This window comes from Rutilus rutilus, assembly GCF_951802725.1.
Source record: "Rutilus rutilus genome assembly, chromosome: 8".
NCBI classification, from domain to species: Eukaryota; Metazoa; Chordata; class Actinopteri; order Cypriniformes; family Leuciscidae; genus Rutilus; species Rutilus rutilus.
Window position 1 is genome coordinate 11,424,095 of NC_140222.1, and position 72,089 is coordinate 11,496,183.

Here is a 72,089-nt window from a genome sequence, read left to right on the forward strand (position 1 = left end):
TTTTATTTTACTTTATTTTATTTTTATATCTATTCTCATCCAAATGCTCTCTCTGTATGATATGTGTTTTTATTGATTAAAAATTAAAATTATAATCACACAAAAAAAATGTCCTTCAGTTGAACTGTTTTTTAGGGCCCCTGGCAGTTTGAGGCTCTAGCACCTCAGTTTGTGTGTCACAACTAAAACCTGCAGTGGTCTGATGTATTCCTATCTGTACTGAGTTGTGGTTTGATTTGTTGGGTAGAACAACAAGTTCTGCACAAGGATGTGTCTATAACTGGACATCTGTGGTTGATGTCAGGTTGTGTGTGTGTGTGTATGTTTTGATGTGTCTATAGCGTGTGGTTTAAGGGTGTTTTTCCATTCCTTCACACACGATGTTAACAGTTTGACTTCTGCTTTACACAGAACAGCTTTTCCAGGAAATACTGAGCCAGTAATGCTGATGTTTGACAAAAAATACCACAATGATATTACAGCAAATATAATATATTCAATGAAAGCTGAGACTGTTTCATATATAAAAAGTAACCTGCTCTGTCTTGTCTGTCAGTGTCCTCTTTGCTCCACGATGTTTTCACTGCATGAGAAAATGGACGTGTTGCATGAAAACAGTGACCTTAAAATACTATGAAGTCATCCTAGAATTAGTAGTTATTTCCAGCTCTAGCACAAGAAAATGAGGTCATTTCTAATAACATATTTTCTTGATATCGTACCTTTTTTTATAAACATCATATCCTGTTTTTGACTGCCAATGTTTGAGTCATTTTTAGATACAATGTGGGATTCACTGTTGTAATGTTTATATTATTAAATAAATGTTCAGTGGTTAGTTTTTTCTAACTAACTAAAAGTTGCAATGCAGCTACAATACATTTCTACTGTAATGCAAACTTTACATATTTTTATGTGTATCATAACTTCTCAAAGTAGTAGTTTTGAGGCCGTGATCTGTTGTTACATAAGTTTGGCTAAAAAAATGCTTATATTCAGAAAAATAAAAATTCAATGAAAAAGTGCAGTTTTCAACAACTTTATTGCCATTTTGTGTGTGTGTGTGTGTGTGTGTGTGTGTGTGTGTGTGTGTGTGTGTGTGTGTGTGTGTGTGTGTGTGTGTGTGTGTGGCATGACACTTGACTCATAATACCATGTGACTGATCACTCTATATTACAACTCCATCATAGTCTCTTTTTAAAATGTTTTAAATCTGTGACTGAATGAATGACTGTCAATGTAAAGATGCTTTGGCCCACATAATAGTGTAGTTACAACATATAACATTGGGGCGAACAGACCTTGTTAAACGGACAAACTTTGACCCTTTGGGATTTTATTTAGGCTGCATTTACACTGCAGGTCTTGATGCCAAATTCCGATTTCTTAACTATATATGTTTTTTTCAGTGTTGCTGAAGACCTTAAAGGCTCAGTATGTAAGTTTAACCATGTCGCTTATTTAAAACAATAACAAAGGTGTGACTTGATGACAGTGTGAAAGAGTATGGAATCATGGGAATTGTCATCTTGACCTCCACAGCCGATGGAAAGCAACTCAGGCAGAAATCATGTTCATTGATGAGTGAATGTATTAGTCGCATTAACGCTATGGTGCTGTGAAGCAGGACGGGGCCGTGAGCCGTCGGATATTTTACCTTACTGTTTTTATTGTGCTTATATGCACCAGTCGGCCGTTGTTGCTCCAATCGTTTTGTTGTTTATGTTTATTTTATGATTAAAGTTACGTCATTGACAGGTGACGCAGGTTTGAGAGTTAGAGCTGAACTTGCTGGACTTGGCAACCCTGCTCAAAACTAGTCTTTTACTGGCTGAAGAATGGTCAAGGAATGCTGTCCTCTTTGCTAAATCAATCTAAATTATTTAAAAGCTAACAACGCTAGCAAATGAGCAAATGGTTTTTCAGAGAGTGGTCAAAATCCCTTTCAAGGAAAATCCCTCTGTTAACTCTGCGGCCATATTTGCAACACCTCCCAACTCAGAGTTGCCAACTCTCACGCATTTGGTGTGAGACACACGCTTTCAGGCTCTATCTCACACTCTCACACTGCCCAAGTACATCTCACGCCAAATTAACCCTTAAAAGGGCAAGACCATTGTTGTTTATGTCCATGTTTTTCTACAGTGTTTGGATAGAGAGGGAGTAAGGTAAGAATTTTGTTGTTCATTTTGAATTTTATTTTGAAAGGTTATAAATGTGTTAGTCTCAAAGTCAGGACTTTGTTTATTATTTTGGCCTTCTCCCCTCCTGAAGCCTTTTGACGCTTCCCTCTTTGTACTTTGAATCTGCCAAATAAATGTCACTTTTTTGAGAGTTTCAAAACTCTGAGTGATTTTTGTCGGGTGCTGGGACAGAAGAAGAATACCTGACACCTGTACCTGATATTTATCCAAATTAATCTATATTGAATCAAGCTTGGAATCGTATCGCAAGTTTATGAATTGAAATCAAGTCTCAAGTCTAGTTTATTTATAGAGATCTTTCCACTACAAAGTAGACCAAAGGGCTGTACAAATTAAAAGCAGACTACAGATAATAACAAATAATATTAAACAATAAAACAAAAGACTACAGTCAATAATAACACCATTTTTTTAATAAATCGTGAAATTTCTGTCAAGCATTAATAAAAACTGTAGGTTATCAAACGTAAAATGTTTTCACTAAATTTAATGAAATACTGTTTAGCTACCAAATGTTTTGACAATCACAATACACTTATTATGATGTAAGGTTTTTGTTGTTTTTTGCCTTTTTTTACACCTCTCCCCCCATTTATCAATCAGTGATTGGCTCTTTTAATTAGAAGGCGGGACTTATTCCGCCATATTGTGTGTTGCACTTTCTCTTATTCATAAGTAGAATGAGTGCACCGTCTTTGTATATCTAAAGTTTCTGGAGCTGTATTTCAAATAAGTTGCTATTTGGCGACGCTGACTGGTTATAAACAAGATTTCTGGTGACAGATGAGTGTGATTTGCAGTCACTGCAGACACGAATGTCCACTGCATTCAGAGCTGTTCACATCCTCGGACAGGGAATTGTGCATTACTATGGCAACACTATCAATGCCTAAATGAATCTGCAGAGGTCAGGTGATACAGCAGTCATGTGGTACATGAACAAAGTACAAACTGTCTGACAGGCAGCTGAAGACAAACACATATGCAAATATTCTTCTTGTTTGCATGTCAACGTGTGAGAGAGCAAAAGCAGAACAGTCCATGAATGTGCTTTTAAAAAAGCATTTACACTGTCCATGTTGTTTTTGTTTTTTGTTTGTGTGGCAGAGAATTTTTTTTATTAAATGCCATATTGGACATGTTTCTCAGAGTGAAGCAGCACTGTGTTCATTTGCACTCAAGTAGCGTATGATCCATTAGTGTCTCAAGAGCGTCTCTGTAACATCTTGTGTTGATTTAGTTATGTTTCATGTTCCTGTAAAAAATCTGTCTCGTCTTGTTTTGGTTTTGTTTCATGTCAGACATGTGATTCCCTGTGTTTCCTTGTCTGACGTGTCGTTGTCATTGGTTCATTGTTGTCATTAGTCTTCTGTGTATTTAAGCCCTCATGTTTGCCATGTAACTGTAACCAGTTTCGGTAAGCTTCATGTTTTGTTCTAAAATCATTTCATGCCATGCTTTTTTTAATGTTTGATCTTGTTATGTTTTTAAATAAACTGCACTTGGGTTCTCTACAACTTGCCTCCAGTGGATATACGTTAAAGAAAACTTGTAGGTACCTGATTAAGGCCACGGAGGCTTTGCAGCGGAGGCGGTCTAGGGGGAGGGATAGAGGGCCAGGCCCGTGCAGGGGAACGGGACCAGGACATGGCAATGGCGGGCCTGGACCTTGGAGCGTGGGCGGACCTGGGCCATTGCCATGTCCTGGTGATCGTCTGTGACGTCTTGTTTTGTTTCATGTCAGTCATGTTTCATGTCTTTGTCATGTGATTCCCTGTTAGTCATGTGATCCTACCATGCGTTCCCGTGTCGTTGCCATTGGTTCATTGTTCACAGGTCCCTTGTCTTGTCTTTAGTGTTGTGAGTATTTAATCCCTCATGTTTACCATGTGTCTTTTGTCAGGTTTTGTTCCATTGTAACCAATGTTTGGGTAAGCTTCATGTTTTGTTCCATGCTTTTGTTTTGAGTTCATGCCATACCTTGCTTCTGTTTTGTCTGTTTTATGTTTGATCTTGTTATGTTTCTCAATAAACTGCACTTGGGTTCTCTACAACTTGCCTCCAGTGTATATACGTTACAGTGTACACTCTAAGAAGAAAAGGTTCAAAAATGAACCTTTTGAGGTTCCTGGAAATTGCAACTGTGGGGGAACCTTAAGGTTCATTTTTGAACCTTTTTGAAAAGGTTCAAATTGGAACCTTTACTTAAAGGTGCATTAATGAACCGCATGGGTTCCATTTTGAACCTTTTTAGACACACTTTTGGTATGTATATATATATATTTATTATTATTATTATTATTATTATTATTATTATTATTATTATTACACATTACTACTTTAATCCCATTTCAGAACACAGACACAACCTATTATTCTTCTTGAAATATTTATTTAATATAGGCATATACAAATTTGAACACAGGACAGAAAGTACAAATGAAGACTTATTAAAACTGGAATAGAATATAGAGAATATAGAATATTATATTTCATGAAAAAACTAACAATGCAAATGGATATTCACAATAAATATTAACCCATTTAATGTATTTACATCATGTATTTACACACCCACACACTCATACAATATACTGAATTGGCCAAAATTGGCTATTTTAATCTCTGGGTGATATATTTTAAATTATTTATATTATATTATTATTATTATTATTTATATTATATATTATATAAAAAATATAAAAAATATAAATGTTCACAACAACCCATTCCATGTATTTACATCATGTATTTACACCCACACACACATTCAGTCAAACAAGAAATTGGCCATTTTAATCACTGTGGGTGGTATTTTGGTTTCTGCGTTATTATGGCACATTAAAAACTTTTCAACAAATTGCAGGGTCTTTCTCATCTTTGCAGCATACTCAATGTTGAAGATGAAGTGTATACTTCTATCAATATTTCTAGAAGAGACTCTTCAACCAAGGCACATCCCTTTATGTACAGCACAGGGTTGGGTGTACGGGGTTCCTAAACAAAGAAAGGATAATGCTATATAAGGTATAATGATATATAGCACTAAAATACCATTTATGATTATAATTTTTTTCAAACATTTTCAAAAAGTTAAAAAAGAATTGGTCATTAAGAAATCTGTGACTTTGTGACATCGTAACTGGTGAAATTAGTCTAATATAGTTATACAACTAATAATGAATGTTTTGATTGCAAGAATACTATTAGAAGTGGATCTCAGTGGGAAAATGTAATTATAAAATTTAAATTATACACAAATTTATAGGACACCATTAAAGGAAAAGTTCCCCCAAAATGCTCTCATCATTTACTCCCTCGATGTTGCTGGTGATGTAGAGTGGTGCATCAGAATGACATCAGAACACAGAAGAGTCATTTGTCACTGGCTCCTTTGAGAGTTTCCAATGGGGTTTTATAATGGGGGTTTTCAATATATGAGCAAAATAAAGCCTGTGCTAAACATAACTTGATGATACTTTGACATTTTTACACTGTAAACTGCATATGCACATTGTCTTATAGTTACTTATTAGAAACGTCCTTTTCCAAAAATGAAAATTGCTTCAAAATTCACTTTTTCGGTATGGGTGACAAAATTTTGTCAAATTATGTTTACCACATGCTTTATTTTACTAATAAATTGAAAACCCCCATTATAAAATTCCATATAATCTCGAGGGAACCAGGGTGTGGGGTTTCGACATCATATCTGCACCACTCTATGGAACCTGCACACATTCAAAGAGATATATTTTTAAGTGTACTATACCTCCTTGATAAGATATAGAGATCTTGGACTCTCTTTGAATAAAAGTGGAAGCAGCAGGACAGCAGCAGCCATTGAGAGACCTTAAATGTAAAATTGTAAAAATATGGGTAGTTTAGTGTTTACTGCAAAAATGTATTTACTATCCATAAAAACAAATTGATTACATTTTCATTTATATATATATATATATATATTACCTTTGTGTGCCAATTCAATATGGGTTTTCTTTCGCTTCAGCCAACTCAGAGCAAATATCCACCCCGACTTCTCTTCTGTGGCACTCATTAATAACTTTCGGTGCCACCAGGGCAGATTTTCAGAATGTTCTTTTCAATGTTTGCATCAAGTATGCTTTCAAACTCTAATACAAGCTATTAAGGAAATAAAATATTAACAAAAATGTTCAAATGTGCACATGTTCATTGCTTTGAAGTCATAATTTGGAATACAATTCTACTCACAATTGAGGGGATTTTAAGGGCTGGATATCGTGATAGTATTTCTTTTGTGGAGTGATGTTTCACATAGTCTGCCCTCTCATTCCTCGTCCGTGCCATGAAGTCTTGTAAAAGTCAGATATTTGGTGTCCTCTTCAAGCATTCTGTTCTCATTTTCTCCAAGTGGATCCCTATGATGTATTCATCTTCTCCTGATTCACTCTTTCCACAAAAAAAAAAAAAAACACATACATATAGGTATGCTATTCTTAAATAACATATAAATCCTGAAGATTCTATTTGTGACTCTTACCCCTTCAGACCTTTGTCTCTTTTGGTGCATGTCTTGGATAACATATCCTCAGTCTAAAAAAATAAATAAATAAAGACATCAATTACTGTAAATATCCATTAAGGTGTAGTATCATTTGGCATACTTATTTCTTTATTAGTTACCTTATTGGTGACACTTGTCTGTTGGATGCTCTGAGAAGTCATCTTGTTCTTTACTTTCCTGAATCTGCTGCGAACTTTATTTATCTCTTCAATGTCAACCAAGGGTGATCTTTCTTTCTTGAATTTGTTCTTAAGAATCTCATGCCATGACTCCTTAAATTGAAAAATATGAATTAAACATGTATAACCTTCAAGATAACAATATCAAGGAAGTATTAAAGGGTTTATGAAATTGAAAAACTCCTTGTCATGTTCTTACATATCCCCTTCCTGTCCTGTCTCTCAAGAACTGGTATTTAGTAACAAGGGCTGAACACACCTTGTTGTATTGTTCACTTGTTGGATACCTGAAAAAAAAGAGAAAAAAATATGTCCTCCATCATGCTCTAAAATTATGCTATTAATTATGCTATATAATTACCATGTATAAGTGCACATCTGATCAAACAGTGTTTGAATTATTTTTGATCTCCATTTGCTCCGTCCTGTTGAAGAACAAAAATCTCTGCTCTCCTCATCATGTTTTTTTTTTTTTTTTTTTTTTTGTATTGTCATAGGAAATTTTGTAACCAGAAATCGAACAGATATAACAGTTTTTGGTTCACCAAAAAAATGAACATTCTGTCATCAGTTACTCTGATTTCTAAACCTGTATAACTTGTATAATTTCTTTGTTCTGCTGACTTTGAAGAATTTAATAAGAGATCTGGGGCACCATTCACTTCCATAGTATTTTTTTTCTTCCTACTATGGAAGTCAATGGTTCCCCAGATCTGCTTGGTTTACAAATATTTTGATTTTTGAGTACAAAGTCCAACATGTAAATGTGCCAGATTTAGCCATACAGGCTAGCCTAATTTTCATCTGCAGTCACTTCATATTCGTCAAAATTTCTTCCTTAGTGTTCATAAGAAAAAAGAAAATTATACATTGACTATTTGAGTAACTGATGACAGAATGTTCATTTTTGGATGAACTATCCCTAAACATTTTGTAATACAACCAATTATATACATGTATATCTTTATACCGTTAAGTTTTCTGCGTTTAAAACGGTTATACTGGTTATAGGCTACGTTACGTTAGATGGCGCTATGGGGTGATTTTCCCTGAGAAATTGCGCAAAAATAACACTAGTGAGTTTGATTAAAATCTTCAATTTAGTTTTATATATTTCTTTATTTTAACTAGAAATTAAAATGAAACTGAATAACATTAATTCGCTAGAATTAGTAATGAATTTTAGTTAAGAACCACTGATGTAAATAATTAAAACGATTATAGCTTAGTCCTTATATCCATAAGCCAACTAAAAATACATTTTATTACTATATTGTTAGGCTACTAAAATAAAAATGAGGAGGTAGAGGTAAAAACAAACAAAACAAATATAAACCACAAATTATTCTTGTTTTTTTTTCTTACCTTTTTTCAGTGTTCTGAATCCAATCAATATTGCGATCTTACTGTCGATAGAAGAGTCACAAAATGAGCTCAAACCTTATTATAACACAACACTCATTATATTATCGCAGATATCAAGGTTTATAGTTATTTTGACATTTTATTTGTGACTTAGGCCTACCTAAAATATTTCCCGTCGACCTTCTTGTAGTCCATCAGCTGACGTCTCGCGAGTCGCGCATCAAAGTAACGGTTTAAACGTTTTTTTTTTTATTTATTTATTTATTTATTTTTTGCACAGACCATTGAAGATTTTGTGATTTACTAAAAATTAAATTAAATTACTAATGAATTGTTATTATTTAGTATTGGCACAATTAAAGTGGCTAAACAATAATGAATATGTTATTGAGCCGACTCAGCCGAGGTTTATGTGTTCTGATTTTTTTGTGGAAACAAATACATTGTTACAATTTTCAAAACTTTTAGGTAGGCTATGTTATTAGCCTACTATTAATATGGAAAAAAATAGTAGGCTAATCAGAACAGTATTATTGTTATGCATAATAAAAAATTATAATAATAATAATTATTATTGATATTATTATTTCTTCTTGGATGTCATTTTTGCTAAGAATCCAAGAGTAATTAATTAATAGCCTAATGTTTCAATAGTCTAGGCCTATATATATATATATATATATATATATATATATATATATATATATATATATATATATATATATATATATATAAAAGAGCAAAGGTTTGTAGTTCACTTTGCAATTTACAGAAATTCTTTTTTGATGTTTACTGAATTATAATTATTGACTTCTCTATAAAAAAATGTTCCATTTATCAACCTGAAAGCAGGGGTGTTTTAGGGCTGTAGTTTTGCTTATATTGTGCAAAGTATTTTTAAACTAACAGGTGAACAACAATAATGGAGCATCTTTAATGATCAAGTGCTATCAATGTGTACAAATTTAAAAGTTCCATTCTTGTATGTTCAGGGGCTAATAACAAAATAATCTTTTTTTTTTTACAGTCCATCTTATAAGGTTCAAAAAGGAACCTTGACAACAGGCCAGGTTCTTATATGAACCCTTCTGCCACAACAAAGGTTCTAAAATGAACTGACAACATGTGCCAAATAATAAGTGGATCATTATAGAACCTATAGGTTCAACTTTGAACCTTTTTTATAGTTAGAAGTTCATATTTGCACTTTAAAGTTCTTTTTTGAACCCCAAAGGTTCAATCTCTTTTAAGAGTGATAGGTTCACAGTAAATGCCATAGAAAGAAGATCAATGGTAAATGTTGCTCCAAAAGAACTGCATCTCTGTAATTGTTGTGACTTTGATAATGTATATGTAAAAATGTAACACACACCAACCATCTTCCCAAATGTGTAATGAGAATCAGTAATACATATATTATCAACAAAAGAGAAGCTTTAAGGTCTCTCTGCAGTTTTCGCCAAAATAATAGCTTGATGGTTTAACATTTGAAAGCAAAGAAATTGAGATATTATACTAGATACTAGTATTCTGTCAAAACTTCCTTGAGTTCATCTTCTTTTAGAGGCCCCTGGCAGTTTGAGGCTCTAGTAGTTATGTGTGTGAGTCAAAAATAAAACCTGCTGTGGTCTGAGTATTTTATAGGTTGGTAGGTTAACGTTATTGTCCCCAATGGGAAATTCTGCTTGGGCACAGTGCAGAGTTGCTTCATAAAAAGCATCACAAAAGACATCACATCACAAAACACATCAACATATTGTAGAAAAAAGGGCATTGTTGACAGCATAGTTCCATGGATTAAAGTGCGAGTGCTAAAGTGCTAGTGTGGTTGTTGCACATTGCTCCATTGCACTGAAGTTTGTGTAAAGTGCATAAGTAAGCTAAGGTGCTAGTATGTTTATTGCGCGTTGCCCTATTGCACCGGGATCATAAGTAAAGTGCATAAGTGCTCCATATTTATTCTACACAGCTCTATTTCACATCGTTCAGCAGCTTAATAGAGACAGAGTGTATTTAGTCCACGCCCACACCAGGGGGGGGGGGGGGCAATCCAACCGTCTCCATTGACTTTGCATTGCGAGAGGCCATTGTCATTGTCCTTGTCATTTCTGACTTATCACAAAAATCAAAACAATGTCAAAAAGCTGCCATGTGACAAGGTGTACAGAAAACAAGCTAAAAAAAAACAGAAATAAGTTTTTATAATCTGTCGACCCCAAAAAACAAGCATTTAAGGACACAAAAGTGGATACAGGCAATAGAAACAGAGCGCAAGGTGTCATATTACTGAGAACTGCAGGGAACATAAACGGCGACTGTATAGTTTAGCTTACAAAAATATAATATATAAAACTGACATTTGGATATTTGACTTACCAGTGACAAATGTTTACTGCATTTTGTAGTGCATACTGTGTCAGGATCCCAATTTACCCATTCGTTCCAGCCTGTACCCACTTTTGTCTCCTTAAACACTAGTTTTTTGGGGTCGACAGATTATAAAAACTTATTTCTGGGTTTTTAGCTTGTTTGCTGTACACCTTGTCACATAGCAGCTTTTCGACATTGTTTTGTTTTTTGTTATAAGTCATAAATGACAAGGAGGCAGCCTCTCGCAATGCAAAGTCAATAGAGACGGTTAGATTGTTCAGAAGACCATCTCCTTTGTTTTTTGAATGTTTAAAATTAGATGGTTGGTGTCACACCATTTAATGAATGTGTCTATTTCGTCTTGGTACACAGAGGAGTCTGCATCCTTGTACAAAAGGCCTTTGCGGTATCATCAGCAAATTTCATTATATAGTTGTTAGGGTGTACATTCCTACAGTCATTGGTGTACAATGTAAAGAGTATTGGTGATACAACACAACCCTGAGGAACTCCTATTTGATCTCCGATAGCGTCCTATTGACCTTCACTTGCTGTGCCCTGTTAGTTAAAAAGAATAAAACCATTTACTTAAGATATTATTAACATTCATATTTTAAGCTTCTCTAAAAGCACATGAGTTTGCATCTGTATTAAAGGCTGAACTAAAATCAACAAACAAGATTCTAGCATAAGCTCTTATGTTTTCAAGGTGCTTAGAAATAAAGTGCGAGATGCAAAGGATTGCGTCATCATCAGTGCTGCGTTCTTGCTTATAGGCGAACTGGTACACATCTAGCATTGACTCTACATCCTTCATGAGTATAGACACAACCAATTTTTCAAAACATTTTATTACTATCAAGGTTAAAGCTATGATACGAAAGTCATTATTCTCTGAGGCGCCTGATTTTTTTGGCAGTGGAGTTATAAGTGATTTCTTCCACAGAGCTGGGACAGTGTGAGTATATAATGACTGTTGGAAAATAGGGCACCATGCCATTGTTAGTTCTTCTGCACAACCTTTGAGCAGAAAGGCTGGGAGGCAATCAGGGCCTGTGGCCTTGCCCAGATTTACTTTGCTGAAAAGCCGTTGGATGCTAAATGGGTCCACTTAGAAAACAGGTAGAGTCAGTAGCTGGCTCAGTATAATTTAATAATATACGACTCAGTATAATTAGGCTATGCCTCAGTAATTATACTGAGGCGTCTCTTAACGCCTCAGTATAATTACTATTGACTTCTCTACAGAGTTTTGGTTGGGTGGACAAAAAGTGTCAGCATGAGCATGAGTCTATAACTCCATCTGTGGTTGATCTTGATGTGTCAATAGCATGTGGTTTAAGGGTGTTTTTCCACTTCTTCACATACAATGTTCAAAGTTTGACTTCTGCTTTTCCACGAAATATCAATGCTGATGTGTAAAAAAAAATCATCACATCAAGCATATTACTGCAAAATATGAAAATGTCATATACCGGTACTATAAAAGCTGAGACTGTTTCATATCAGAAGTAACGTGCTCTGTCTTGTCTGTTGGTGTGCGAGACAAGAAATCCTGCGGGCCATAAAGAACTTGTTTTTCCACCTCCCTGAAGAGATGAGTGCCATCCATTATGTTGCTTTTTGAAAAAGGTGTAGTTTTCCTCGCTTTACCCTGGGCAGAAAAACTATATATAACACCTCAGATCCTACTCGCTCTGTGTGGGCCTCGAACCTACCTGGGTCTCTGGCATGGCGGGCGGACGCTCTAACAGCCTCTATCATCAATTGCTTGAACACCAGGTTTACACGCACAGCTCTTACTAGCTGGCTGGGCCATATTTTAACAATCTAAGCACATGCTCTAAAGCACACGGCACAAGTACACTTGGGGTATGTCCGAATCCACTTTTGTTAGTTTAATGACAGGAAAAATAGTCGGCATGCGCGGCTGCATGGTCTAAAAGGGTTGTCCCTATTCTCTTAATGAGTAAGGGGTGTTTTTTGGGCGTAATGTGCAATAAACCAATCAGGCTCGCGCCATGGTAGATTTGCTATTTACATGGTGGAATTTGCAAGGGGAAAAACTGAACGCTTCTCTAGCAAGGAAACGGATCTGCTCATGCGGGAGGTTAAACGTGCAAGCAGACCATCTACGGGATAAAGTGTACGTGCGTTGTGGACCCGCCTATAGCATATTACTAACGAGAACTAAAAGAACAAAAAAAAATGACACCATTAACTTTAGACCAGGTTTCAGTTAGTCAATGGCGCAGTCTATTTCAGTTTCCTCAAAATAGCAACGCGCCAACAATGCACCTGAACACACCTGGTTTTCAGACCAACACGCCTATGGGTGCAAATGCATTTGCTTTTTAAACAACGTGGCGCAGGACGTGAAAATGAAAACTGCATCTGGCTGAAACTAGCAAACAACACTTGCGTCGTGCCTGGTGCTGATAGGGCCCTTAAAGTATAATCATCTGCATTTATGGTGAAATTAAAAAAAAAGGTACTCAATACATGTTTATTTTTATGCTAACAATGCGCTGTCACTTTAATCCAGCGCATGCAGCAAAAAATAGACCGAGTGCGTGAACAATCGCTGCGCAGACACATCGCTCCTGGAATGCATTGCAGTGTGAACGAAATTTGCACTGCAGACAGAGTATGTGTAAACCTGCCGCCACGCTGCCCAAGTAAATCTAACGCCACATCAAAAAAGCCAATGTGATGCGCAGAACGTTTGGCATATGACATCAAGAATCATGTTATTTTGATGTCATATGCCATTTGGTCTGCAGAGAGCCGCATGAAGTCAAACACATGTATTGACAAGGCATGGGTTTTAATAAAACCAATGAAGACCTGCAACCTCTTGATTGGTCCAGTCTGAACCAATCACATTTTCCCGAACCATGCAAGGTCAGCTGCTGACCCCCTCCTACAGATCATTGAAGATGTGTAGGCGGCATTGTGAAACTTAGATAACTATTATTAATTATTATTAATACTATTATTAATACTATTATTGATATACTTTGTTTTTCGTGTTGCGCTTGAGTCTTTCAAACTATAGCTCCTCCTTTGGCCATGAGCGCAGAAAGACGAGTTCGGCACATATGCGCATTAACAAGTGGATTTTGTTTTTAAGCATTTAAGTCACTCGCACATGCGCTGTTGTACGCGATGTGTGTGGACCCTCCTGATGACAAAATTATGTCACGCTGACAACCGAAGTATACTTTGGGCTATAGCAGGGACGCATGGAAGGGCAAGGTTTGCTAGGTTGCTTTATTTTTGAAATTCTGCCAGGTGCCACTATTGTCACAGAAACTACATGCTTCACCTTTAAGCACTGAAGTGCCGGCTGCACAGTGTGATGAAGTGTGAGGGGCCAATGCATGAAAACATGAAAACAAAAACAAAGCAAAGCAGGAGAGAGAGATCCAGCCGGAGTCCTGATAACAACTATATCAGGAAGAGAAATCACAATGTCTGAGTCCTGTATCGACACCTGCCATTGCTAATATATACAGTGTCTCACGAAAGTGAGTACACCCCTCACATCACATTTCAACCCCACCCAAACACCCCACCAAGATGTCAACTGGCTTGCTGAGGAAGCTGAAGGTGATGGAGTGGCCAAATATGTGTCCAGACCTGAACCCTATTGAGCACCTGTGGTGATCTTCAAGTGGAAAGTGGAGAAGCACCATGTGTCTAACAGCCAGCAGCTCTGTGATGTCATTATGGAGGAGTGTAAGAGGATCCCAGCAACAACCTGTGCAGCTCTGGTGAACTCCATGCCCAGGAGGATTAAGGCAGTGCTAGATAACAGTGGTGCCCACACAAAATATTGACACTTTGGACACAGTTTTGACATGTTCACTTAGAGTGTGGTCACTTTTGTTGCCAGCTATTCTGACAATAATGGCTGTATGTTGAGTTATTTTCAGAGGACAGTAAATATATTCTGCTATACAAGCAGCACACTGACTAATCTAAAATATATCCAAGTTTCATTTCTATAGTATTGTCCCTTGAGAAGATATACTAAAATGTTTGCAGAAATGTGAGGGGTGTACTCATAATATTACATGCAAATATTGGATAACCCTAACACCATTTAGGCCAGACTAAAATCCTACCCATAGTTTACCTTGTATTGTCTGTTCTAAACAGAGTCGGATGGGTTTTTCTAATTTAAGATGTAAATGATCATCTGTTAGTTCTCTTTCAAAAGACAAAACTGTCAAGTTGTTACAGCATCCTGTCATCTTTGTCTAGATGTGTTTCTTAATTAAATGTGTCATAGACAGCGCTTTAGCCATTTTTGTAATATTAAAAGGGTGCTAGTTGGAATATGGATTTTGGTGTAAAGAAGAACATTACATCACTGCTGGTGTGACGTAACTGAAGAGACCAATTAGCATTAATATTAGTATATTCTAATGCATGACAAAATAAATCACACTTAGAATAATTATTAAAGAATTGTTAAACGTTAGAAAATTGTATTATTTAAAAAAAAAGTTATGTATTTAACAAGCCTAGGCCCACCCGTAGATAAAATAAGTAGCTATTTGGCGACGCCAACTGGTTATAAAAAAGATTTTCTGGTGGCAGATGAGTGTAATTTGCAGTCCAGTTACCAAACATTACGTTGTGTAATATAATATCATCTATTCATTCATTCTTCCGTAAATTGCCCCAATGGATTTACTCAAAATGTCACACCGCCCAAAACAAGAAAGGGTGCAAACTTTACAATTAAAAGGTTATTCATCCCAATTAAGTAGGCTTAAAAAAAAAAAAAAAAACCTTTGTACATTATGTCATTAACAATCGGGTGTTTTGGTCAACAGTTGAACAGCTTTAGCTCTCAAGAGAAGGACAAAGATGAAACCCAAAATGTTAAAGATGCAGAAAAACTCACCTTAACCTGATGGAGTCCAGAGATGATGAAGATCTGCTCCTGCTCTTCATAAACCACTTCCTGAGGGAAACGATCAAGGAAACAAAACACGGCTGAACGTGCAGTCTGTCGTGTTATTAATCCTTAAATTAATTAGGAAAATTACTTAATTTGAGAAAATATTACAATTAGCAAATATCTGTTTACAAAGTTTTCTTATGGTTTTAAGTACCTGATGCGATTACGGTAGTCTGGGTGTTTATGTGGTTGTTTAGAAGTTAAAATAGTTCCCCCTCAAGTCTCTGATATTGTGGTCTCCACACATAATGGCTCGAGTCCAAGATTTAAAACTCACGCGGAAGTCCACAACACGTTGATGACGTGCATATGGCGTCACGCGAACATGGCGGCACTCTGTGAGTTGTTTACACTCAACACAAATATTCCTTTTTAAGCATATAAAGTGGATCAAATGAGTTACAGTTCTACATTATATTATAATTAAACATTTTAGTAAACGTCTGACACTATGTCCCTATCTGTTGATATTTGTACACTTGAAACACTATATGAAACATGTATGCTAGCATATTGTGTTTATCCAAATTTACCACATTGTTTCGTATATAATATCCCACATCAAATGTATTTTTTTTCCACATACACCTATTTTGTAAACATACCCTCCTGCATTTCCATATCAAATATTCGAAGTAAATTAATAACTTTTTTTACAACAAAAATGAACCCTCACTGAGCTTACTTTAAGATGGACTGTTACGCTATTTTCGTCTGGAAACAAACTGTGTTGCATTACTTTCCTGTTATCTCTGTAAAGCTGCTTTGAAACCATCTGTATTGTAAAAAGCGCTATATTAATATAGGTCCCAGCAAACATGCCCGTGTGGGCCCACTGTGGGTAAGTGTGGGTTTTCTGTGGGACAGTGTGGGCAAGGGCAAACCCTTTCGGGCCCCATGTGGGTTAGCCCATGCGGGGCCCATAGCAGTTTTGCCCATTTGGGCCCCCATTAGGATTTACTGTGGGCAACCCACTGTGGGACTGCCCACAGAAAACCCACACAGGCCCCCAGTGGGTTAGCCCATGCGGGGCCCATAGCAGTTTTGCCCATTTGGGCCCCCATTAGGATTTACTGTGGGCAACCCACTGTGGGACTGCCCACAGAAAAACCCACACGGGCCCCCAGTGGGTTAGCCCATGCGGGACCCATAGCAGTTTTACCCATTTGGGCCCCCATTAGGATTTACTGTGGGCAACCCACTGTGGGACTGCCCACAGAAAACCCACACCCACAAAATCATTGTTTTAAGATTAGAAGCTCAGGGTTAATCAAACTATTTTAACGATCCTGTAAAATGTCATAAATGTTATTTCATTCAACAGTCAATCCCATACCTAACTAAAACTGCACACAGTCAACAAGATAGCAAGACGAGTACTATCTTTACCTGTTTGCTTGTTTGCAGCTGTTCCCAGACAAACTGATAAAGTCAGTCAGACCACCCAGTTAACAGAGAACGTTCCCCTAACGTTAATTTTTGGTTCCCGTTTGGTTATTTTTTTGGGAACCAAATACTAATGTTAGGGGAACATTTTTTTTTTGGTTTTATTTTTATGTAACTATAAAATAATGTTCCCAGAACCTTGCTGGGTGGTTACTTTTAAATAACCTAAAAATAACTTATAGAGAACGTTTCCTAATGGTTATTTTTAAGTTATTATTTTGCAACCATAAAATAACGTTCCCAGAACGTTGCAGGGTGGATATTTTTTTGAATAACCTTAAAGTAACTTATAGAGAACGTTCCCTAATGGATATTTTTAAGTTATTGTGTTGCATAATTGATCTCACTGAGGTTATAATTAAACAGGTTTTATTAAAATAGGAACAAATGGAACAAACCAAAGTTTTCAAGATATTTTATCTGATTATCAAATAATTCCCAACATCAATTCTATGTTTATGTAAATGCTGCGTGACTTTTACGTGTTTTAATGGGCGCTCGCGCTGAACATTCGAGCCGCATTTGAACTGGAGCGGAGGCCGTTACCATGGAAACGGGACGACAGCTCAACTGACACAAGCAGTAACTTCGTCTCTCACTGTTGTTTTCACTACTTTCAGGTAAGTTTAGTCCCCAAACTTACACAAATAGTACATACAAATGCTTCTGACACATTCTTTCATGTAAATTCGGGCCCCAAAGGAGCATGTTTGCTGGGGTGACTTGAATGTAAATACAGTTTTTGGTTCTCACTCTAAAATTGTATTTAATATGTGATGTTCAGAATGTAAGATTTTCCTTAGATTAGGAACAATCCCACAGTCACTGTGTGCTTTTGTGAATGACTGGTACCTCATTTATAAATACTAGTGCGCCATCTAGTGTTTTAACCAGGAATTCACAATTCCAAGATTAGCGCCACGGTTGGCAGATTCTGACTGAATAAATGCGAAATTACGATCAGCGCAAGATCTAATTTGAAATGAGTTACACTTTATTACCGTAATACATGCGAGTACCGAAAAACAACGTGCTAGAATGAAAGTGTTTTTCAGAGTGGAAGCAGGACTACATGGAGGGATGAAAACTAGGTAGTATAAAGGAAACACTGTAGTCAGTGTGTTGCTTTCCCTTTACTAGTTTCACTACTAGCAAGTAAGCGATGCTGCTCCATGAGTGACGTATCAGCAATACTTCTTCTTCTTGTGTTTGTATGTTCAATGACAGATGGAGTTTACCGCCTCCTACAGGACTAGTGCAGTCACAGCGTGAGGAAGATCAGTTGTTCTGAAAGCTCTTCACTTGGTGACTTTATTTTAATCAGAGGTGCCAGATTCAAAATGTATAGCCTATATTAAATAAATGATACATATATATAAATATTCTGTGTTTGTAAATATTTTCTGCCTCAGTATTTGTCTTGTCATATTCTGCAGTGTGACTCAGTCTCCAAAATGTAACTACAATGTATTTTGTTTCTTTTGTTTTTTAGCATAATAAAGAGAAATGACAAAACAGTGTGTTTCCAGATTAAACTGCCTGATTTAAATTGTTAATCAATGAATGTGATCTAATGAGCAGCAGGATTAAAGTAAATACAGAGCATTTGAAGGAATCTTTAACTGCAAAACACATTTATAATATAGCAGTTTACACAAGAAGCACAGACCGTACATGAGCGTGATTGACTTTGAGCAGCTCAAAGTAAACCTCTACTGACTTCAGTACAGAGATGTGGTTTGATGTGTTGAGGAAAATAAACCTTCAGCATCAGTGTGTCTATATTCAGACGTGTGGTTTGTGAGTGTGTGATTGACTCATGGAAAACAACATTAGTGTTAGTGTTAGTAACCCTTAGTGACCATCCTTCACACTTTTAATTGCAAAATATTGATCATAGGCCTACAATAAAATATTAAAAATCGACTGCTTCTTGCAAAAACAAAAACTGAAAAGGTACTGTGTCCGGTCCGCCACCTACAACAGTGTTATACTAATACAGATGAATATTAATAACCAGTGGAAGAGCTGCAGTATGTGTACAGTAAGAGGGAGAATGAGGTGTTGAAATATTATTGGTGAAGGAATGTAAGGTGTATTGGGCCATCTCTTGGCCAAAACAATGAATATTCTGGAATATTTGATTTTATTCTTTAATGCCATCCATTTTACATTTCTTATTTGATCACAGTTTTAATTTTTTTCTTAATTTATGTTATGTTGCCTTTTTTGCGTTTGTTTAATAAGCAGCAACCCTTCAATTACAAGTGTAAAAATGTGTCACACCAATAAATGACTGTAGAGTTGAACAACTGAAAACTGATTCCCAACCGAACTGCTTTACATCTATAAATCATGTATAGTGTTAGGAATACATTTAAAGACCCAAGGACCAGATATCATGAATGAAGACCCGGAGTCAGAAGTGCAGTCAATAGAAGAACATTTAGCTGAAGTTTCATCAGGCAGAAGTCATCAAGACTTTAGGCCGCCCTCTGTACATTCATTTTTCACAGCAATTATACCCTTCACCAAGGTTAGATCACCCATATCGCCCATAAGGTTTATGTGTGGACTCAAGTGAGCTCATATAATGAACATGTAAATCGGCCCCTCTTAGAGCCCACTATTGACCCATCATCTGCCCCTATGGGCTAAAATACATGGGACCCATGTGGGGCCATTGGTCAAATTTCTCTGGGCCCATTTGGGTTGTCTATGCAGGACTACATACCCCACATGGACATGTTGGCTGGGTTGCAACTGAGGTGATAATTTGTCATTTAATTCCAACAATTCAGCCCTGCTGAAACACAATCTTTCAATAAGTTCTCAATCTCTATCCTGATGATTCATATTGCAGCCTCTCATCACTCTTTGTGTATTAGATGTGCCATTGTATCAACAAGTCAAGATTTTTCTCTTTCCACCTTTGACTTTGACGTGACGTGATCTATGGATAAAAGTGCAACGTATTATTCTAGACAGGACTTAAGTTGCATTGTATGTCAATCCTAGACTTAGAACCGGGTGTTTGTCCAGCTGGTGCAACCGGCCTCGGGGAATCAAGTACTCATTCAGTTCAACAGCAGCGCTAATATTCAACTAAACACACAAAGTTAATTGAGGCATCAACTGTTCACATGCACAATAGTATTCACTGTTATTTGATTAGTTATAGGGTTATAAATATATCTTCCTTTATCTGGCTGATGTGTAGCTAATTGATACCATTCATTTATTTTTATTTTTTTTGTACAAAATTTAGCAGTAGGCCTAAAGAATGACACAGAATGACATTTACGCCTGAATTACCTTTTTTTTCCCACAATTTGTTAAGTAATTTGCACAATTCAACTGAAAACAGTCCATGGTAATCACTTGATCTCTGACTCAATAAAAATAGGAAATATTGGTTCAGAATCGATTCTTGGAATTTATGGAATCAAGTTGATAAAGTTAATATAAGATGAAGATGAGATGGTTGATTTTACTTGTTGCTAAAAACATAATAATTGCTGTCAACTGTTTTTTTTTTTTTTTACCTCCATTCAAATATTAAGTTAGCTATATACTCACCAGTCAGTGCAATGCGTATCAAGTGATTTCTCGAATCTAATGCATGATGGGTTTGTTGCATCTTGTCATTTTGTGCACTTTGAGAGGGCTGTTGGGATAAAGCTTGGAGAACTTCACATTTGACTCATTTTGTGGATAAAAAACCCTGCATTTAAAGCATTTAGGCAAGGCAAGTTTATTTATGTAGAACATTTCACACACTATGGCAATTCAAGGTGCTTTACATAGAAAATAATACAAATAATCAAAAAATAAAAGCAAGGGAAATTAAAACAGTGATCAGTTAAACGATTTAAAAATGACACACTCTATGCAGTATTTTATTCTGAACAATGGGTTAGTCATAAAGAATTGAATAATATAATGTTCAAACATACAAAGAGTGCAAAATTTCATAATTTTTCAGTCATAATGAGTCTAAATTTTCAGATGTTTTTAGTACTGGAAGTATTTTTCCTATAATTTTCCATATCTCAGTTTTAAGCCGTGAACCATACCACCAATGAACTGAATCACACTAATACAAACTTTGATTCAAAGCAAAAATATTTATGCAAATTAGAAAAAAAGACAAAGATGTACTTCTTTTTAGGAATTGAGAACGTTTGCCATGATTCTGATTTCCCCCCTTTTTCTTCAGGATTATGGGTAGTGCAGTTCTTTTCCTGTAATTTGGGTATTTAATATATTTTTGTGCATTAAATAAACAGTACATGTCTGCAACAGAAGCATGATCTTCTAAGCTAACAGGTGATCGCTTTTGAAAGGTTTATCTGAACTTCAGACACCGACCGCTGAGCTTTATGACATTATAGAGCCCAGTTTCACAGACAGGGTTTAGATTAAACCAGGATTAGGCCTTAGTTCAGTTAGGATATTTAAGTATCTTTTATAAAAGTAAAAACAATGAAAAAAACCTTGCTGATGTGCATCTTGAGACAAAACAATAGCACTGATATATTTTAAGAGTTGTTAGTGCAAGTTAAAACAGCTCAAACATGCATTTAGTCTGGGACTAAAGCAGGATAATAACACTGCAATACAAGTGAAAATATTCCAGTTCAAAGATCTATGTAATACTGCAACAATTTTACAGAGATAACTGAACTTTAACTTTAAAGCCACTATGAAATCAAAATGAACATTTATGATTATTTTAAGAATATTGCAGTGATTTATCCATGTACATGATTTTTTTAAATCATGCACCCTCGTAATTTTAGTCAAAATAAAAACTCAAAAGGCACTTATTATAATAACTCCTTTGAATAAAGCTATCTGCTAAATGCACTTAGGTTTATAAGCTGCGGATACCACATAATTAAACCAAAGTTTGTTTTATTAACACTTAAGGGTTGAAAAAGCCTTGCAGTAACTTTCTTCACACACAATCATGACACTTAGATCATAATATTACAAACCACACAGTGAATATGATCTATGTTAGTAACAGCTGATTTTACCATTTCCACAGGTAAAGGTACATTCGGAAATGTCAAAGTATTTCAATACGTTACAGCTCAACAGTTGTAATAGGCGTTTTTGTTTAGCTATTTAATTAAAATGGAAATACTGTGGTGGTGATTTGCTGATCCTGAGGGATCCTCGCAGATCATGTTTCAGCTGTAAGAAAATAATTAATCACAGAATGTAAAGAGAAAGAAATGAACACTGATTTAAAATGACAGATCTGTCATCTATCAGTGAATAGGATTATTTCAAATGTTTAAAGATACTTTTGTCATCAGAGTGAAATCAGAGAAATGTGTAATCTTGAGTTTTCCACAATGAAACGCTAGACTCATCTTACCTCAATCTCCAAAACTTTTCTCTGCTTCTTCTAATACATCCAGAACCATTTGTATACTTCTGTCTGTGTCTGATTTGAAAAAAAAAAAACACATAAACAATAAAGGCTAATTTAGCAAAAGAGAGCAAAAGAGACCTCTTGCTATAGTCTCTAGGTGATACTTGCCATTTCTAGATGTAATAAAATATCTTTTGTTAAAACTAGTAAATGTCTTTTATATTTCATTATCTTATTTTCCACAGCATCATACACACATCTGTTCTCAAATAGGTTAACATCTGAGTGAAGGTCAGTGTTTCTAAGGCCGTTTTCACACCTATCTATCGTTTGTTTTGTTCCGAAACAGGGACTTCATTTGTTATAATGTTGCATTTTCTTCTTGGTCTGGTTCGCTTTCACAACGCAACATTTCAACGCGTACCAAACTGTCACATGTGAGTACAACTGTGCTCTTATTGGTCAGCGTTTCCTCTGCGTCATCATCAAGATGATTGACAAGTTTCCTCAATGAGCTTATTGTGGCTTTATTTGTAACTGTCGAGACACACACAAACACTAGGCCTATATAAATGTAGTCGTCATTCCTGCTGTTATACTATATCTGTATTAACTAAAACTCAAACACGCTCTCTGGATCTGCAGCGCTAGAGATGAACTGTGTGAGACTCACGCAACACTAATGAATGTTATAATGCAGTTAGAGCAGGAATCAAGGCTTCTTCAGGACAGCGTTCTGGCACTGAGAAGTGCAATTACACAACATTTAAAGATGAAGAGGAGCTCTTTTAGTTTTCAGCTGTGAAACTGATGTGCTCACTCACAGAATCAGACACTTCTGCTATTTATATAGAACAAGTCCTGTAATGAATTTTAATACCTTTTGGTCCATTTGTTCGGATTACTTTCACACCTCAAGTGAACCTCCCCAGAGTCTGAGCGATTGCTTTGGTCTGGATCCGAGTGCGTTTGATATGTTCACATATGCCTAAACGAACCGAACCAAGGGAGAAACACACCAGGGGCCTCATGTATCAATCTTGCGTACGTGTAGTAAGTTGAAAAATGTAGGTATATAAAATAAAAAGAGGAAAAAAGAAGGGGGTCTCGCCCAGGGTGTAATTCAATGTAGAACCGCCACTGCTCTGTCGTAAAAACGAACTGTTGTCACCCCACCCCCCTCGCCATGAGCAACCCAGCTGATCTGTCAATCCAGCTGAGCAAAGGAACCGGCTATTTCAAAACCAGTTATGTCTACCGAGGCAAGTAAAGCAATATTTTCTTTCCAACTGATGGCGATTTATTTTATTTTATTGTGTTGTCATGCATACTAGTATTTTTACCGGGAACGAACGATATGAATGAGGTTTGTTTGTTTTTGGGAGAGTGGGCATGAGCATAAAAATATATATATATATATATATATCGGAGGCTAATATTTGTCTAAAGTTATATTAGCAAGGTTCATCTAGTAGAATGATGGTTACCTTTGCCTGTCTAAGAAAACATCAGAACATTTTTTCTAGCTCGATCATGATATGTGCAACATGTTTATTGCCTATTATCAGACGCGTTGACTTAGTGACATAAAATAAAAGTGTAAGTTACACAAATAAAACCGACAGAGGAACGGCCAAACAACTACAGAAATCAAACGTGTTTGCTAATGACAATGCCTAACATCAAAGTTATAGTATCTAGTGTAACGTTACTAGTAAGCCCGTAACAGACAGCGATCATAATAAAAACACTTTACAGACAATAGCAAACATCCTGAGTGTGACGGTAGCCAGTCCTTCTGGATTATCCTCACTTAAGTTTCAGCGCCCCCTTTTGTATGTTGATGGACTCACGTACTTGCTTCCTAGTATGCATTGTTGACTGCTGATTGACTATCACCTGTTCTGATTTAACTCTGATCAGTTAACCTATATCTGGCTTGTTAACCTGGTGTCTCTTTGCGCAGTATTGGCTCACTGTTGTGTGCATGTCTGAGCGTTCCTGGTTTTCCTTGTCTACCTGCAGGGGCGCTGCTAAGGACTTTGGGCCCCATGAAAAGAATCTTGACAGGGCCCCCCAACACAGCTGAGACTTTTTTCATATTAATTTACATAAAATCATGCGCTTTTATGGTATTTTGACTATCATTCTCATATATTTAAGTCAATCAGACAATTGAACTCCATCCCATGTCCACACCCGTAATTTGTCCTCTGTAATACTGCACTACTTCAGTACTGTATAATACTGTGCATAGCTGTACATGTGTCATATAGTGTATTCACATATATTTATATTTGGATGTATGTACTGTACATATTTGTACTGTACTCTGGCAATGACAATAAAGTTAATTAATCTAACCTAATATTTTTAACATGACAGTTGAAATGTAACGGAAACACTGAGCACTCTTAATACAATGAAATGTATTTATATTTATTTGCTTCAACACTGATACTGAAATTTCAAAATAAAACTCTTCAATTTAAAAAACAGGAATTACAATCTGTGGTGAAAAAAAATCTCAGCAAGAAAACACCACCATAAAAAAAATTGGCCATATAACATTTCTAATAATTTAAGCAGAACTTGCATAATATACTATATCAAAGAATGGCCAAGGTATAACATAGATGAGTCTGAGTTACTCTATCCACATCATTTCTAATCTCTTGTCCTTGCTTGCTCAACATTTTTAAACAAAAGTCCAACGTCTGACCTTTTCAGCTGCAAAATCATTAATCAAAAAGCATAGCAAGACTGCAAAGCCTTTCTTGAGACATTGTAGACCTCAAGTAGTTTTTTATTAGTTTTAATTTGCTGAATGCCCTCTCCCCACCTGCAACAGTCACTGGCAGTGTGCTAAATAAACGCAAAGCAATGCACACTTCTCCAAAGATGCTTTGCAGCTGCAGCTTACAAATAGCATTTAGGAGTTCAAGAGGTGACAGGTTAGGGGGGAAGTTGGAAGCATATACACGGTTTAGGTGTCTTACTTGATTTTCAAAATCAGGAGTTAGATCACTGGAATACTTAGTGATCAGTGGTTGGCACACAGAAGAGATTTTGTCCTCATTAATCTGCCCAACTTTCAGAACCGCATAAAACTCGTTCACAATATCAGCAATTCTCTGGAACCTAGTGTCTAAGTCACTGATGATACTATCCATAGCAGTGTAAAACACAGTATTCCGAAACTCTGTTTCTGAATCTTCCTGAGTTGTCTCCTCTTCACAGGTTTCATCATGGAATCTCTTTCTTTTCTTCTTGCGACTGCACTCCTTGCTTAACAGAGGAGTAACATGAGCTTCTCTAGCTATCAACTTTGCCTCAGCTACGAGAGACCCCCATGCATCTCTCAGAGACTGCATCTCTTCTGTCAAGGCTCTGATATTGACTGCCTCAATGTCAAGTGAGATTTTCCCTGACTGGAGAATAACATTCCTGTCATCAATGCTTTGCAGTACTTTCAGCCAGATGGTGAGAAGAAGAATAGCATCAAAGGACATGAAGTATTTTCTGAGACCATTAGCATCTGATCTTGCTTCATTGGTGAGACTGCAAGTCATTAGTATGCTATCAAGTGCATTGATGACAGAAGGTAGGTGCTTTGCCACAGGTTTAACAGCCTCAATCCTTGCACTCCAGCGGGTATCAGATAGCTGATGCAATGAGCAACCTGTTTGCTCTTTGTAGATTGCCCAGCGCTCTGGGCTGCTACTTACAAATGTGTACAGGCGATTTATGCAGCCAAAAAAGGTGGATACATCTGGACTTGATTGTGCAGCATGTACGCCGACAAGATTTAATGTATGAGAGGCACAAGGTGAATAAGTAGCTAGCTTGTTTTTCCTCAGTATTTCAGCTTGGACTCCCTTTACCTTCCCTGACATATTTGCCCCATTGTCATATCCCTGTCCTCTGCAATCACTGATGTCAATCCCATGCTCACAAAGAACAGACTCAACCATCTCAGCTATCTCTCTCCCTGTCTTTTTGTAAAAATCCTTGAATTCAAGGAACCTCTCGGTGATCTCCCACTCGTCTTTTTCTTTGTCATATTTGACATACCGTAGTACCAACACGTTTTGCTCTGTATGGGAAATGTCTGGTGTGGCATCGGCGATGACTGCATAATAGATGGCATCCTCCCTTTCCTGTAGAATTCTTTTCAGAACTCGTCTGCCACATAAGTTGATGAACTCATTTTGACTTTCAGAGCTAAGATAATGTGTTAGCCTGGTTTGTTTTCCTTCTTTTTGTTTTTGTTTGTTGTCCCTGATTTTTTGAAAGTGCTCTTTCAGCAGAGGATCATAATGTGACAAAAGCTCCAGTGTGCCTAGGAAATTGCCATTATGAACATCATCTAAGTCGCTTGTTTTGCCTCTGAAAGGCAGGTTTCTTGATGCCAGGTGTAGGGTAACATCTAACAGTCTCTCCAGGATGGCCCTATTTTTCTCAATTTCTGTTTGGAACTCCCTGTTTAACAGAGAGTCTATACCTTTATCTTGTAAAACAGATCTTTGCAGATTTTTCCATCTTAAGTAGCAGTCTCTGTGTGCATCACTCCTCTCATGGATTGGGAGTTTATTGTACATGCGACGCCACCTCACATGACACATTTTAAACCCATTTTGACAGGCCAGTGCACTACAGGAAGGCTTTTTCTGTATATTGGAGAAAAGCACACATGGTATGCAATAAAGTGACTGATTGCTTTGACTAAAAGTAAGCCAGTCTCTCTTAATTTTTTCTCTCTTATTGGCTGACTTTGTATAATTCAAGTATTCAGGGAACGGCTTCCCCCCTGAATCGCATGGCATTTCCACTTTCTTTTCTCTCATGGTCACAGCCAATTTTCTGACTATGTCCTCCCTATCCTGATCAGTACAAACTGCTGGCCACAAACCAGGGTCGTTTGTCACAAGATTTTCTTCCCTTTCAAATCCCTCAACATTCAGTCCATCCTCGGCATCTGAATTCTCATCTCCATCTTCACTCTCTGCCATCTGTCTCTCACTTGCATCTATACCCTCTTCCATCTCTTCCTCCACTTCCTCAGTTCTCCCTGACAAACAGGAAGAGGGTCCTGGAACTGACAAAGTATATAGCATTTCCTATAGCCAATATTTTCCACTCTACAGATGCCTCTTATATTTTGTGTGTATCACTTTAAGTTTCAGACATTAATGTGTTGCCAGTAAACCAATACTAATAGCCGCTCACCTTCTTCTTCATGTTGGAGCGCAGGGGCTGATCCAGGGGATGCTGGAGTTAGGGGTTGGGAGACAGCCGGACCAGTTGCTGCTGCTGGTTCATTTGACTCTGTTTGGAACGAGGCATGATTTTAACAAAGTGCGTTTGACTGCATTGAACGTTTAACTAAAACTGTGTATTGTTATTTTTTCCAGCGTTTTCTTGACCTAACATGGGGAGAAAATTGAGTTCCCTTATCATGCACTTTTAACACTAGAACGGCCACCAGCAGTCATTTTAACCGCAACATTTACACTAGAACGAACAAGGCGTCATTTTGACTGTTTTGAAATTGCATATAGTCAATAACTTTGTCTAAATAAATCACAAAGTCTTGCTGCTCCCTGACTTTTCCTAAAACTACATGAATTTTCAGTAAAACTAGTTTAAATATTTATTGTGTGAATAAAAACAGAAATATAATAATTTCTACCTATAACGTCCACAGGCAGTCATTTTGCGCTGTTTAAATGGAGTTTTGCCAGCGGCCTGGATCAGATAATGAAAGTATTATGTGAAGATGTTTGGCAGAGATGAATCATGCTGTATTTGACAATATAGGGGACATTTGTGCGTACGCACAGAAAAGTGTCTACGATCATTGTCACGGGCGGACGGTCCACTAACAATTTAGGCCTACTTACAAACCCACCTTTTCTTGAGAAATATTGGGTAACATACTGTCGACCCTTTGCCTCTTTTACTTCTCTTATTTTTTTCTCTTTACATTTTTGACTTCCAGATTTTTGAGGCATTTTCACTTCCTCCTCTGCCGGCGCTATAAGTGAAGTCAGAGAATGTCGGGCTCTGGTGAAGTCAAGCTGTTTGTGTTGCCTTGGTTACTGGATACAATTTGGGCGGACTGGACCATTTTATGATAATCGAGAGGGGGAGAGGGGCCCACGGACGTTTGTGTTTCCTAAACAAATAAATTTTTTGACACCAGGAAACAGCAAATAGTATAATTTAAAGTTAATAATTTTTACTATCAATTTTTTTTTTTTAGCACCACAATTTTATTGGGGGCTTCTCTGGGCCCCCTCTTAGTCATGGGCCCCGAGAATCGTCATCCTTTACCCCCCCTTTACAGCGCCCCTGTCTACCTGTGTCTTGACTCTTGCCTTGCCTGGATCTCTCTGATTGTCTGCAGCCTGCCTAGTGACCCTCTGCCTGTTTCTGGATTCCGTTTGCCTGCAGCCTGCCCATGATCTCCAGCCTGGTTCTCGACATGCCTTTGTTTAACCCTGAATCTGTTGATGCTGAATCTAATCTTTGACTGAGTCTTATTTAATAAATTGTTGCAGTTGGATCTGCCTCTGTCATCTCATTCATAACACTGAGGTCACAATTACTAGAATTTTAAATATTAAACACAGTTTATTCCAAAGACACTTACAAGTGCAACAGCAATAAGGCCAGGTCAGCATCTGTTTTGCAGGCTTCTGTTTCTCTCAGTTCTCGCCATTCTGAAAAAGCCGGTCCGATATTTAACTTTACTCGAGTCTGACTTATTGCTCGGTCAGTGTCCCGTTTCCTCTTTCGTTGATCCTCCGACAAATATTTCCTAGCTTTCTGCTTCTTTTTACAGGCTCAGCCATAACTAAATCTATCGTTGCCCTTTGCTTAGCTAGCCGGTGCTTGAATGGGGGCGTGTAATTACGTGTGCAGTGCCGTCAAGCAATTCGTTACATCGCGAGACCTGATATCACGCGATACTTCCTGACACCGACCCGCGTCCCAAAGTTGCAAGTGAGTTTTTTCCGCTCTCAGGCACCAGGGGGGTGCGAAACCACCACCATTCAACCCGAAATAAGTAATATAACCATTCCACTGACTCCGAAGCTGTTCAGTTAAGGTTAAAAAGTTACCTAGATCCCCTTTAATTAAACTTTGCCAGAGCTTGCAGCAAGTACTCCTGTTGCACAGCGTGTCTGTTATCATTCTACAGGAGTGGTTAATTCACATCACCCATTCAGGCTTCTCAGTCCTGAAGCGGGTAACAAACGCACAAAAACTTTGCGTACGCCAGCTTTCACGCTCACGGTCGTATGTACTAACAGTGAAATTAACGCGAGAATGTGCGTTCCTCCACGCCAATTTCATGTCTGTCTGGCGTATACATTTCTCATTGTTTTTGTCCGTTGGCGACTCTTACAGGCAATGAAGTGAAGCTGCAAACATTACACAACGAATTGTTCTACAAGTCTATCACACCACCAACCATGGGAAGCTTTGCTATTAATTTGCTATTTAATTTGCATCGGAGACCGATGTGTCCGAGAGCGCACTCGAAAGTGCGCGAGAAAGACCGATGTGTCCGAGAGAGACCGGTGTGTTGGAGAGCGCGCTCGATAGTGCGCGAAAGAGACCGAATGTGTTCGAGCATAATATAGTTTGTTTATAAATAAATTACACACTTCAGCATTTGAATAATATATGTATCATATTGGTATCATCTGCAACGTTTTAATTAGTTTACATGGTTATGAAACAAAACTCCAAAATAACCTGCAGAGAACGTTCCCAGAACACATCTGACCGGTTGTGAACACGTGCGGCAAACACGACTAGAATTTGGCTTAAATAACCTCTGATGGTGACGTTCTCTGTAGGTTATAGAATTAGCATTAAAATAGTGTGAATTAGTGTGCAATATTTTATAATAATAATTTAATCATTTAGTGTCCATTTAATTCATTTAACTTTTTTTTTAAAAGTAACGCAATAGTTACTTTCCCTGGTAATTAGTTACTTTTGTAATGATGTAACTCAGTTACTAACTCAGTTACGTTTTGTGAGAAGTAACTAGTAACTAATTACATTTTTAAAGTAACTTGCCCAACACTGCTTTTATGTAGCCAGCATAGGATGCAAATGAAAATAAAATTTGATATGTGATATTTAAACTGTGTATTATTAATTAATATTGTTACATATCTTGTTCCTGCTTTATACATTTTAACCAGTGCTAATTTAAATAAAATGAATGAATATAAATGGATGAATAAACAAAAATGTTGCCCAGTTGTTATTTTCTTTATTTGTCTTTATTTTTTATATTTACAATGAATGGTTAGTTACCTTCACATCATTAGAAATGGGTGTCTCAACTGTACCACATATGGGTACAGTTGAGAGACAAAGTTGAGACAAAAAGCACCTTATTTTTTATGAGCTGATTGTGGAAAATATAAACTACTTGTGGGTATTATTGATTGATAATATCTTAGTCTACAAGCTAATGTAATGTCATGTGGCGTGTCATGTGGAAATTCACTTCTTTTCAATGTCTATTTTTGTGTGAAAAATCAAAACGCAAAAAGTGTCTCAACTGTACTCAGTCTACTGTACAGTGCGACTTTCAGATCCCACCGCATTGACGGCATCAACCAAACTCTCCCACTCATATTTTTTCCTTTTGATATTAATTCCGGAGGACAAAGTTCCAAATAAAAAAAATAAAAATTTCTCACCTCCGTGCTACCTTTTTTATCTCCGATAGTAGCACCTCCAATTCACTTTCTGTAAAGTTTAATTTCTTGCCGTCATTTTCTTACTGCTTTCTTTTGCCAAAGTGGACTCATTACCATATTTAAATTAGTTTAATTAAGGGAGGAGACTGGGTGGGGCGTTGTGCTCGTGCATGTGCGCTCAATTTTACGTTGACTGGTATGTACAAAGAGAATATGCGTGGGATCCTTCGTCGTACGCAGAGATTCATACATCTGGGTTTTTTTGTGCGTACACACATTTACAGTTTTGTCCGTACGCAATGTTTTAGTATGAATTCAACGCAAGTCTTTGTACATGAGGCACCAGGTCCCGAAACAAACACTCAGGCGTGAAAACACCCGAAGAAAATACTAGGCCTATTTGTAAAGCTTTTCTGTAAAGTGTAGTCAGGAAAATTAGAAAGTCAGTCAGAAAAACAATTAAATCATTTTATTAGGGCCCAAGCCCTGAAAGGGCGAAGGCCCTATTGTTTTCGGTAGGATTATTAGGGCCCAAGCCCTGAAAGGGCGAAGGCCCTATTGTTTTCGGTAGGATTATTATTATTATTATTATTATTATTATTATTATTATTTTTCTGTCAACCTTTCGGGCACTTTTGGGGCCTTTAACATGCTCGAAAACTCTTGAAATTTTGCACACAGGTCAGAACCCGGGCTGAAGCTGGTACCCGGGCGTGGCAGGGGGGCTCAACAGCTCCCCCTTGAACGCGGTCCGAAAACTTGGTCCATAAATCAGACACGCTTGCATATAATAATATGAAACTCAATACACATATAGATCTCATCGGGCCAAACAACTTCCGTACTTTTACTTTTTACGCCAGCCCAACAGGAAGTCGGCTATTTAGGGTTGTTTGGAAACGCATGCTGTGGAATTTAATGTACTCCTCCTAGGGAATTCATCGATTCGCCTCCAAACTCGGTGTGCATGAAGTCAAGACATTGAGGATGCTAAATTGCGGACGGATTTTTGATATCTCGAACGGTTTGATTGTGGCGAGGAAACAAATTTATGGCGAAAAAATGAAACAGGAAGTGTGTTATAACTTCTGCATACATTAACTGATCTTGATGAAACTTCAGCAGTGTGTTCGTTGTAAGAGGCCGATCGCACAGATGTGACTATTGTGAGTGTTACGACCCGTGAGGTCTGTGGGTGTTGTGTGTGTGTGTGTGTGTGTGGGTGTGTCGCGCTCTCTCTCCTGCAGGTGTCTGGAGGTTGACACGGATAACCCCGCAGCTGAAGCTGATCAGTGGAAATCAGTGAGGCGTATAGACAGGGCTAGTGAAGTTGTCTGGAGAAGAGATCTCTTCCTTTTGTCTTGACGTCTGTGTGGATTACCGATGTGGAACCGCTGTGTGGACTATGAGATCGGCAGGGTGCAGCAGATCGAGATCTCTTTCTTTTCCCTTGAAGTCTGTGTGGATTATTAAACTGGGACTACTGTGTGAACCGGTGTGTGGACTGTAAGATCGGCTGGGTGCAGCCGATCGCGATCTTTGCCCAGCACCGTCTGTGTGAAGTCAGCTGTCGGACCAGTGTTCGTGATCAGCAGGGGAGGTGGGGTGAGCAGTGGGCTATCCTCGTGTGTATTTTCATCTGCGCGGTGGGAGCCGTGGAGATTGTGTGTTGTGTTGTTTATATTTTTCTCGTTAGTGTTTAAGTTTTTGTTAGTTCATCAATAAATATCCAAACTTGACACCTGTTTCGAGTCATCCTTGAGTTTTTCCATCCTGGGTAGATTTATTTGTATGTCCCAAACCCCTAGACAAGCCGGGGACATAACAGTGAGTCAAAGTTATAGCGCCACCAACAGGCAGCAGGAAGTACATCACTATTAAAATGCTTTGAAATCACTGTCTTATTTTTACCCGATTTGCTTCAAACTTTATGTGTACAATGTAGACACACGGCAGATGTAAACCTGTGAAAGGATTATTGATATCTTAGATACTGTTGCCGTGGCAACGCATCAAACTTTAATATTCTTTTTTTATGCTTTTGAGACTCTTAACATACTTGAAATTGCATGAAACTCGACAGACACATCACATTTATTATCCAGTAGACATGTGCAAAGTTTCAGAAACGGGCGTGGTGAGGGGCTCAGTAGCGCCACCTTTAGTCATAAGTGGGGGGGTTAGTTTTATCAACAGCAACAAAACTTGGTATGTGTATTGTTCTCATCAAGACGGACAACTTTCTAATTTACATGAACCATCTCCGACCAACAGGAAGAGAGATATTTTGGTTTGAATGTGGATTTTCTGAAGAATTTTCTCTCCCTCTCTCTGTGTCTGTGTGTGTGTGAGGGGAGGGGGGGATTTGACTATTGCTTTTATATTGTTAATCAAGGTTTCAGGGGCTTTTGGGGTCCTTAACGTGCTCAAAAACTCTTGAAACTTTGCACACAGGTCAGAACCCACGGCCATCAGGGCCGGGCTGAAGCTGGTACCCGGGCGTGGCTGGGGGGCTCAACAGCGCCCCCTTGAACGGGGTTTCTAAAACTTGATCCATATATCAAACACGCTCGCATGAATTAATATGAAACTCGATACACATATAGATCTCATCGGGCCGAACAACTTTACCCCAGTCAAGTTTTACGCCAGCCCAACAGGAAGTCGGCTATTATGGGTTGTTTGGAAAACGCTTGCTGTGGAATGTGAAATACTCCTCCTAGAAAATTCACCGTGTCCCCTTCAAACTCGGTGTGCATGTAGTCAAGACTTTGAGGATGCTAAATTGCGGACGGATTTTTGATATCTCGAACGGTTTGGCCGTGGCGAGGAATCGAATTTATGGCGAGAAAAGAGAAACACGAAGTGGAATAACTTCTGCATACATTAACTGATCTTGATGAAACTTCAGCAGTGTGTTCGTGGTAAGAGGCCGATCAGATGGATGTAGCTATTGTGAGTCAAAGTTATAGCGCCACCAACTGGCAGCAGGAAGTGTGTCACTTTCAACATGCTTTTGACAAAAGTAGGGGGGTTAGTTTTAACTACAGTAAAGAAAAAATAGTTTGTATATTGTTCTCATCAAGCCGGACAACTTTCTAAGTTACATTCAATAGCTCTGGCCATCAGGAAGTCAGATATTTTGGTCTAAATGTGAATTTTTTTGCAAAATCAGCCTCTGAATTTTTAGCCACTCCTCTTAAACTATTTATTTTATTCGTACCAAACTTTTTCAACATGATGAAACTACATTAAATATGCTAAATTGTGAATGGATAATAAATATCTCAAACGGTTTGCTATGGCGAGGGATTAAATAATGTCCAAAAAGGAAACAGTAAAAATCTTCTAAAAATGTAATTATATACCATTTATTTCTATATAAAAGTATACAAATATCACAACTAAACCCATTTTATTCTGTTTTTGCAATTCAAGAAGAATGAAAAAGTTAAAACAGGCTATTTAGTGCTATTTGGTTCAACAAAAAAGCAAACATAGGGCTATACTGCCCTCTTGTGTCCAAAAGGACATCAAAATAGTATATAAAACTTTTTTACCAGGTAGGCCAATATTGTATTTAAATATACATTTATTAGGTATGTGTCTGAGGATATTTTCCCACCGGTTAATCGACGTGTGATACGAGTGGGTGCTTTTAAATCGCTAATATAATAGTGTAAGAAAAATAATGATAATGTTGCACACACAAATCACACAAATGTGGGAAAGAATGATGCTTTTAAACAACACTAAACCGCCATTAGGTGTCGCCAGGCATCCATCTTAATAAGCGAGTCATTGATTCATTCGTTCAAACGATTTGTTCGAATGAGTCGATCATGATTAAGACAGATGTTTATGGATTGATCATTCAATCTTTGAGTCAACCGATTCGTCAAAAATGCTGAATCGTTCATTTATGAGAAAACACGTGATGCGTGATGGTTCTGCCGTGATCTTTGTTTAACTATTTTCGCTGCTGAAACAGAACAAAAACAGTCAACATTGCATCTAAAATGTAAGTGACTTAATTGTAACTGTTTATTAACCTGTTGTATGAAATCTAGGGGTGGGAGAAAAAATTTATTCTTAGATGCATCGCGATGCGGACGTGGACGATTCTGAATCGATTCACAAATGTCAAAAAATCGATTCTCTAAAAAAAATATTTTTCTAATAACGTAATATTGATGGAAGGCAAAAGGCGGAACTCTAAGCGGACATGCGTGCAGTCTGTGGCGCGCACATAACAGAGAAGTTTCTTCTGCTCACCAAGGCTGCATTTATTTGATTAAAAATACAAACAAAAACAGTAATATTGTAAAATATTATTCCAATTTAAAACAGCTGCTTTCTATTTTAATATATTTTAAACTGTTATTTATTCCTGTGATCAAAGCTGAGTTTTCAGCATCATTACTCCAGTCGTCACTGTCACATGATCCTTCAGAAATTATTCTAATATGATGATTGATACTCAAGAAACATTCATTATTATTTTAAATGTCGAAAACAGTTGTGTACAGTCTTTGATGAATAGAAAGTTCAAAAGAACAGCATTTATCTGAAATCTAAAGCTTTTGAAACGTTAAACACTACCGCTCAAAAGTTTTGGGTTAGTAATAATTAAAATTTTATTTTTTGGGGAAATAAATAAAATAAATCAGTACTTTTATTTATGAAGGATGAGTTAAACTGATCAACAGTTACAGTAAAGACATTTATAATGTTAAAAATATATATATTTGAAATATATGCTGTTCTTTTGAACTTTACATTCATCAAAGCATTTTGAAAAAAAAAAAATCTGTACACAACTGTTTTCAACATTGAAAATAATAATGAATATTTATTGAGCATCAATCATCATATTAGTATGATTTCTGAAGGATCATGTGACACTGAAGACTGGAGTAATGATGCTGAAAACTCAACTTTGATCACAGAAATGAATTACTATGTAAAATATTTAAAAATTGAAAACAGCTGTTTTAAATTGGAATAATATTTCACAATATTACTGTTTTTGTTTGTATTTTTAATCAATAAATGCAGCCTTGGTGAGCAGAAGAGACTTCTCCTAAAAACATTAAAAATCTTACTGACCCCAAACTTTTGAACAATAATATATATACATATATATATATATATATATATATATAAAGGCACCGGGGTTGCGGTGCCACCGGCTTGGGCCCGTAATCGCTGCTCGCAGCTATATTTTTTTTTATATTTGTATTAATAGTATTATGTGTTAATTATTACTGTGTTAATATTGTAATGATTTCTGATTGGACAACAGGAATGAATCACAAACATCTCACAGTGTTTGTTCATTTTCACCAGATCGAAGGCCTTGCTGAAAGGAAACACAGAGTTCTGTTCACATGGTTGATCTAGTTGCTACTGTGTGCCAGTAACAAAACTCAGTGCAGGTCTACCTTTGAAAACTCTGAGAAATGCAGTCATTATTTTACACTCATAAGCACTGACTGTATTAACCTGTATTTAACCAGATTAAAAACCTTTTCCTTTTCCTGTTCTTAAATTGTGCAGTGTGCAGATGTTTCATGAGCATGCAGATGTTTCATGCTGTATTTATAATAATACTATTTTTTAAATGTATACTATATTTATAATTAAACACCTAAGTTTCTGTCATTACTGTTCAGAATGATACACGGTTTGTTCTTCAGTCTAAAGCTAAAAGCACAGGATCAGTGCTGGATTCAATATTTCAGTATTAATGCTGTTTCTTTTGTAACGCTGTTTAATATTGAATATCTGTAATACCATCATTATGATGAAGGCACGTCAAGACACAAACAAGCTGCAGAGATCAAACACTGCAATCTGTTATCTGCAATAACTGTGTTTGAGTTTGAGTTTTACACACACAGATGCAGTTCACAGTGGGTCAGTATCTGCCATTCATCTGTTATTGTCAAGGTGGGGGAAGTCGTTTTTGAAATATGTTGGCCAATGTTTGTTTATGCATGCATGGTACAATTAAATGGTATAATTTATAATCATCTCATACATCTGTTTTGTAACTTTAAGTGTAACCATAACAATATTTTGTAAACCTTTTCAATTACAACTAATGTGCTAACTAGTTTTGATTTGGTATTGACTTTGAAGTGCTACCTATTGCAATACAATATTGTCTCTCTCTATCGCAACGCTCTCCCACATATAAGCTATTATAACTGCGCTTATTTCTGTCGTTGGTATAAGTGGCAGTGGGTGGAACAGACTAGAAATCTGCAGTTTTCTACCATCTTGCTAATAACGTTTCTTTAGTCATTCAGCCGTCTCGCAGACTGAACCACTGCAGGAATCCACCCTTACAGGGCTATAACTGAAGAGGTGTCATAGTAAGAATAAACCGTGAATTCAGATTGAATGGCGGTTGAATAAAAACACATTTACAGCATTAAACAGTTTATTCAAAAACAAAACAGATTTATTTGAATGTTTAATGTTAATGTATTTTAATGTTTTTCTTTATGATTGAATAAACTACAATCGCATGATGCAACATTTGCCATGATTCTATGGTTTTTCTTGGGTTGTGTAATTTTTAAATGTGCAATTTGTCAATGAAAAGCATTTGTGCACGTTGAATGTGGAATACTGACTGAAAGCTTCAACAGAACCAGCCTACCTTAACTTCAGTTATAAAGGTTTAAATACAGAATCATCAAAAGTCAGTTTCTTTATGCATACAATTACGATTTTAACTTCCAGAACCCATAACAGAAGAAATGCTGCGATTCAAGTTTTAAAGATATTATTATAGCTCTTTTCTCTGTGGACAGAGACTGGAAGATGATGTCATCTTCTGAGGGACAGTGAAAGTTCTTACAGTGAGTTTGTGTCCTTGTTTTACAGTCACTGACTCATTCATCTGCTGATGTCTTAGTTACTGTTAAATGACCTATTTAGGTTTTTTTTTCATCCTTCTAACAAATCGCAAAATATTTGTTGTATACATTTATCAGAAAGGCCGGGTTATACAAGTTATTTGTGATTTAAATACAAATATTTAGAAAAAAAATATGATTTCATGCACTTCAACAAAATTAATGAGAGAAAGTACAAAGTCACTTTCATTTTCCATTTTAAAAGTCTTCAACAAGCACTTAACTAATACACAACCATAAAAATACTTGCTACAACAAAACTATGATTAACTACTGATATTCCTCCATTCGTTCCTTTGGATAAAAGCAACTGCTCGAACATTAAATGTACTGCAGGTTTCTAAGTTGCAACTATCAGATATTTAAATCAGCTAAAGTTGGAATGTAGTTTGTACATTTAAAATAAGGTTGAAATGTTTTACAAAGTGAAATGTTGTAAATACTTGCCATTTCTGGGGCTCCTCCTGCAGTGATAGTAAATCACACCAGCAACTGCAGCAAACACCAGCAGAACAACAACTATTCCTGCAACAGCAGCTGAAGATAGACCTGAACCTGGATCAGATCAAGAGAAACAGACATTAGTGTGAGTGAATCTGACTGTGTGTTTACCATATTCATCAGATATATTCTCTCTATGAACACGTTTACCAGTGAGATTTACTTACTCCTCTGTTCACATATACATTGTATTTATAAATACATTGTCATTTTTAAAGTGATTATAAAAGATTTGGAGACAGAAACATTTTTTTAGATGCTTTTCCTGATTTATGCATTTATTTACTTATTTTATTTTAAATTTGCCTGTGTATATCCTATGCTATTTGTTAAACCAAAGTGAGTTGTGTGCTGATAATCTTGGCCAGGACACTCTTGCAAAACTGATTTTTAATCTCAATATGCTTTCTTTCCTGGTAAAATAAAGGTTGTTATAATAATAATAATAATAATAATAATAAATTTTATGCAATTATAAATAGATAAAAAAGGAAGGTAGGATGAAATATACTCATGTCAGTCTCCTGCTCATTTGGTGCCATTTCGAATGCTTTATTGGTCTTGTCAGCAACTGGAAAACACGAGAATACAAATAGAGATACAAAAAGAACACAAGAATTGATGTAAAAGAAATAGATCATTATGGTGGCAATGACATTATGGCGGCGGGACTTGCTTTTTATTATTATATTGTTCTGTTTAATGTCTGAATGTTGAAAACTGCCAGGAATCAGTTTGTGCTGTAAATCACGTTGTTAGATATGAACAATAACATAGAGGAAAAGACAATAAACAAACATGTCTGAATGTCACCGTTTAAAATCATTTATTTACAGTATTCAATCTGTAAAATACTTTATTTATATAAAATACTTACTTTAAATAACAGGGTTAATAACATTGAGTGACTCACCAGTGACAGAAACACTGAATGTTTTTATGGTGTAATCATGAGTGCTGCTGATCTTTCTGATGATTTTTGTGCTGTCACACTTGCGGTTTCTGTTCAAGCTTTGTCTGGTTCCTGAACTCTTGCTTCTGATCAGCTCTGTTTCATATCGTCCAGCATGTTCAGATCTGATGTTCATGATGGTCAGAGATCCAGTCTCATAGTCCACCTCCAGTCTGTCTCTGAATCTCCCGTCTTCTCCATCAAATAAACAGCTCTTACTGGCCTCTCCACTGATCAGAGCTATGAGAATGTTGTTGAAATAGCACAGCATCTTGTCATCTTTTCCTTTGGTAACACCAGTGTTTAGAGTAACAGAATCTCCCTCCATCACTTTCACTTCATCTGTTTCAGCACTGAACACACCTGAAGACACAAATTAACAGTTATTAGTCTCTCTCTCTGTGTGTGTGTGTGTGTGTGTGTGTGTGTGTGTGTGTGTGTGTGTGTGTGTGTGTGTGTGTGTGTGTGTGTGTGTGTGTGTGTGTGTGTGTGTGTGTGTGTGTGGTAGAGAAATATTTGCAGCATCAGATATTTTGACCCTGGTAAATAGGGGAAATATTTTAACTAATAGATATCAGCATATTTCCTCTGTTGAGTAATCACAGTACATTAAGAGAATTGTTTTGTATTACAAGTTTTCTGAAATGTTGTTTAAATATGTAAGCTGAAAACAGACAGTAAATAAAATGTCACCCTGTTGTAGGATTAAAATGTTATATAAAATGGGTGAATGTAAAAAGCTTCAAAATATAGATATAAAACTGTTAAGTTTAAAGCTGCTGAAGTGGAGATTTCTGACTCAGGAGAAAAAAACTCATAGATTTTAAAGATATGTATTGTAATTGAAATCTACACAAAATTGAATAAAATAAACACTTAAATGTGTGTTCTGGATGCTTTCTTTCAACTGGTCTGAAATTGACAAAATTAAAAATTGACCAGTGCATGAAAAAACAATGGGCTTGCCTGCATGTAGTCTTTGCCTTAAAAATTAAATACTTTTATGATACTTATATAAATATTTTAATGCATCAATACATACAATACATATTGAAAGAGTATGTAAAACTATAATGCAGGACATTTTTAAATCAAAAATGTATTCAAGGTGCATTTAGATGAGGCAAATGACAGTCAAATTGTAGTTTACAGTTATACAGCATTCTCATTTTAAACACAGATTATTTAGAAATGAAATATATATGTATGTTTAATAAGAATTAAACGATCACAGGTGTTGTTTTCATATCATACAATTCATATCTAACTGAATTGTTAGATATGAACAATAACATAGAGGAAAAGACAATAAACAAACATGTCTGAATGTCACCGTTCAAAATCATTTATTTACAGTATTCAATCTGTAAAATACTTTATTTATATAAAATACTTACTTTAAATAACAGGGTTAATAACATTGAGTGACTCACCAGTGACAGAAACACTGAATGTTTTTATGGTGTCATCATGAGTGCTGCTGCTCTTTCTGATGATTTTTGTGCTGTCACACTTGGCGTTTCTGTTCAAGCTTTGTCTGGTTCCTGAACTCTTGCTTCTGATCAGCTCTGTTTCATATCGTCCAGCATGTTCAGATCTGATGTTCATGATGGTCAGAGATCCGGTCTCATAGTCCACCTCCAGTCTGTCTCTGAATCTCCCGTCTTCTCCATCAAATAAACAGCTCTTACTGGCCTCTCCACTGATCAGAGCTATGAGAATGTTGTTGAAATACCACAGCATCTTGTCATCTTTTCCTTTGGTAACACCAGTGTTTAGAGTAACAGAATCTCCCTCCATCACTTTCACTTCATCTGTTTCAGCACTGAACACACCTGAAGACACAAATTAACAGTTATTAGTCTCTCTCTCTCTCTCTCTCTCTCTCTCTGTGTGTGTGTGTGTGTGTGTGTGTGTGTGTGTGTGTGTGTGTGTGTGTGTGTGTGTGTGTGTGTGTGTGTGTGTGTGTGTGTGTGTGTGTGTGTGTGTGTGTGTGTGTGTGTGTGTGTGTGTGTGTGTGTGTGTGTGTGTGTTTGTGTGTGTTTGTGCCCTTGTTTATAATACATTGTGGGGACCAAATGTCCCCATAAGAATAGTAAAACCTGAGATCACCTACATTGTGGGGACCAGCCAGCGGTCCCCACTTTTCAAAAGGCTTATAAATCACACAGGATGAGTTGTTTTGAGAAAGTAAAAATGCAGAATGTTTCCTGTGATGGGTAGGTTTAGGGGTAGGGTTAGTGTAAGGGGACAGAATATACAGTTTGTACGGTATAAAAACCATTACGTCTATGGAGAGTCCCCACAAAGATAGTGAACCAGACATGTGTGTGTGTGTGTGTGTGTGTGTGTGTGTGTGTGTGTGTGTGTGTGTGTGTGTGTGTGTGTGTGTGTGTGTGGTAGAGAAATATTTGCAGCATCAGATATTTTGACCCTGGTAAATAGGGGAAATATTTTAACTAATAGATATCAGCATATTTCCTCTGTTGAGTAATCACAGTACATTAAGATAATTGTTTTGTATTACAAGTTTTCTGAAATGTTGTTTAAATATGTAAGCTGAAAACAGACAGTAAATAAAATGTCACCCTGTTGTAGGATTAAAATGTTATATAAAATGGGTGAATGTAAAAAGCTTCAAAATATAGATATAAAACGTACTCGGTTACTAACGTAACCTCGGTTCTCTCTAGTAGAGGGAACGAGTACTGCGTCTTAGCTAAGACGCTGCGGGAAAAGTCTCTTTTCACGAATATTGAAGCAAAAAATTATCCTTAATTTTAATATTTGTAAAACGCATTTGCAGCAGTATGCAGCCATAGGCAAGACGGCTCGTTTGCTCATTGGCTGTTCTACTAGCAAATGCATAAGCCTATCGAGCGCAGGCTGATGCAACATCAGACCAATGAGGCCACTTCCCGCCGACGCGGGCGTGGCCTAGCCCTATAAAGGTAGCTCGAAAAGGCTGACTCACTTGATTTATTTCATCGAAGAAGCGAACCAAAGTGAATCGTACGCACGGCAAGGAACGCAGTACTCGTTCCCTCTACTAGAGAGAACCGAGATTACGTTAGTAACCGAGTACGTTCTCTTACGAGAGTTCTCTCGTACTGCGTCTTAGCTAAGACGCTGCGGGAACCCAATGTAAGACGCCGTGCGTGCAGGGATTAACAACCATAAACCTGGAGGCGAACCCAGGATTTACAGTGCACAATCACCAGAGGGACTCACAGAGAGTCCTAGAACAGGAGGAGGAACTCTCCGTTCTGATATGTGGCTGCGTCCGCAGACGCAATATATGACATCACTTAGACAAGACACCCTTGACTAAAGTGGGAATATGGGTCTTACGTAATACTGCCCGTAAGATAGTAGTAACGCACTGCGCTTGTATTCTCAGTGTTCAATTACACCGATAACAGCTTAGCCTGCAAAGCGGGAACCTCAAGGTTATAAAACCTGATAAATGTAGACGGCGAGGCCCAGCCTGCCGCCATACAAATATCCTGTAAAGATATCCCACTAGACCAGGCCCACGAAGAGGCAACGCCTTTCGACAAGATGGCGCCAGTGTGTGTGGCCTGCCGTCTTATCCTTCAGTTATTCTGTCTGTTTGTGCTGTTTACGTCACTCATTGTTCAACATGTTGACTCCTTACTGGTGTATGAGCGCCAAAGTTTACTGGATCTTCGACCTACTGTTGAGTTTGATTACGGTGGACAAAAAACATTGCCACCGTTCCTGTCTGAGATCCCAGCTTCCCTCTGCCGGTTTACCTTACATCACCAGCGTAAGCGATCTTTTCCGGGGTAAACGCAGCGGACGGCTGGTGAGAATGAAGGCTTCCCTGGCGCACATTTCAATGATCCCCTGGTCCAAGTACCGAGCGGTGCCTCGTCCGTTTATTTCTCGCCGATCGCTAGACCCTGTCGACGCCTGGTTGGTACCTGTCGTCGGACCGGACGAGGAATTCCAGGCCCGTGCTCCTTGCTCTCCTCGTCTTCGTTGGCGTGGGGTGAACCTGCGAGACCTGCGACCTCTGTGCCGGGTCTCTCGGAAAGACAACAACATTAAAGCCCTGCCGGCCCCTGCCAGGATTGGCTTAGTAAATGCTAGATCACTAGCAAATAAAACTTTTATCCTAAAGGACTTTTTCACCTCCCGGGGACTGGATTTCCTATGTGTGACTGAGACTTGGTTGAGTGTTGGTGAGTCCAGCGTTTTTTCTGAGTTTTTACCGCATGGTTGCAGCTACTTAAATTCCCCGCGGTCGTCGGGACGAGGAGGAGGAATAGCAATTGTTTATAAAAACACTTATAAATGTAAACAGAGATTTTTATCAACACCTTTTAGCAGTTTTGAACTCTGTTTATTTGAGCTGGGTCGTTCTTATACTGTATTATGTGCAGTGGTCTATCGGCCTCCAAAATACAATAAGGACTTTATAAATGAGTTTTCTATTTTTCTGGCTGAAATAATGCCGGAATATGACCGCGTCCTCATTATTGGGGATTTTAATGTCCATGTGTGTTGTACTGACGCCCCAATGGTAAGGGATTTTTTGTCTCTTATTGACTCTTTTAATCTCACGCAGTTTGTGTCTGGCCCCACGCATGAACGTGGACATACACTTGATCTTATTTTATCTTTTGGGTTGCCTGTTTACAATCTAGAGATCGGCGACGCAGTGTTCTCTGATCATATGCCAATACTATTTGAGTTTGCCTTGGACTATAGTACAAACAAACCCTGTACTGTTGCTCGGCCCTGCCGCATTATTAACTCTACTACTGCTGTTAAATTTTCATCTGTTTTTAATCAGAATTATTGCATACCACAGCATATGTGTGATCCAGACGAGCTCTGCTCATGGTTACACTCCACCTGTCAATCTGTTATAGATACTGTGGCTCCATTAAAAGTCAGGCAACCGAAAACTAAATTTGAACCATGGCTAAATGACACGGTGCGTGCTGCTAGACGCAAGTGCCGTCAAGTTGAGCGTAAATGGAAAAAGGATAGACTGCAAGTGTCATTTCAAATGCTACGGGAATGCTGGCGTCACTATCAGTCAATTGTGAAAGATGCTAAAAGAATGTATATCTCTGAGATCATTTTTTTGAACAGTAATAAGCCTCGCGTTCTATTTAAAACTATTGACTCAGTTATTAATGTTCCACAAACTGTCTGTGTTGATGAGGCTTTTTTAATGATAAAATCACTTCTATTAGAGCTCTAATTTCACCTTCTGCCTGTGACCCCTCAGTCTCTGTTATCTGCTCTGCGACATTTGATAAGTTTGAACCTGTGACTTTGTGTATGTTACAGGAGATTGTTGGAAATTTGAAGCCCTCAGGTTCACCACAAGATGCTATTCCTCCTCGATTCTTTAAGGAGGTTTTTTCTACTATAGGACCGTCTGTTCTTGCAGTTGCTAATAGCAGTCTGTCCTCAGGTGTGGTCCCTAAAATTTTTAAACACGCTGTAGTGCAACCTCTACTTAAAAAACCTGGTCTTGATCCTACAGATCTTGCTAATTTTAGGCCTATTTCAAAACTGCCTTTTATCTCAAAAATCCTTGAAAAGATAGTCTGCAATCAAATAATGGCTTTTTTGAAAGATAACAATACCCTTGAGGTATTCCAGTCCGGCTTCAAATCTTTACACAGCACCGAATCCGCTCTTTTAAAAGTTTTTAATGATATTTATTTAGCCACAGATTCTGGAAATTATGTTGTTCTTGTGCTTCTTGACCTAACGGCTGCATTTGATACTGTGGACCATGAAATTTTGATTTCTCGATTGGAGCATTGTGTGGGCATAAAAGGTATAGCGCTTGAATGGTTCAGATCATATCTGGAAGGTCGAACTCTCTGTGTCAGCTGTGGGAACTCTGAGTCCTCTTCTGCACCTCTCTCTTGTGGGGTTCCTCAGGGGTCAGTTCTGGGTCCTCTTCTATTTTCATTGTATTTGCTACCGCTAGGCTCAGTAATTAGGAAGCATGGTATATCTTTTCACTGCTATGCTGATGATAGTCAGATATACATGCCGATTAAAAAGAATGACACTGTCAGTTCGCTAATAGAGTGCCTAGACGATGTTAAAGCCTGGATGGCTATTCATTTTTTAAGTTTTAATACAAATAAAACGGAAGTGATGATTTTTGGTGGTACAAATGGGACTAGTTCCATTGAGCTGGGTGCTTTGGCCCAATATGTTAAACCAGTCATCACTAACCTAGGGGTTAAAATTGATGCTCATCTTAACTTTGACAGCCAGATCAGAGCAGTGGTAAAAACAGGCTTCTTCCAGCTGAGGCAATTGGCCAAAGTGAAGCCTTTTTTAGAAAGACGACAATTTGAGACAGTAATCCATGCCTTTATTACTAGCAGGCTGGATTACTGTAACTCACTTCTCGTGGGGGTTAGTGGGTCTTCTTTAGCTCGTCTTCAAATGGTGCAAAACGCTGCAGCACGTCTCTTGACAGGAGTACGTAAATATGAGCACATTACACCCGTCTTGGCGTCGCTTCACTGGCTGCCTGTACAGTACAGGATTAATTTTAAAGTTCTTTTATTTGTTTTCAAATCATTAAATGGTCTTGCCCCGTCTTATATTTCTGAGTTAATACATCTTCACACACCCACTCGCTCTCTTAGGTCAGCCGATAAACTGCTCCTTCACGTGCCCAAAACAAAACGTAAACTCAGAGGGGATCGAGCCTTTGCTGTGGCAGCTCCAAAATTGTGGAATGACCTGCCTCAGCCGGTAAAACAGGCCACTTCACTTACTCATTTTAAATCTCTTTTAAAAACTCATTTATTTTCCTTGGCCTTTAACACCGGGAGTTGACATTTTGTATGTTATTGTTTGTTTTATATGTTTTAATTTTAACTTACTTCACTATGTATTTTATAGTGCATTAGCTGTGTTATGGTTTGTTTTGTACAGCACTTTGGGCTACTTCGGTCGTTGTAAAGTGCTTTATAAATAAAGTTTGCTTGCTTGCTTGCTTGCTTCGTGGAGTGCGCTCTGACACCCAATGGGCACTGAAGACCTCTGGAGGTGTATGCTAACGCTATGGCGTCAACTATCCATCTGGATAGGTTTTGTTTCGAAACAGCCATTCCCTTGGAACGTCCACTGAACGAGACAAATAGTTGCTCAGTCTGTCTAAAGACAGCAGAGCGAGACACATAGGCTCTTAAAGCCCTGACAGGGCAGAGAGAGCTCAAGTCTCCTTCCTCTTCTAACACCGGCAGGGCGGACAGGGATATAACCTGAGCCCGAAACGGCGTGTTGAGGGATTTCGGCACATAGCCGTGCCTAGGTTTGAGTATGACTCTCGAGTCACTAGGCCCAAACTCCAGACACGACGGGCTCACCGAGAGCGCGTGCAGGTCCCTTATGCGCTTCACTGAAGCAAGGGCCAGCAAAAACACTGTCTTAAATGACAGATGTTTGAGACTAATCGTCTGGATGGGCTCAAAAGGGGAACCTTTCATGGTCTCCAGAACCGTAGAGAGGTCCCAAACAGGAACCGACGGGGGTCTGGGAGGGTTCAGTCTCCTAGCTCCCCTGAGGAAGCGGATGACCAAATCGTTCCTTCCTATCGACTGACCGAGCGTTGTCTCAGCGAACGCTGCGATAGCCGCCACATATACTTTGAGCGTGGATGGGGCTCTGCCCTTATCCAACAGCTCTTGAAGGAAGGAGAGAACCTCCGTTACCTCACAGTCGAGGGGTGAGCATCCCCGAGCCACACACCAACTGGAGAATACCGACCACTTTGAGGCATAGAGCCGTCGAGTCGACAGTGCTCTAGCCTGAGTGATAGTATTTAGCACTCCTACTGAGAAATCAGCGGGTAACCGTTGAGAGCCCACACGTTAAGGGCCCACAACTTTGGTTGAGGGTGCCAAATCGAGCCCCTGGCCTGCGAGAGAAGGACCCTTCTCAATGGCACCGGCCATGGGGCAGTGTCTGCTAACTGCATCAGCTCTGGAAACCAAGGTTGGTTCCTCCAGAGTGGTGCTACAAGCAGCACTGAGCATTTCGTTTCCCTCACTCGTTCTATCACCTCTGGAAGGAGGGAGACGGGGGGAAAAGCATAAAGCGGGCAGCGCGGCCACCTCTGGGACAGCGCGCTTTCGCTCTTGGAAAAGAACGCGGGGATGTGAGCGTTTTCACTGGACGCGAAGAGGTCCACTTCCGCTCTGCCAAATCTCTCCCACAGCAGCTGGACTGTTTGTGGGTGTAGAGACCATTCGCCCGCGGGAATGTTGTTCCTGGACAGCCTGTCTGGACCCACATTCTGTATCCCAGGCACATGAGCTGCTTCAGCGAGCGCAAGTTGTGCTGAGCCCATACCAGGAGGCGTTCCGCCAACCTGTACAGATCTCGGGATCTGAGACCGCCCTGGCGATTTACGTAGGACACCACAGACATGTTGTTCGAACGGACTAAGACGTGATGGCCCTTGATATGGGGACGAAAACGTATCAGCGCGTTTTCTACTGCCAGCATTTCCAGACAGTTGATGTGTCGGAGCTTCTCCCGTTCTGACCACAGGCCATATAACGGTCTGCCCTCGAGCAGCGCTCCCCATCCCGAGGTGGAGGCGTCCGTAGACACCACTCTCACTCTCAAGGAAGTCCCCAGGCTTGCACCTGTTTGGTACCAGCCGTTCACTGTCCAAGGTTCTAGAGCTGTAACACAGCTCTGGTTGACCTTGAGGCGCAGTCGACCAGAAGTCCACGCTCTGCGTGGTACCCGCGCTTTCAGCCAGAACTGTAGGGGGCGCATGCGGAGCAGGCCCAGCTGAAGAACTGGCGATGCTGAGGCCATGAGACCTAGCATCTTCTGAAACGTCTTGAGCGGGAAGGACGCGTCGCAGCGGAGAGATCTCGCTGCACGCTGAATGCCGAGCGCGCGCTGTGACGACAGCCGCGCCGTCATAGACTGTGAGTCCAGAACTATACCCAAAAACGAAATCGTTTGACTGGGGTTCAGTGAACTCTTCGTCCAATTGACTCTGAGACCGAGATTCTCGAGGTGATCGAGTAACATGGTCCTGTGCTCCACGAGCTCTGATCGTGAATGAGCCACAATCAGCCAGTCGTCCAAATAGTTCAGCACTCGCATGCCTCTGAGTCTGAGAGGGGCGAGCGCTGCGTCCATGCACTTCGTAAATGTGCGAGGTGCCAGGGACAGACCGAATGGCAGGACTGTATACTGGTATGTCTGACCGTCGAAGGCGAATCTCAAGTATTGCCTGTGACATGACGCTATCTGTATTTGCTGTACAGCCCCCGTTCGCTTTGAGCATGAGATACAGGCTCTAAGCCCCTTTGCTCATCAGTTTTGAAATTTCGGCTCGGAGTAGGTGTGCTACTTTCGAATTCACCGTAGTTTTGACACGCGCCGTAAAGCGGGGAGGGCGTCGATAAAACTGTAGCGAGTAGCCTCTCTTTATAATGCTTAGCACCCATTCCGAAACCCCTGGAAGCGCTGCCCATGCATCTGCATGGATGGCTAAGGGTTGGATGCGAAGCGCACTCTGTTGGCTGAGCAACGGAGGCGCTTCGATGTGCTGTAACACAGGCGTTATGTCTGTGGCATTCGAGGCGTGGGGCGTGCTGATGACAGCGGGCAGAGCGCTCGTCCTCGACCCCGCTATGGCGCTTAGCCGAGTGAGGGAGGGCTGAGCGAGTCCCGTGGGACTCGTATCGTCTGTGAGTAAATGTGGGCTGGAAGCGTGCACCTTTACTACTTTTGGCGCGTTGTCTGTCTGAGCAGAACGAACGTGCACGGGTTTCGTTTTTACAGAAACCGTCAGACGTGCGTGACATAGTGTTCGTGTGCACTGAGGAGTGGGCACGTCTACTATGCAGTGCGCGCGATCGACTTGAGTCGATTTTATGGGCGCGAGCCCTGTGTGAAGGGCTGTGCTTGTGTGTACGGATGGGCACTGAATAGTGGGCATCAGCACTACATTTATAGCACCATCGGCCGTGGCCGGGTGTAGCCGTGAAACGGCTTTTGTGTGCAGGCAAACAGGCACGGGTTGTACCACGTGGTTGCCTGCTGCAAAATACATGTCTGCAGTCGCCTCTCAGGGAACTGGCAGAGCGATTTGTATTTGGCGGCATAAAAACTTTTTGCCATCTGAGCGGGGATCGAACACAAGTCGCCCGCACGAAAGCCTTAGAATCTACCACTGGACCACAGTGGAAGACACATTGACTTTCTGTTAACGCCAGTGTTTGTTTGCAAGCATGCGGGTAGCATGACATGCAATATCAACATTCTCAGACGCACTCGACCTCGCCGCGGTGTTTAACCGAGTGAGGGAGGGCTGGGCGAGTCCCGTAGGACATGCAATGTCTGTGAGTGAATGTGGGCTCGAAAGAGCGGGCACATTTACTGCATTGAGCGCGCTGTCTGCCTGAGCAGAGCGAGTGCGGAAAGGCCTCTTAGCAGTAGAACGGTTTTTGTGTGCAGGCGAACGAGCACGGGTTATACCACGTGCTCGTCGGCTGCAAAAATTCACATCTGCAGTCGCCTTCCAGGGGACTGACAGAGCAAATTGTATGCGACGGCATAAATTTTTCAGCCGGCGGACCCGGGAACCGAACCCGGGCCGACTGCGTGATAGGCTATGAATCTACCACTGGACCACAGGGGAAGACACATAGACTTTCAGTTATCGCGAGTATTAAACACACTTACTGCATTGAGCGCGCTGTCTGCCTGAGCAGAGCGAGTTATCGCAAGTATTAAACACACTAGCGTTCATTTGCAGGTATGCGTGTAGCACAACATGCAATACTGACATTTTCAGACGCCTGAAAAGTGCCAGAATGTGAGAAGAGAGGATAACGCCCGGTCTCAGCGGGGCTAAAGCACTCCATTCTCTTTTCGCCAGTGACGCACGGGAACCGTAGAAACGGTGTTCGGTTGCAGCCAAGCGGGTACCACGCGCTTGCTGGCTGCAAAAATGCACCTCTGCAGTCACCCTCAGGGGAGTGACAGAGCGAAGCATTAGCGGCATAATTATATGCGGCCAGACCGGGAATCGAACCACAGTCGTCCGTGCGAAAAACCTAACACTCCACCACTGAGCCACAGGGGAATACAGGTTTTTGGATGCGTTGAGCGTCAACATTCTTCAGCGTTTGCTAGCAGGCGTACGCTTGCTGCAAATGACATTTCCAGTCGCCGACAGGGAACTGGGAAATGTAAGAGAAAAGAGGCCAGTACACAACGAACACACTTTTCTCCTTTCGCCGGTGAATGACGCGCAGAGGCAGGGTAGTTTTTCTTGTGACGTAAAGAAAAACTAACCCAGAACCGTCCGCATTCAGGAGGAGCAGCCTCGGAGAAGGATGCCAGGTGAGTCCTCAGAGTCACCATAGACAATTGGCTCGGAGTGGGGGCAGTCGCCGCCAGCGAGCGCGAGAGCGAGAGCTGCAAGATCCTCTAGGAAAGGGAGGGCGTCTTGAAAAAGACGCGAGCTCTTTTACGAGTGTGTGTCGCGGGGCGAACACACACACACACACAGAGGAACAGAAAAGGATATGAGCGCCGGAAAGCGCAGCAGGTACGGCAGTGGAAGGCGGCGAAGGCCAGCGACTTCAGATGGCTCGTCCCGCTGATGTGCTTGCACTCAGACGACGCTTGCTTCTATCCGAGATCCAGCGATGTGAGAGGTTCGCTGAAGAGATGAAAAATCAAGTGAGTCAGCCTTTTCGAGCTACCTTTATAGGGCTAGGCCACGCCCGCGTCGGCGGGAAGTGGCCTCATTGGTCTGATGTTGCATCAGCCTGCGCTCGATAGGCTTATGCATTTGCTAGTAGAACAGCCAATGAGCAAACGAGCCGTCTTGCCTATGGCTGCATACTGCTGCAAATGCGTTTTACAAATATTAAAATTAAGGATAATTTTTTGCTTCAATATTCGTGAAAAGAGACTTTTCCCGCAGCGTCTTAGCTAAGACGCAGTACGAGAGAACTCTCGTAAGAGAACTGTAAAGTTTAAAGCTGCTGAAGTGGAGATTTCTGACTCAGGAGAAAAAAACTCATAGATTTTAAAGATATGTATTGTAATTGAAATCTACACAAAATTGAATAAAATAAACACTTAAATGTGTGTTCTGGATGCTTTCTTTCAACTGGTCTGAAATTGACAAAATTAAAAATTGACCAGTGCATGAAAAAACAATGGGCTTGCCTGCATGTAGTCTTTGCCTTAAAAATTAAATACTTTTATGATACTTATATAAATATTTTAATGCATCAATACATACAATACATATTGAAAGAGTATGTAAAACTATTATAATGCAGGACATTTTTTTAAATCAAAAATGTATTCAAGGTGCATTCAGAGGAGGCAAATGACAGTCAAATTGTAGTTTACAGTTATACAGCATTCTCATTTTAAACACAGATTATTAAGAAATGAAATATATATGCATGTTTAATAAGAATTAAACGATCACAGGTGTTATGAAGAAACTGCATCACTTTCGCCTGCGATTTCCAACAATACAGGAAGAAGTTATAAATAAGTGTGTGTCCTTTTTATGTAGGCCTATTTTGTGAAATAACAGTAAATGCCACTTTATTTCTGTATGAATAATACAATCGAATCAAATGAATTACTATTATTAATGTATCACTGTAGAGGTTTGAAATCTTGAGATATGCAATGGCTTACACTAATAACTATCTAACATTATTCCAAGCAGCTAGTTCCATTTGTAGTGTCTATTGCTAGCCCAGCAACACAGTTCAATAAATCCACTTCAGAAACGTTGTTGAAATAAAAGATGAAAATCTCCGGTTTGAGGGAATGTCAGTGTTTGACGCAAATATGACGTTGTCAGGAGACGTTGGCTTGACGTTGTATTTTGGTTAGTAAATACCACAACCTAAAACCAACCAAATATCAACGTCTAATGATGTTAGAATTTGATGTTGTCTGGACGTTGCCATTACGACGTTAAGATGACGTTGGGGTTTGGTCACCATACCTCAGACTGAATGTCAGTGTTTGACGCAAATATGACGTTGTCAGGAGACGTTGGCTTGACGTTGTATTTTGGTTAGTAAATACCACAACCTAAAACCAACAAAACTTCTACGTCTAATGATGTTAGAATTTGACGTTGTGTGGACGTTACCATTATGACGTCATAGAGACGCTGGTTTTTGGTAACTTTACAACACAACCTAAAAACAACAAAATATCAACTTCAGCTGACGTCGGTATTGGACGTCAGCTTAACGTTGACATTAGACGTTGAGGTGATGTTGAATTTTAGTCATCCGACGTCGCAACCAAAATTCAACCGAATATCAACGTCATATGATGTTGTGTGCCAGCTGGTATTCCTTGGTTTCCAATTTACAAAAAAAGAAAAAAGAAAGAAAGAATGTGAGCTGACTAATACACTTATTCTAGTTGCTAATGAAATAAAAAATTCTTAATAAAAGTAGCTAAAAGTTAGCAGTTATCAGGTAAGAAAACCGTTAGCTTCCACAGCTCTCAAGATCTGAATCACATAATAAGAATCAACATAATGTAACCGGAGTTGGCCGGTTCTTAAAGAGGCAGTACACTATTTCACCAATATGTACTAAATCCTATAAGAACATGAATTCTAGTATGCTTTTAACCTTTTAAGTGTTATTTAACATTTTAACCATTACATGAACTTCTAAATGAAATTATTTACCTTTTTAACATTAACTCTTATTCACAATACTATGAATTGTACTTTGGCCTCTACAATCACATTTTGTGTTAATTAGCTCTCCAACCACTGTTACTGCAGGTAATAACTCTAAACTCACTGTAGAGGATTGCTTTATCTTTCCTTCTGTGCAGGAGTGGAATTTGAGTCTAATTTTTTTTGATGAACTGCTGACTTTTTATACTCATTTTAAAAATATTACTAGCTTTTTTCCATCTAATTTGATAAATAATAATGCAAATTATTTATATGGTACAGTACAGAGAGCAGACATGAAGCGAAGTGGTAGAAATTAGCAATTTAATAATAATATAGTTAAACAAAAATCAATAATTTTATGGATCATTACAAACAGAAAATAGTACAAACTTTGCTGAAGTGATTGTTTTAAACAAGTATTCACTTTAGATATTATTCAAAACATATTACTTAGTTTGAATAATGAAGTAGAATGTGAGTTTAGAGGCCCTGTTTGCGGGGAAAATCTTAATGGACGTTTCACTCATTTCCTCCACTTCTGCAGTTATTTTTCTCTGTTTGCATTCACTAATTTCCCAAAGTCATCTTGAATGTTAAAATTTTAATACAACTGAAAAATTTGAGAGAACATCACATAAGCTAACTTCATAAATTGATGCTGATTTTCCTAAAATGTTTTAGTCACCATAATGGCGATTAGTGATCCCCTTGGTTGGGCACTTGGAACTTCATTTATACTATTGTAATTCTCTTCAAACTGATGCAGCGATTGCAACCAGAAATCAGTTATTCGGTTTCAAAGGAGGAGAAGTGTATGTGTGTATATATATATATATACTGGTGTATATATATATATATATATATATATATATATATATATATATATATATATATATATATATATATATATATATACACACATAATGATGTATAACATAACTATATTTTATGTCAATTAATGATCTTTTTTAATTTTGTTGCTAACACTTATGTCCGAAACACCTTGTAAAACTTTTAATTGTGTTGATATAATCCTTCTATATTTGTGACAATCTTGCAATTGATCATACTTGAGTCACACAGACTTCAACATTCACCCTGCAAAACACAACAATGGTAACAATTATATTTTATTTAAAGTAAATTATCAAGTACAATTATCTCTACAGTTCTTTTTTAGTCACTAGAACTCTTGTGTAAGTGAACTATATATAACTAAGCATTTGTCAGTACCACAATCTATTCCTATTTCACTTTACTTGTTTTTTAAGGCAATCGGTTTGCATGTTTTTTTTTTTTTTGAAGTAAGTCCAACTAATTCGATTTTACAGTGTATGAAGGAGTGATCCAGCTCTCAGATTTCATCAAAAATATCCTACAGTAATTTATGTTCCGAAGATGAACGAAAGTCTTACGGGGTTGGAACAACATGGTGAGAAATTACTGACAGAATTTTCATTTTTGGGTGAACTAACCTGTCACAGTGTCAGGTTTGTGTTCCCTCGGTGTCCACTAGAGCAGTGGTTCCCAAACCTGTCCTGCCGGCACCCCAACACTGCACGTTTTCTTTGTCTCCCTAATCAAACACACCTGATTCAACTCATCAGCTCATTATCACATGGGTTAATGAGCTGATGAGTTGAATCAGGTGTGTTTGATTAGGGAGACAAAGAAAATGTGCAGTGTTGCCGGCAGGACAGGTTTGGGAACCACTGCGCTAGAGGTCCTCTTCCCGAACGGTGTCCTACACTCTGTTACTACATTTCCCATGATGCTGTCTGTCACTGAGTGTTCATTGTGTTCAGCTGTTTCTCGTCACCTCGTTTAGCACTTGTGTATATATACCCTGTCAGTTTCAGTGTTTGTCACGGAGTCCTTGTTTAATGTCCTCACACTTCTGTTCCTGTTTGCTGCCTGTTTTTGTTCGTGTTTTATGTTCTTGGATTGACTTATTGGATTTTGACCATTTGCCTGAACTGATTGTGAGTATGGATTACCCCAATAAATTAACTGCACTTGGATCTCTCTCTTTTGTGTGTGATTCGTGACATAACCCTGTAAGAAGTAAGGGAAGGGTGAACTGTTCAAAACTACTGTAAAAGTTTTCACAAATTAAAATACTGACTTTAAGAAGTCAGGGAAGGGTGAACAAATAGAAATAAAATAATGACATGTATTTGAAACAAAAAAGCTTGTTGAATTGCACTAATTGGGGAAAAAATTACATTCTTGCATTTTGATGCACTTTTAAGGGCTTGCAAAATGTTCTGTCTGTTTAAAAATACTACCTATGATATTCAACAGGCAATTATCAGTCTATTTTATTTCATTTTACAAATTCGCTTAGACAAATTCAGTGGTTCAAATTCGACAGAAAATTCAACATTTCACATTCAGTGAACCACTGTATTTGTGGAAGCAAATAAGTTAAAAATAATGTACAGAACATTGCCTGTCGAATAGGTTGTATTTTTAAACAGAGTATTTAATATGGATTATTGAAATTTTAATGTTTGTAAAATGTTTTGAATTGAAATATTCACAGCTGAAATCTACAACCATGTTGAATTTCAGTCCATAAAAATGCAAGCCCTAAAAATACAATGCATTAAATTGCAAGCATGGTTAATGAAATTCTTTTTTAGCACAATTCAACAAGCTTTTTTTGTTTCAAGTACATTTGTCATACATTTTCTTCCATTTTTATCTGGCTAAAACTGTACTGTAAAAGTTTGCTCAAATCAGAATCGTGAAGTTAGGCAGTCAGGGAAGGGTTAACTGACCAAAAATACATTGTGAAATATTTCACAAATCACAACTATAGGCCTAGTCTGTTTGAGTATGACCCGACTGGATATTCATGTTTAAACTTGATTTATCTAATGGCTTGGTCCGACTCCGTTATTGGCACAGCCTGTTTTTTCATTATTTCACAAGACAAAGAGGACAGAGAAACACAATGAAACGCGATAAAATGCGATAGTGAAAGTTTTCACACATCAGGCTCAATCTAAACTAATGATTTTGTATTAAGGTTTGTGTTCATTGAAAATAGACGTTCAACAAGAACGCTTATTTTCCACATTCCTTAGGCTAGGCTAGCGGACTTATCAAACGACTTCTCTTTATAGCTTTGATGTGAAAAGTTCTTTGCTCGTTTTTATAGACCAGAAGAGAGACTGTAAGAAATGTCTTACCTTGGTCGAGTAATAACGAACACAGTGTGAGCAAAATAAAACGAAGCTTCATTTTCACCACTTTTCGTCCAAAAATGAAGCCATATATGGTGACGAAGTGAAACTAAACACTCGGTCCTCCCTAAACGAACTGTAGAGCGGTGACGAGTGAAGAAAAAAAAAAAAAAAAAAAAAATGATGTAACCAAAAAGCGCCGTTGCTCTGTTCAGTCTGTATACTGAAATTATGATGTATCAGTGAATTTTATTGCTTTTTCAACTTTAATAAAACCGTTAATCAGTATTTATCTATAGGGAAAGCTGTTTGCAGCATGCACACATAAAAAAAAATATATAATAATCACAGTTGGCATATACAAGCAATAATTTAAACCAAATAAATCTAATTTAACCAGACCAGCTGACTACCAATAAACACTAGAAGAAGAATTTAATAATGTAATTTATTGGGGGATTAAAGATATTTGGATCTGTTTTTCATGCATAAGGGATGCCTCTTATCATTCACAATGTTTTATTCAGCATTTATTTACATAGTTTTATTCGGCACACTCTGCTGGGGTAAGTTGTAACAATTAGACAAAATAAGCAAAACAGTGGCCACTTATGCTTCAAAATCAGGTTTATTAAACAATCCAAAAGAACAATAGAAAACCTTCCCTGTCTTTCTGTGATTGACCACAGCTCAAATCCACTTTCTGTTTACTCAGGAGTTTGTGCTGTAAATTTGTATACGAGAACAAACTTCATTAGTGGTATTTATGCTTAATAGACACTCGACTGCAGTGTAGAACATGTAGATCTAACAAACAGTGTAAATTTGTCTGTGTGAGAATATTCTCAATCAGAGTAACAATGTTGAAAAATCGGAGTGTTTTTTCGGAGTGCAGGCTTTGTGGGCCGAGACTGAATACAGGGCACATTTCACACACTTCCTTTGGCTGTGAGATGTCGTTCTACAGAAACGTCCACTTTTGCTATAGCAAGATGTCTTAAAATTGATTTTTTTTTTCTAACATTTAAACTTAGACCACATTATTAGATTACCCATCTAATTAGGTTTTGCTGCAGGGGGTGTCAGGGAGACGTCCCTGTTCACTGCCCCACCACCATGAGACGTTCTGGGTTAAGGGGCGAAACGTCAATGAGCGAAGGTCCCCAGCTGAAGACTCTGCAGCAAACCGTGCGGTATGCGGACAGGGTTAGGCCTGCCTCAGGGAAGAGGACGCCTCTGCCATAGTCCACCAAAGGCACTGTTGGAGGTGCAACAGGCCTAAGGCCCAGCAGAAAGACCATCTCGCTGTAATGAATAATCCTCATATACCTTTAATAAGAATGGTGCTATAAACTGTGATTAAATAGCTTGTAAAACTCTGAGCTGAGTCCGTCTGTTCCGGGAGATTTGTTGGTTTTTAAACAGTTAATAGCTTCCTCTATCTCCTTCATAGAGGAGTATCTCCTAGTGATAGAGGCGTCACAAAATTGTTTATCTAAATCACTCAACTGGTTTATATTAGGTAAAGATTTAAAGAAATCATTCATATGTTGTTGGGAAAATTTAGAAGTATACAAATCACTATAAAATTCGAAATTTGGCACAGAACTTTGCTATACTTTTAGGGTCATCACTTATATTACCATTTGTCATTAGTTTTTGACTTTGGTTGTTTTTAGCTTGCTGTCTTTCCAATCTGAAAAAATACGCAAAAGTTTTGTTCACAAAGGTTTTGTTCACCCTCTTTAATCCATTTTTTGCCTGATCTAATAAATGCCCCTTCAGCTTTATGTTTATATATGTTGTCTAATTTGCACTGTAAATCAAACAATTCTGCTTTTTCACAATCAAGTAAATCATCCACATTTTTAGATAAAAGATTGGTGATTTTGCATATAACAGAATTTTCATCAGTTTTTTTCTTTTTTGCCAAATCAGTACTAAATCAGTACTAAAAGATTTTTGCCAATTTCAAATTTAGTAAATTCCCAGTTACTGCTGTAACTATCTCCTCTCTTGCTTTATTCCAATTTTTGTGAATTATCTTGTTAATTTCATCTTCTACTTCCCTGTAAGAAAGAATGGAGTTGTTACGTTTCCAGTAAGAAGAGAATCCGTGCACATTGTCAGAGGCAGGAAAATGGGTACGAATAAAGACTCTTGTGGTCATAAAATGGTGATGGCAAAATATCAGGCATTGCATAATTCTTTAGAGATAAGCCACATGTCAATTCGGGATTGTGAGGAGAGAGTTATTACTCCATGTGAACATCTTTTGCGAGGGATGTAACACTCTCCATCTATCGATCAATGAGAGTTTTTGCATATACATTTTCAAGTATAAACTGGTATTGTCAGGGAGTTTTGGAGGCCATCTGTCTATGCTGCCATCTAAAGCAACATTAAAATCTCCACCAAAAATAAGCATGGAATTTGGGTATTTAGTTAAAGGAGCTGTATATAAGAAATCTATTTCAGTTACTCATAAAATGGCCCTGATGTGTCACTAGACATTAAGAAATCATGTTCATTTCAAATACTTATATCACTGACAACAGTAGTATGGCTAGGATATTGTCATTTAAAAAGTGGACTTGCAGCCCTCAACTGATGTTGATGTTGTCATGTTGTGTTTTGGCCTGACGCGCCTCCCTCCACCTATCTACCAATCACGAAGTCAGTAGTGTTTCGGGATCCGGGTTGCCAGCTTTGTTCTAACCTACCCTAACTCTAGTCGGATAAAAATGTCTAACGTTACTAAATCAAAAAGACCTCGTTATAATTCAGAAATTCGTCGTGACAAAGTCCGAAATAAAACCAGAATTTGTATTGGAGATGCTTTTGAAAGATGGAGACGGCTGAAAACGGAGAAGAATTTGAACACAGACGCCAACGTTGCTAATTTTCTCCTGGACAGGTAAGATTCATCTATGCTTGTACTTGATGTCAATGGACATTTCATATTTTCATGACAGTCGAACAAAGTTATGCATGTTCGTGCAAAGTAACGTAACATTAGCTCACATGGACGTATGCTAACATTAGCAATGCATTATAGGAGCCTGTTTCTCTGTCATTATGCTGAGACGCTGAGGAAAACAACATTAGCATGCCCATTATGGCAATTTGAAACGTAATTGAGACAGAAGCCTAACTTTACCTCTGAAAAAATTATTTGTCATTAGTTCTTCACGTACAGTATATCGTGGACTACGTTACACATGCTGCAAGTTGACCTGTATGACCATTGAAGCAGCCTACGTTTCTGCTGAATCCTGCAGCTTATCTGGCAACCTCGAGTCAGGGGGTAGGGGGAGGGGATACACCGCTCTACAGTATTTTTAAAGTGATTGCAGTACCAGTTTTGGCCACAATCCTACATACGGTTCCTTTAATAATTTTAACACATGTTCCTCTAAATGACTAATAAAGGCTTAATTTTCTTTCTGCTTGTTATAACCATAGACACAAACAAAAATACACGTCAAATTTGAGTTTTCAGCAAAGAGACAGATATAACGTCCATCTAAATCACTTACATTATGTAACACCTTCCCTTTAAACTGATTTTTTAAGATGCATACACCAGCTTAATGTGTTGTACCATGAGATATCCATATGTCCAGTCCCCATTGTGACCTCCAGAAATTAAGATCCTCTACGGTTGAGTGACATTCTTGGAGGAAACAAAAATCTGATTTGAATTGTTTGAGATATAAGAAAACAGCCTTTCACTTAGTATGATTTCTTAGCCCTCTAGCATTTAAATAAACAACAGATAAGGACATGAAGTAAAAGAAAGGAAATTGAAAAGAAAGAAAAAACTAACAAAATTGAATAGACCTTGATAAGCAAAACAAGTAACTTATTGTTAAAGGGGCATTCCACCCATTTGAACATTGTTTTTTATTTAAAGTGGGTCATATATGTAGTCGAAATGTAAAATAAATTTTGAATTTGGTGCCTTCGTGACCGAGAAAAGACAAAAAGTAACTTCAGGACGCATTTGTATGAAAGACAACAACTCCCATAATGCACCACATTGCACAGCTCCGCAAGCCACTCCCACTAATCCAGAAAGCGCATATCTCCAATAGCATCCAGCTGCAGCCCCGCAGACTCACCTCCGGCTAGACACCACTGGCTGGACACCAGTGGATAGACAGCCTACCTCATTTCCATTTTCTCCGTCATTTCCGTTTCGCCGCTAATTTCCGTTTTCACCGCTGGATGGACAGCAATTTTATTTCCTATTTTCACCTCTGGATTGACATATATTTAGTTCTCACCTCTGGATGGACAGTATATTTATTTTATATTTTCACCTCTGGATAGACAGCATATTTATTTTATATTTTCACCTCTGGATGGACAGAATATTTATTTTATATTTTCACCTCTGGATGGACAGAATATTTATTTTATATTTTCACCTCTGGATGGACAGAATATTTATTTTATATTTTCACCAGTGGATAGACAGCATTCTTTGCAGGCTTAATTGCACGTCTTTTCCGTATTGTCATTTTACTTTTATGACTTAAAATATATAATATAAAAGCTGTGTGCAAATTGAAATATGATCTTTATCATATCTCTTTACATAAAAAAATTCTCAATAATATATTTAATATTATAACATCAATAATTCATGCAAACTGCATTCACAAGAACCACCTTGAAAATATAATCAGATCATATCACTATTTTTTGTGACTTAAATTCAGCCTCGATCAATGGACTATAACGTTTTGTCAATACAACAGACTTGTACATGTTAATTGACCACAGTTTTTTGCCTTGCCCATTTGGATATTCAATTCTTATTTATTTATTTTTTTTTTGTAAATGTAACCACTTCTGTTTTTAATATATACGTAGATTCACATGATCAGACAATTTACCAAACAATCCAGATCAAATTAACACTTCATGGTTTTGCAATATTTATTGGAATTTACACAATCTAATTAGTCTCTATTTCAAGAGAAAATAAAACATGAACAGTTCCAAATAAATTATTGCACACTGTGCACACCACACCTCATTCCTGCCCCCTAAAACTGGCAGTCTGGGCAATGCTCAGGAAATTCAGGGTCTGTATAAAACCCTCGCAGGTCTATGGCGTTATTTTTTAGTCAAAAGTTATGAGCGTGTAAGACATGCTCACGAGCACATTATGTTATTTCATACGCGCAAAAGTGAACCTTCGGCTGGCATGATAAAAGTACTCGCACACAAATTCAACAACCGAGAGGTGTACAGGTAGCTGCGAGCGAGCGCCTGGCATAGCCTACTCTCATAGGTTAACTCTGCTTGTACAGTGGAATCCTGCTCACGCGCAGCGGGCTTCTGCTCGCGGAGTGCTGTTTTGCTCGCGCAGTGGATTTCTGCTCGCTCAGCTGATTTCTGCTCCCTCGAGTCTACACGACTTTTGACAATTTGGGGGCGGAAACCAAGGAGGGCACTGACCCTCTTATGATTGGTCACTTTCATCATGGAAAATCTTGGGAAATCCTAACCCCGCCCACCTTCTGACGCAGCGCGCGTCACTCAGCTCGCCCTGCTACTCCGGTTATCTCTGTATATTTTAGGCAACGAAATATGTGATAAAACACCTTACTAACTATTTTCGTTTTCATTTAAAGAAATCTTAAACATGAAAGCCACACAAATGTGGTTCAGGCAACGCGTATTGATTATATTCACTGCACATAACGTTTACCTATGATCACGTGCGTGAACATCGCACTACAATCGACTACTTTGGACTTCAACCGAAAACAGGATGTAAATACAGGTATGAGCGCTGGCCGAATTAACTTCATTTTTATTCATATCTTTCACGTCAGATTCACCCGTGTTAACTCTAAAGGAATTACTCACATGACGTGTGTACTAATGACACATCAAGGATGTTAAGAGGGTAAAAGCAGGTTTAGAATATGCCCCATTGAAGTCAACAGGGTGCAAATTTTAAAAAACTGAGAAGAATAGAGTAAACTTTATAGTTCCTTGGCTGCATATCCATAGTCCTTTATAATTTTTCTTCATATTTTATAGTCTATATACTTTTTACATGTAGGCTATATAGCCTACTTGTTTATTTACCAACTTCTATTATTATTTATATTCCTTTTAGAGATGCACCGATTGATTGGCTGGTATGGATGGGGAAATGAAGCCTCATGAATCACTGAAGCTTTCCCAAGCCCCCAATGTTTCTGAAAACATTGAAGCTTCCCCGGGCGCCGCCATTGGCTAGCAGACCATCACCTGCTGTTAGCATCCCATTGACTCCCATTCATTTTGGCGTCACTTTGACAGCGAATAACTTTACATCTGAGGCGTTTAAAGACTCCATTTGTCCATTATTTATTTCTAAAGAAACACGAAAATGTATAAAAGGCTCCATTACCTTGTATCTTACGTTATGGCCCCGTATAAGCAGTTTTTGTAAAAATAGGCTAACGATTGCGTCATACCCACGCGACTCTCTGTCGCACAGTAAATAATTACCGTATGGACAGGAGGAGAAGCTCGCGCGCAATAGGGGGGACGTGGAGGCAAAGTGACAAAGTAATTAATCAAAATACTTAGAAAACGTTACTCCTGCTCCTAGCTCATGGACAGCTTCTACTCACACTCTCCGTCTCTGCAAGATTCGGAAGGGAATGATTGAGATTTCGCTTGGCACAGCTGCTAGAAGACAGACGGGTTGCTCACGTCACATCTACGTCGTCAAGCTCAGTTCGAGACTGCGCAGTACGCTCGACCATCAGGAAGTTACTGCTTCTAATTGACTTCACTTGTCTCCGTTGAATCCAATGGGGTCGCTGTGTCCAGTTTATATACGGTCTATGGGCTTTCCCCTGACTGTTCCGGGAAAAGATTCAAAGCTTCGAGAGTGTCGAGAACAGCGCGCTGAACAGCGCCATCTGTTAGAAGCTCTGGCAGATGAAGCAACCACAACACACTCCAAAGTTTCAATGTTATGTGTACAAATAAAAGCCTTACATTCAGTGTCATATGCAGAGGTGGGCACAAATACATCAAAAACTATTTTGTTACAAACTACAAATACTGGCTCATGAAATGTAACAAAATAAAATACAAAATACTGATGTGAAAAATGTATTTAAATAAAATACAAGTAATTAGTATTTTAAAAATACAAAAATACTCCAACAATAATCTTAAAGATAGGGTAGGTAAGAATTGTGTTTGTTTTGTTTGTTTAAACTGTTTTTATATACCAATACATAATTAAAATGTAAGTGCTCTGAAAAAGAGAGTATAAAATTCGAGTGACTGTAGACCTTTTAATCGGCAATAAACACAGCTCATTATTTCCATCCGGGACGAAACAATTGATTGGTTTGGGCGACTGTCACTCTCTCTCGCAACCAATGGCTACCACCCCTGTTGCTACAAGATCTGCCCATATGCGCGCACCCGTTTGATTTGAGGAGTGCAGAGGCGCGGATCTACGAAGAGTAAAATTATGGCAGAGAAAGAGCATTCAAAATTCAAAACGACCTCCTCTGCTTCGCCCTCGACCCCGGACCTGTCCTCGAACCGACGATGTGGTACTTGTCTCTGGAGCGTAACGTTAGTCCTCATCAGAGTCAACAATGTTTTCATCATGGAAACTCTTACATGCAAAACACCGTATATATTATGAATCTTACATGAAATTCACCTTCATCACAGTGTAACTGATGGTAATGGAAAAACATGTATTAATGCAACCTGTTTTTAGCTTTGCCTTATAAATATAGCTCGTTACCTATAAATATAGCTTGTTACCGAATCAAACAAAATGTATTTTAAACTTTACCAGTATCAATATGCTAGCTTGATAGTGAGTACTAAAAGCCATCTTATTTGTTTATATTTATAGTGATAAAGTTAGGTATTTTATTACATGTGATTCTGACATGATGTCACTGCATGCACTGTGCTCCTTCCTCTCCGCTCGTCTCAGGTAAATAAATGCGTCTTCCAGCTGAGCCTGAGCGTTTGGCGTTGCGCGTTCATGTGTTTTGGGGGCGTGGCTTTGGAAGGAGCTCAGAAGGGAGGGGGTGGGAGTGAATGGAAATAATGAGCTGTGTTTATTGCAGATTAAAAGGTCTACAGTCACTCGAATTTTAAACTCTCTTTTTCAGAGCACTTACATTTTAATTATGTATTGGTATATAAAGACAGTTTAAACAAACAAAACAAACAAAATTCTTACCTACCCTACCTTTAAGTCTTCTTTCTGGTCTTCTGGTCATTTTTTTGAGAGAGATGCTTATGGTCTCGTCCGTTTCAATGATCTATGCTAAGCTAAGCTAAGCTAAAAGCGGTACCGCCAGACCCGGAGATCGGCTGAATGGTTTCGAAAATGGTAAAACTCAACTGTTTAACTCTGGGGGAGTTGTAAAATGAGCCTATTTCTAAAAAAAGTGGAGTATCCCTTTAAGACGAGCAGTGCCACTTCTTCTTCTGTGTTCAAAACTCATTCACTTCTTGGAGGGAGCCCGGTCTACAGGGTGTCACGTGATTTTCGTGCATCTAACCTGGCCATTGCCATTGCCAACATCAGACTGAAAATATGGCAAAATCATTTACTATGGTGATAAGCATTATGGTGATTTTTCTTAAGTATTTAAGTATTTGAAATACTCTAAATACACTCCCTCAAAATATTTTGTTACAAACTACATTTTATTTTTTCCACCTCTGAAAAATACAAATTACAAAATACACTAAAGTAATTAAATACGTATTTAAAATACATTTAATTGAAATACTGCCCATGTCTGGTCATATGTAACATCACTACTGGCTGGTGACCGGAATTGGCCGATTTTCACGTGATCGGCCATGACGGGCGACTGGCCGGTCAGTCTGACATATACCGATTTTATGCCGGTCAAATGCAGTCGGGCGCCGCATGATTAACCTTTTGAGCGGTACGGTCTCATATGGGATTTTTATTTCTGTGTCCCTGAGAGTACGGCGCCACATTTAGAATGTTCAGTGCTGCCAGTGCCAGATCCAAACTGTGCTTTCGCGCATTGGCTGGCTGGCGCTGAGCCAGAGTCGGACGCGTTCAGCGCTGTCATCACAACTAAGCAGTTTTTTCAACTTCATAATGTTTATTTTTGGTTTCAGATATTTAAATACACATAAGCACGAGTAAAACAATACATTTGGAGTTTGTAAAACACAATGATGTCTGTGGAAGCAGCAATAACAATCTATTCAAATATAATTTGCCGACATGTGTTATTCATATTAGACAAACATAGTGCAAGACAAGGAACTATAAAGTTTACTCTATTCTTCTCAGTTCACCGGCCACTTTCTTGCATTTATTTCGGGAGAAACTGATGAATTCAAGTAGCCTACTGTAAATCCGACTGACAGGACATTGCAGCGCCCATCTCATGTTATTATAGATCAAGATTATTTATAAAGATAGAGAATATCAGATAGGCTAGTTGATGACATGTTAAGCAAGTTTGTGAATATTTTGAATAAAAAAGGAAAAGCGAAATAAAAGCGTCATACAGTAGGCTATTATTGTGGCTGCGGTGTAACGCATCGCCATGCCATGGAAACATTAAAGGGAACGTTCGCCTTGAAAAAACTCACTTTCTCGTGGCCACGAGTTACTATCTTGAGGCCACGAGTTAGTATCTTGAGGCTACTTTCTTGAGGCCACGAGATATACTATCTTGAGGCCACGAGTTAGTAGGCCTATCTTGTGGCCACAAGATAGCCTAGTTATAATAATTTTTTTGTGCAAAGTGGGACTAGGGGGGCTCCGTATATCCTTCCTAAAACGCATTAAACTTTCGTTTACAAAGAGATGAAACTCACCGAGTGGTCAGGGGTGTTCACTGATATGCTCATACAAAAATCGCTGTTTTCAAATTTCCAATTTTCTTTCATTGATATCATGCACCAAATGAAGGGCTTTGGCACCTAGGGCAAATAAAAACCTCAATGTATAATATAGTATAAGACATCATCAAAAAGTAGTATGTTTTGATCATGAAGAGACTATCAGAGAAATCACTGTTACTTAACTCACCATTTGACATATTTTTTTTTTTTTTTAGAAACACTGAGGAACCTTTCCAGATTTTTTCAATTCATACAAGGTTTTAAACATTTCATTATCTATGACAGCCAAAATGACAAATTCAACAAACATGGGAAGGTTTATATGAATTGTGGATGAGACTCATTATTCTTTTAAAACATCGCCATAGGTAATTGGATGTTGAATGCTTCACAAACTATAGCCTACTGAACCAATTATGTATTGGCCAAAGCTGTGTACAATAGTAAATTGCATAGACAAGACAATTAGCCTAGTAGCCTAAACAAACACTTATACACTCATTGTATAATTGCTTATTTGTTTTTTCAGAAGTGCACGGCCACTGTTGTGATTCAGTTGTGCTGTGCTGTGATTGGTCGTCACAGCGGCTGATGGGCGTGGCTGCTGGGGCTGATGACGTCAGATCTACAAGAGGTTAATATGAAAAACACAGATATTATAAATATTGTGACATATACTGCTGTTTTAATCTGTAACCATAAAAGAATAATATGAAAACATATGTGTGGTCTAATTGTTTAATGATGGTGAAAAGAAGCTTTGCTTACCTATTCTCTCCTAAACTGTATCAGAAAAAGGTTGATTATATGAATTTGGTGTTGGAGGTGGCTAAAATTATGATTTTTTATTATTATTATATTTCTTTGTAATCTTTAATGTCATCCACGTTACAATTATTTGTTAATTATACAATTTGTTCTTAATTTATGTTGCTATTTTTATTTTCTTTCATAAATGTATGCAGCAACACAAATGTAAAAAATATATATATAAAAAAACACTAAAATTAAATATTACCTACCCAACTGATATACATAATTATATATACAGTATTATAACTAAAGGTGTTTACTTCAATTTCCATCATAATAAGAATAAACTATGAATTCAGAATCAAAATGAATAATGGTTGAATAAAAACACACTGACAGCATTAAACAGTTTATTCAAAAAAACAAGCAGACAGTGTAAAGTTCATTATAAGGTAATATTATAGTGCAACAAACACGGACAATTTTTTCTTTAGTCTTAGTTCTGGAAGTATTTTTCCTATTTATCTTCTCAATAAAGAGCTACAATCCCATGATGCAACATTTGCCATGATTCTGTGGTTGATTTTTCTTGGGTTGTGTCATTTTTAAATGTGCAATTTGTCAATGAAATTCATTTGGTTACTGATGTTTAATACTGACTGAAGGCCAGAGCCATACAACTTCATTTATAAAGGTTTAAATTATCAAAAGCCCCCTTTTCTTTATGGAGAAAATGACAATGTTAACTTTCAGAATCCATAACAGTAGAAATGCTGCAATTCAAGTGTTAAAGTTATTATAACTCTTTTCTTTGTGGACCGAGACTGGAAGATGATGTCATCTGAGGGACAATGAAAGTGAAAGTTCTGAACAGTGACTTTGTGTCCTTGTTTTGATGGTACAATCACTGCATTCATTCACTTCTAACAATAACAAAACATTTGTTGTATACATTTAGCAGAAAGGCCAAATTCTATAAATTATTTGAGATTTAAATACAAATACTTAGGAAAACTTAATTCATGCACTTTAAGAAAATGAATGAGAAACAAGTTACATAGTCACTTTCTGTTTCAAACTTCTTCAAAAAGCATTTAACTAATACTCAACCATAAAAATACTTGCTACAACAAAACTATGATTAACTCCTGATATTTCTCCATTCGTTTCTTTGGATAAAAGCAACTGCTAAATGCACTGCAAGTTTAGAAGCTGCAGTTTATTATATGCATATTTAAAATAAGGTTAAAATGTTATTGCTGTAACTTTTGTCACGCAAATAATAATTACAAATTAACATCCAGCTAGAAATTATGATTATTAGCATCACACAGGTAACATTATCTCTGTTTCCAGTAACAGATGGTTTAATATTTGCATAACAGCTGTAGATAAGTGATTTATCATTAATGAGAGGCCAGCAAAGCATTTCATGTTTCAGCTCAAAAACACAAGCTCATTTTCCCCTTGTGTATCTTTAGAGGAAGTTTTTTTTTTGCCTTGCGGAAGCGGTTACGATCCTCTCTGATCATGTGACCTTCATCTTTCTCCATCTAAGAAAACAACGAATCACAGAAAATAAAGAGAGTGAAATAAACAGCTACGGAAACTCAGAAAATCAGCACATCTGTCATCAAATCAGTGAATGAGATTCTGTTTAAAATGTTTATTTGTAACCAGGATGATTTTGTCAGTACGGTGAAATCAAACACAGATCAATATAGACACACTAGTTCAGTATCTCACCTCATACTTCACACAATTAAACACTAATTTTGCCAGATAAAGATGTTTTCCTCTCACTATAGTGTCTGTAGGTGACGCTTACCCTTTCTGGAGCTCCTGTGACCATAGTAAATCACACCAGCAGCTGCAGCAACAGAACAGCAACAACTATTCCTTTAACAGCAGCTGAAGACAGACCTGATCCTGGAACTGATCAAGAGAAACAGACATTAGTGTGAGTGAATCTGACTGTGTGTTTATACCATATTCATAGATATATTCTCTCTATGGACACTTTTACAGGTCCAGTGTGGAGATTTACTTACTCCTCTGTTCACAGTGATTATTCCATATTGGATATGGTTTATAAACCAAACAGAGCTCTCAGATCACAAGATCAACCCAGATAATGTAGTGATGGACTCTATAGGACACCAGATGAGTCTGTCAGCAGTAGGGTTGGGTACCGAAACCCGGTTCCAATAGGGAACCGGTTCCGACGTAAACGGTAGTAACCAGACCGAATAAGAACGAAACTTTCGGTGCCTGATTTCGATGCCTGACGTTTTTTTACCGCCCCCTATAAAACATCTCGCGGCACGATTCACAAATGATCCAATAATAAAACATCTCCAGTTAACCAGCAGAGCATTCATTTAGTTCGTTTGTTAAATAAGAGACGATCACTGAAATGTGTTTTTTTTAAATCAAGTGATCAAAGTGCTCGTTGCCGCTGCGATCAGTGGCGCGGATACACTGATTTCTCGTGGCTCGCGCACACCGGTCTTCACTTGGACGCGCGCTTCAATACGTTGCGGAGATCGATCTATTTATGCGTCGTCTATTATGTGCGCGGAGAGTTTGTGTGTGTGTGTGTGCTCGCGTCTCAGATGAGTATGTGCGCGGAGAGAGTCTGTGTGTGTGTGTGTGTGTGTGTGTGTGTGTGTGTGTGTGTGTGTGCTCGCGTCTCAGATGAGTATGTGCGCGGAGAGTTCCGCGCGTCTAGAGTTTGCGTGTGTGTGCGTGAGCGACTTTAGAAGTTGTGCATTTCATATGTATTAGTTTGAGCATTCAGCAGTATACGTACGTGTGACTACCTAGTATACGTGTATGCAAGGGTTTCATATGTGCGTGCAGCGTGAATGAAGTTTGATTTAAGCCCTAGATGGCGCCTCATATATATTCGTTCTGGTGAAATCTCAAAATGTAATGGGTACAAAGTGTCCCTGCTTGATATACATCCACTGATGAGCATAATCGGTAAAAAAAAAAAAAAAAAAAAAAAAAAAAAAAAACTACAAATGCGGATTAGAACCCAAAACCTCTGACACACTAAAGTTCAAGTTCAGCTGCCAGTGTTCCTCTTCGGGTAAGTCTAGTATTTTAATGCCAACTGCAAATCTTGCATATCAAGTATGAAGTATATCAATATCAAGTATATTTATATGAGGCTATACTGTGTGTGTTAAATTTGTCAGATATTTCTCTGTTCTGTAAAAGTCATAATATGAGAAGACAAAATTTTGATCTTAACTCAAGTGTTTTGTGCTACATCAGTAGCCTTTTAAAGGGCACAATTTTTCATTTAATCAGAAAATCTTTTTCAGAAAATCACACGCGCACACACACACACACACACACACACACACACACACACACACACACACACACACACACACACACACACACACACACACACAGAGGTATTTTTTATTTTTTTGATAAAGTGTGTGCAGTTTAGTTTTCTTAAGTACCGTTTCAAGAACCGTTGAAGCACCGGAACCGTTTGGAAAATACAGAGTAGGTACTGGTATCGGATAAAACCCAACCAATACCCAACCCTAGTCAGCAGCGACTCTTAAGATCAGATTTAACACATCTCTATTATCTGTGAACACCTTGACTGAACTGTTTCTGTTCTGTTTACATTAAGACTCTTGTCCTTTTATGTCCTTCATATTCACTTTAATGTAAATCTTTATTTATTTTCATTCTATAGTTCACCTTATTTCTTAAATATTTAAAAACCTTTTTTGATTACCATAAAAAAAAAAAAAACGTAAAGCACATTGAATTACCTGCTGTATGAAATGTGTTTTAAATAAACATGCCAAGCTTTGCCTTATGAAATCTGTGTGTACATTATCAAACAATTTTTCCACAGGAAATTAATGCATTTGAAAGCATGACAGCAGACTTATTAAAGTGAACTATAAAGTGAAGCTCATTTTCTTGCTCATAGAGAAAAACTATAAAACATTTTTAAAATCTCAAAAGATTTTACTGTAGGATTTAACATATCTCAGTAAAAAAAAAAATCACTAAAAATAATAAAAAATAACAACAACAACAACAACAACAACACTATCATTGCTGACACACAAGAACAATGTACATTTATAAATACATTGTAATATATTTTGTGCAATTATAAATAGATAAAAAAAAGGAAGGTAGGATGAAATATACTCATGTCAGTCTCCTGCTCATTTGGTGCGATTTGGCGTTCTTTAATGGTCTTGTCAGCAACTGGAAAACAAGAGAATACAAATAAAGGTAGGGAAAAAAGAACACAAGAATTGATGTTAAAGAAATAGATCCATATGGCAGTATGGCGTCAATGAAAGTTGAACTTGTTATTAAAAATATAATTTTGTTTAATGTCTGACTGTTGAAAACTGTGACAAATCAGTTTGTGCTGTAAAGCAGGTTATTAGATATGAATAATAACATACAGTATTTTCCTGACAATAAACAAACATGTCTGAATGTCACCGTTCAAAATCATTTATTTACAGTATTTAATCTGTAAAATATTTCAGGGTTAATAACATTGAGTGACTCACCAGTGACAGAAACACTGAATGTTTTTATGATGTCATCAGGAGTGCTGCTGGTCTTTCTGATGATTTTTGTGCTGTCACACGTGCGGTTTCTGTTCAAGCTTGTGCTGGTTCCTGAACTCTTGCTTCTGATCAGCTCTGCTTCATAACGTCCAGCATGTTCAGATGTGATGTTTGTGATGGTCAGAGATCCGGTCTCATAGTCCACCTCCAGTCTGCCTCTGAATCTCTTGTCTTCTCCATCATATAAACAGCTCTTACTGGCCTCTCCGTTGATCTGAGCTATGCGAGTGTCTTCAAAATACCACAGCATCTTGTCATCTTTTCCTTTGGTAACACCAGTGTTTAGAGTA

The 72,089-nt window shown here is 38.2% G+C and overlaps 2 protein-coding genes across 5 annotated transcripts in view; both read right to left on the minus strand.

The window, feature by feature from the left end:
- Positions 1-20,824: 20,824 nt before the first annotated feature.
- Positions 20,825-56,740, minus strand: LOC311294950 (uncharacterized protein). 4 transcript variants are annotated; one of them, XM_084416071.1, is made up of 9 exons: positions 56,522-56,660; positions 51,193-51,302; positions 41,020-41,421; positions 39,548-39,949; positions 39,146-39,205; positions 38,581-38,688; positions 27,702-27,800; positions 22,476-22,544; positions 20,825-22,288 (listed from the first exon to the last, which is right to left on the minus strand). In XM_084416071.1, the coding sequence occupies exons 3-8, from the start codon at positions 41,384-41,386 to the stop codon at positions 22,477-22,479; spliced, it is 1,104 nt and encodes a 367-aa protein (XP_084272197.1). In that variant the 5' UTR covers positions 41,387-41,421; positions 51,193-51,302; positions 56,522-56,660; the 3' UTR covers positions 20,825-22,288; position 22,476. The 4 variants fall into 4 exon arrangements, with proteins under 4 accessions (XP_084272197.1, XP_084272195.1, XP_084272196.1 ...); XM_084416069.1 differs by lacking the exon at positions 51,193-51,302 and having other exon boundaries at positions 56,522-56,740; XM_084416070.1 differs by having other exon boundaries at positions 41,020-51,302.
- A 10,823-nt stretch (positions 56,741-67,563) lies between these two features.
- The window catches only part of LOC311294964 (uncharacterized protein), a 6,847-nt gene continuing 2,321 nt past the window's right edge, over positions 67,564-72,089 (minus strand). Inside the window, exons 2-5 of the mRNA XM_084416094.1 lie at positions 71,740-72,089; positions 71,363-71,422; positions 68,997-69,103; positions 67,564-68,721 (exon numbers count right to left, since the gene is read on the minus strand). The exon at positions 71,740-72,089 is cut by the window's right edge and continues 55 nt beyond it. Of these exons, the coding sequence (XP_084272220.1) occupies positions 69,027-69,103; positions 71,363-71,422; positions 71,740-72,089 (487 nt within the window). The 3' untranslated portion in view covers positions 67,564-68,721; positions 68,997-69,026. The remainder of the gene's footprint in view (positions 68,722-68,996; positions 69,104-71,362; positions 71,423-71,739) is intronic.

Excerpts from the sequence above, each read along its gene's own strand:
- LOC311294950 (XM_084416069.1), bottom strand. The coding sequence starts at position 56,573 with ATGAAGCTTCGTTTTATTTTGCTCACACTGTGTTCGTTATTACTCGAC. Across the intron at positions 39,206-39,547 it reads ATTCAGTGTTTCTGTCACTG|TTGCTGACAAGACCAATAAA; the intron begins GTGAGTCACTCA and ends CGTGTTTTCCAG. Across the intron at positions 22,545-27,701 it reads GCTCCAACATGAAGAAGAAG|ACACAGACAGAAGTATACAA; the intron begins GTGAGCGGCTAT and ends TTTTCAAATCAG.